The sequence below is a fragment of the Periophthalmus magnuspinnatus genome, chromosome 1 (genome assembly GCF_009829125.3).
Source record: "Periophthalmus magnuspinnatus isolate fPerMag1 chromosome 1, fPerMag1.2.pri, whole genome shotgun sequence".
Taxonomy (NCBI): Eukaryota; Metazoa; Chordata; class Actinopteri; order Gobiiformes; family Gobiidae; genus Periophthalmus; species Periophthalmus magnuspinnatus.
The window spans coordinates 30,068,002-30,139,460 of record NC_047126.1 but is presented as its reverse complement, the minus strand read 5'-3'; the positions used below and the strand labels follow the sequence as shown (position 1 = coordinate 30,139,460).

General features: G+C 40.6%; 5 protein-coding genes across 5 annotated transcripts in view; 3 read left to right on the top strand and 2 right to left on the bottom strand.

Moving 5' to 3' along the window:
• LOC117376158 (protein phosphatase 1 regulatory subunit 29-like) overlaps positions 1-785 on the top strand; it is an 8,900-nt gene extending 8,115 nt beyond the window's left edge. The window contains exon 5 of the mRNA XM_033972568.1: positions 1-785. This exon is cut by the window's left edge and continues 18 nt beyond it. Coding sequence (XP_033828459.1) covers positions 1-785 — 785 coding nt within the window.
• A 23,047-nt stretch (positions 786-23,832) lies between these two features.
• Positions 23,833-36,079, bottom strand: LOC117376552 (GTP-binding protein 1-like). The gene is made up of 13 exons (XM_033973067.2): positions 35,802-36,079; positions 33,921-34,032; positions 32,646-32,826; positions 32,293-32,476; positions 31,404-31,568; positions 30,798-30,921; positions 30,544-30,658; positions 30,240-30,384; positions 29,716-29,898; positions 29,314-29,449; positions 28,357-28,535; positions 27,764-27,901; positions 23,833-26,308 (listed from the first exon to the last, which is right to left on the bottom strand). Exons 1-13 carry the CDS (start codon positions 35,976-35,978, stop codon positions 26,198-26,200), a joined length of 1,950 nt encoding a protein of 649 aa, XP_033828958.1. The 5' UTR covers positions 35,979-36,079; the 3' UTR covers positions 23,833-26,197.
• Positions 36,080-38,218: 2,139 nt separating this feature from the next.
• On the top strand, positions 38,219-47,969 carry LOC117376007 (presenilin-2-like). The gene is made up of 12 exons (XM_033972414.2): positions 38,219-38,279; positions 39,352-39,440; positions 39,720-39,854; positions 40,209-40,405; positions 42,561-42,702; positions 43,655-43,722; positions 45,069-45,289; positions 45,366-45,464; positions 45,914-45,973; positions 46,081-46,167; positions 46,354-46,469; positions 47,260-47,969. The coding sequence occupies exons 2-12, from the start codon at positions 39,390-39,392 to the stop codon at positions 47,413-47,415; spliced, it is 1,332 nt and encodes a 443-aa protein (XP_033828305.1). The 5' UTR covers positions 38,219-38,279; positions 39,352-39,389; the 3' UTR covers positions 47,416-47,969.
• A 527-nt stretch (positions 47,970-48,496) lies between these two features.
• LOC117375488 (presenilin-2-like) lies at positions 48,497-57,949 on the bottom strand. The gene is made up of 12 exons (XM_033971805.2): positions 57,881-57,949; positions 56,721-56,809; positions 56,307-56,441; positions 55,755-55,951; positions 53,457-53,598; positions 52,436-52,503; positions 50,868-51,088; positions 50,693-50,791; positions 50,184-50,243; positions 49,990-50,076; positions 49,688-49,803; positions 48,497-48,895 (listed from the first exon to the last, which is right to left on the bottom strand). Exons 2-12 carry the CDS (start codon positions 56,769-56,771, stop codon positions 48,740-48,742), a joined length of 1,332 nt encoding a protein of 443 aa, XP_033827696.1. The 5' UTR covers positions 56,772-56,809; positions 57,881-57,949; the 3' UTR covers positions 48,497-48,739.
• Positions 57,898-70,149, top strand: LOC117370196 (GTP-binding protein 1-like). Its single transcript, XM_033965589.2, is given in 15 exon segments — positions 57,898-57,927; positions 60,197-60,337; positions 62,128-62,211; positions 62,213-62,240; positions 63,341-63,521; positions 63,691-63,874; positions 64,598-64,762; positions 65,244-65,367; positions 65,507-65,621; positions 65,781-65,925; positions 66,267-66,449; positions 66,716-66,851; positions 67,630-67,808; positions 68,264-68,401; positions 69,854-70,149. Coding segments are annotated over 15 exon segments (1,944 nt in total). The 3' UTR covers positions 69,965-70,149.
• Positions 70,150-71,459: the final 1,310 nt, after the last annotated feature.

The following is a 71,459-nucleotide window of genomic DNA, read 5'->3' as shown; positions in this document are numbered from 1 at the left end:
CTCCTGTTCCACTGGTCATGCCATTATCAGAGCGACCGGGAATCAGCGGGGGCGGTTTCCTCACTCCTCCGTACCGCGATCCACCTCCAGCCAACGCGGTCCGGCCGTTACAAAGGCAGTTAAGCGCCGATGCGAAGGGCAGGCTAGCTAATCCTGCAAGTAAAAACCCAAGAGGCTACAGCATGGAGGTGCCAGATCAACGCGGAGATCCACCCAAGTACCAGGAGAAGGCAAGCCCGTTAGCTTGTAAGAAAGGCGAACGAGGGTGTAGCGGGAATGCAGTTAACGGAGGTGGGGTTAGCGTCAACGGAGCTAACATGGCGTGTAGTAACGGTAAAAGCAGTGTGTGCGGTCCTAAGGTACCCCAAAGTACCGCACAGCATTTAGAAGTACAACCCGATTATCACAGTTCAGAGCACCGGCATTCTTTCCCGGCGCTGTACTATGAAAACGCCGACGATTCGCCAAATTCGGCACAGAAAGCTAATTTTCTGAAGCCGCTCGGGCGCTCCAAACGGGAGGCGACTGCAACGTATTCCCAGCTCTCGCCTTCCCGACATCACAACTACAACTCCGGCTACTCCTCCAGTCCGGAATATTCTTCGGAGAGCACACTTCGGATTTGGGAGCGGTTTAAACCTTACCGGAAGAACCCGAGGGAGGAGGCGGCTGCGTACATTGCCGCGGGTCACGCGCTGAGGAAAAAAGTCCAGTTTGCGAAAGATGAGGACCTCCACGATATTTTGGACTATTGGAAAGGAGTGTCTGCTCAACAAAAGCTGTGAGGAGGTTTAGCGTAACGTCAACTAAAGCATTTTAAATATTTTACTGTCCAATGTAGCAAGCAACTTATCCTCCTTTATGAGTTGTACAGTAACGGGTCGATAAAACGCTGGTATTTTTTATGTTTGGGAGATTTAATAACTAATTTTGTTATTTATTTATCTTGTTCTATTTAAAGTCTGGAGATGGTCCCTTTTCAACACAATGCAGAGTTTGTTGATTGTGTTTCTAAATTCTGGCTTTTTGATTTGACATCGTTTTTGTATCAGATGCCCTCCCTTACAATCGAAACTTGGACCAACACAAAGAAGACCAGCTAATGTGTGCTGGGTTTTGTGGCTTGATCTCAATTATCAATTTGGATTTCACTGGGGAAAAAAAGTTTAAAATGCTAATAAAACTGTATTCAGTAGATTCACAAGGACATAAGGCTGTAAAGGGGAGACAGGCATAAGTCAACTGAACTGGTGAGAATTAATCATTTTGTTTTACTCCAAACAGTAGGGGGCGCTCCATGAGTAAAATATGGTCGTTTTATTCGTTTCCCCATTATCTGCTATTTCAACTACAATGCCATACTGTTAGTTCAAACATACTAAAAATACTCCTTAATGAATTATAATTGCAATTGTTGAGCCTTTTATAGATGAGAAAGTATTTATTGTTTTGGGGAGAGCAGGAAAACAAAACACATTTCACTTTCACATTGTCATATTTATTATTGTTTATCAGAACTGAAGAAGATACTTGGCTGAGTGGCTTTTTTCCAGTTGCTTTCAGTTTTCTTTAGCAATTGTCTTTGATCAATATAGAAATAGATATTAAACTTTTGGGTCCCCCCTTATGGCTGGTGGGGCCCTTTGCATTTTCACTTTCTGCCAATGCCAGGAAACGGCACTGCATCCTGTTTATTTTATTTTAAAAGTCCAATATTACACAAAATGGATGCTTATGAGCTTTAAGACATGATATAATGGTGTTACCTCATCAAGAACATACCTGGAGATGTGTTTTGTTTCATTCACACATGTTTGAGTAACACTTTATTACATCTAAAAAGTTCAAAATGCTCTGTTCTACCTTGTGATGTCATGAAGCTGTAGTTTTCAAGTTAACAGCTCCTTTTTAGCTTTAATTCAGTAGAGATTGGTAATTCCTGGTCTGAAATCGCCCGAATGATTGTCGTGAAGATGGATGGAGTTTAAAAACACTGTAGACCAACTTTCTGTATTACCACATGATGACATCACAAGGTGGAACAGAGTGTTTTAGTTTGAAAAAAGACCACAGCCTAAATATGCAGGGTTTGTGTGTTAAACATGTGTGAATGAAACACAAATCCAGGTATGTTTTGATGAGGAAACGACATTATAGCATAAATGGCGTAACATGGGCCTTTTAACTACTCATTTACCTTGACTGAATACTCGCTTGATCACGGAGGTTAACCAGGTGCGTACACTATCAGTCTTTTAGCTCATTAGCAGTAGCGCACCTCTGTGTTGGCTCGTCCTATCTCTCCATTAGATGTTTGTAGCTGCGTTTTAGCCCGCTCCTTGTATAATCCCATCAAACCTGCATTCTCTGAGCCGTCTTCCTTTTCGCCTCAGCACCTGCTCCTGGCTCTGACGTACTTTTCCGGATAATATGAGCGGATGAGGAATTAGCCACCTTTGTTTCGGCGCGGTCTCGCTTCAGGGGGAGGACATTACCAGATGCTAATCGCGCTAATTGTTCTTCGCGGTGTTTAGAGAAGAGATGGGATGCCTGTGGGTGGGCTGTTTAGATTTTAAATGCTTTTTACATGAGCTGTAGGAGAGACGTGTAGAAAGATGCAGTGACAGGGTAAATACATTTGAAATGACTCGATCAATCTTGATATTTGTGTAGTAGCTTTTACAGTCATTTTTAGTCGTTTTATTCAGTTTGTTGACAACGTTGTAAGATTTCACTTCCGTTGGTTTCTTGGTTTCATTCTTCTTTCTATACGCACCATTCTGAGGACTTTTAAACATTCAAAAGATACAATATTTTGATTAAAACTGTTAATTACTATGGCAACAGTTCAAAACTTTCATCATTCTGAAACTCATGGATAACATATTCATATTACAGATGTTCAGGTAGTTGTGCAGATGTGTGGCTCAGTGGTATAGCTGCAGCACATACACGGAGTAACAGGGTTGTGAGTTTGAGTCCCGACAGTTTTTAATGTCTTCCTCTTAATCCACTGAAGATACCAGACTGCAGTATATACTGTGTTCTTGGCAGCGGTGATAAAATGTAATCTTTATGTAAATGAGTTTCGACCCGAGACAACAACAGCCTCAGTCTCTTTATCTGAGAGAAAGTCCTTATCCAGACAATTCTACTGCCTCCTGCTCCAGATGGACTCAAAAACATATGCTCTGCACCGCGTGGGAGATATGTACATGTGTTACTGCGGCAGAATGGTTATCCTGTGTCCTCCTCTCTGTAAGGAGGCTGTGCGTTAGACTCCTGATCTCTCTGAGTGGAGTGTGCATGTGCGCTCTGTGTTACTGTGGCAGAGTGGTTATAATAAATAAATAAAGCAAAACATTTTCATACTTTGTAAGTATTTGCCACAGTAATCTGAAAACACAGTTTACATTATGTAATTTCAAATTAAAATGTAAAGAGTTAATGACTTTAAGTCCTCTGGGAATAGCTGCTTTTTCTGTTTAAATGTAACATTATAATTACTAAAGAAACATAACCTCGGGTTGTCATTACAAACCATTCAATGTACTTTATTACTTTTTTTAGATGAACATTTAATACATGCTTATGTGCTTATTGTGTACAGCAATCTGACCTAAAACCATGAAATTAATGTTCATGTTTTCATTTATTCCTATACACTGCGAAGTTTGATAACTGCAGGATGAAAAGACACATTGTGGAACATTTACTGAATTAGTTGTTTGAGATGTTAATTAAGTCAAATCATCAAGAAACACAACAGTAATTAAAGGTAGAGGGTTAGCCATTCTTGTCTCCGTGGAGACGTTAGTGCTCTTTGTCTAGATCATTCCTCAGTATATTTACAGCATTTATGCAAGCTGCATGCGTTTAATGCCATACTGTGTAACATTCCAGGGAAAACAGTATAGGATGATAAGCTAATTTAATTTTGTCACCACTGGGCCAATGTAAATCTGTGCCAGTGCCCTCTCTAACCTCTACTAATTACTCACACACTCTTCATACAGGATGAAGTGTGTTGCACAGTGACACAACAGCAGTCTGCAGTTAGATTCCCCAGTTTGTTAATTAATTAAAGGGCCTGTACCAGATGTAGCATTTTAGCTAAATGTGTCTTACTCCAGTACAGATATATTGTCTGCTGTGTACTGTCTGCATCTAACTATAAAGAATCAGGAAGTACACTGTTAGCATGCTAGTTGTTGTTAGCATTCGTGTGACAGCAAAACTCCTCTCTGGTCTTTGAAAGTTGTGAAAATAGTTGTGAATAATTAGGATGCTCAGGAGGCATAAGACAAGTGAGGAATAACTTAAAATTAACTAGTTCTGTTTTTTTTACACTTTAAAGACAGCAAAAATCAGGTAGAGCTCCTTTAATTGTTGTGTCTGTACAGGTTTCAGGGCGACATCGCGTTCTCATCGTGTTACATAACCACAGAGAGGATTACTGGCGCTGTAGTTTATTGGAAACACAAATCAATAAGGATGATAAATGGAGGAACAGTGTGTGAAACGCCTCTCGGTGGATGCAGTGTGGTTTATTAAAATGGGAAGACATCAAGACTAAATATTGAGGTACATTTGTTTCCTTGGCTTGGCGTCCCCTACGGAGCGATTCCCTGCTCTTAAATGTGCAGCACAGATTTTTGTATTAAAGAAGACCTAAGCCTCGTTTCCACTGATTCACTTTGGAGAGCGACAAGTGGCTTCAGTGTCAACACGGTGCAGACTGCTTTAGCTCAGACATAGCTACACGAGAAATGAGATGATTGGCCCAGAGAGATCGCAGACTCAAAACGGCAAAAAGCAGATATAAACAGGAAATAATATCTCACCAGACGTTGACTTGTGGCAGTCTTTTCAGTTATGGAAACTTTAAATGTGAAGCCAAAACAAATAACGAATGCAACAGCTGTTTCCTGTTTATCGATGCACGGCACTCGAACATAAAGATCAAACATATTATATTTCCAGTGCCTAATGCATCTAATATGAGCCAAACCAATGCATTATATAAAGAGACACTAAAACTCAACGTAGAAGTGCAGAGAAGTGAAAGAAAAGCAGAAAAACGACGATAAACCAGAAGTAGTCGTGGAGTAGTGTTTAAGCTTCAGCCACGTCTCCACAGAGCCACAAGCTAAATGTCTTAAATGTGCCTTAGTATAATTCAAGTATAATTCAAATATGTCAGTGTCTCATAGAGCACAGCGCTGCCCCTGGACCCAACGCCGTGTCCAGAGCACGGAAATGCAACTCGACTGGACCTGCACTAAACAGACCTGCTCAATGGTGGCCCCAAGAAAACTGAGCCAAAGGAAAAGTCGTTGTGGTTATGATCTATGACGCACACGGATCATTATAATTCCTTAATAATTTGGATATTTCAAATTGCAATATTGATCTAAAACGAAATAAGTCCACTGTCTTGCACTTTAGAAAGTTGAGGTGCCCAGTGGGAGCTGACGTCGCCGTAACAACCACCACAACAAAGAGCCAGCGTTGTGTAGTCAAAAATGAATACACAACGCTGCTGAATCTTATGTGTATCACTGATTAAGAAAATGAAATTGGAGAACACAATAAGTACACAGTGGGTATATACCGGTGGTGGTGAAAACGGGGATTGATCGGAGCAATGGCGTCTTGAATACAGGAGAATAAAGATTACTCAAACATGCACGATCACGTTAATACAACTTCGAGAGGTAAATAATGGAAACAATTATAACATGGTTAAATGTCAATTTTGTAGAATAGAATAGAACTCAATAACGTCTCAAGGCTCATTTTTTATCAATGTTGCGCCCTCTATGTATCAGACTACAGTACTACACACCAGTCCTTTCACTCATTCTCTATGTGACAAAAAGTGAAAGATTATAACACATTTGCTTTTGGTCTTTCTCTTGAATTGGGATTTTGTAAATTCATTATGTTTCAGTGTAGGATTCATGTTTTTGTCCAACTTTATACAAAGATTTGACCATAAGAACATTTAAATTCCAATTCCAAAAGCTTCATCTTGTCTACACTGATAATTTTTGCTTATTTTTTAATTACTCTGCAAAAATATCCATGAAGTGAGTCAAGTTTTAGACACAATAAACTGCATTTTCAACAAATCAACTAAATTTACCCTGAACACCGACTATGTGACTGATACTGATGTTTGATAAATGGGCGTGGGTTTTTATACCAGATGCCCTCCCAACAGCAACCCTCTCCTTTTTTCCAGGCCCTTGGGATCTTTCCACAAAACTACCAAACAAAACAAGTCTATATTGCGTCAAAGGGACAGTCTCCAGAATCTCTTATTTTTCCTCTCTTTGCAAACTATTGTATTATCCTCTATATAAAGATATATTTATGTTGTACAAATATGAAATGCATTTTTACTTCTGGTGCATCAGGAGCTCGTGTTCGGTGCCATTTGAGAATTTTGTGCCATAATTTCACAAACTGGAAAAGTCCTGCTTCACTTTTTGGAGTTTGCCAACTGAACTGCTCACCTCTGTGCACAGTTTTTGTCATAAGCTGCACATTGTATATTGAGTGTTTGTTGCTTTAAATTTGAGTTGTTTCAAAACTAATTGGCTTTAAATTTCACACAAAAAATGTTACAAGTTGTTAAATTGTTACAAGTCTCTTACAATGGGTTGGGGAAATAATGAGATTGTTCTGTAAATTTATTTTTTATATAGAAGCACTTTCAATTTCACAAAAAACAACAATCTGCCCTAAAATATAGTTGAAAAATAAGACTGAAGATAAACTGTAGGGGCTCAGTTTAGGTAGAATCATTGTGTCCTATGAATATCAATTTTAGTTGGATAAAGTTGTTGAATCAAATGTTTGGCAGCGTCTTTTTCAGAAACACCATATGATTTGTTTTATATTTCACAACAAAATTAATAAAAATTTTCAATAATCATTTTCAAACATTTGATTGAATGTAAGCAGTCCTACATTTATAGTGGTTTTGTCTTTAGCCGCTCCAAAGAGGAAGCAGGACTTAAACTCTGAGATGATTGTTGAATCGTGAACGGCTTTTTCACGGACCTGACTGTGGTGGTTTTAAATACAGGTTCACATGGTGCCAAAAAGGTGCCATACATTTAAAGTGGAACTAAACACAAAATCTACTTTTTGCTTCTAAACTGTGTATATTGTCTCCTGTTTTTTTTTTTTTTTTTTTTTTTTTTTTTTTTCAAGTAGTTGGTGACATCACACAGAACTACATTGATTTACAGCCAGGTGTTTCTGCAGGGTCAGAGTTTGAAGTGTGGATACTTGTTTCTTATACATCTAGACCCCGCCCCTTCTCCCCCCTCACTCTTTCCTTTAGTCGCCCAGATACACTCTCAGTTTAGCAGCTGAAAAATGCGATTTTGGTGGATTTTAGGTGTTTTGTCCCACTTTAACTGTTTTTCCAACCAACCGTAGTTACCTTTATATGAGTGGTGGGCATTTAACAACCTAAAAACATTATATGACATAATATTAAAATAGAGTCATCATAAACTCTTGTATTATCATAGTTATGTGTAAACACTAGCTTCATGTTTAATTCCTTCAGTTTAATTTTGGTATAATCTGATTTTAAATATGATAAATTTCTTATTTCTTGAAAAAAAATGTATATATATATATATATATATATATATATATATATATATATATATATATATATATATATATATATATATATATATATATATATATATATATATATATATATATATATATATATATATATATGATCAGTTTTTCAATAATTCCCATAATGAGTCATCTCACCTGAATTATTTTTTTTATATATATTTTTATGAAGCATCTTAAAGTCTAGACTTATCCTATTTTAGACAAATTAAGTAATTAAATCATATTCAGTATTTGGCCATGGGTTTCATAGTGATGGAAAATTAGGAGTTTCCACAGCAACAAAACAAAACAAAGCAACATATTCCTTCTTCTGAAAGGTGAAAAGTCCTCAAAATGGCACCTATAAACAAGAAGTCCTACAGTAAACCTGATATTTACATCCACCATGGTCATCTGCCCTGTGAAAGAGCCACATTTGAATGACATGATGTTGGACTGAACAGAACCAGAGGAGTTTTACCGGAGGACGACTGTGACGCAGCCTGTAGAGACCGGACGCTCTGCTGTGTACGTGATTCTAGGACTACCACTACTACTACTACTACTTCTACAACTACACTGTGGGTACAAATACTGCAGTCGTCTGACTCATTGTACTCTCCTCCTCCTCTTCTTCACAAACGGACTGTGTTTAAATCTACGCGTTTACAAAAACTCTGGCCTCAAGTGCCAAAGGAGCGGGACTGACGGGGCGATCCGACTGCTGCGGTGGAAACGATGACAGTTGTGTTTTTAATATTTATTTGAATTTCATTTGGATAGTGTTGAAGGTTCTGTTATGCATTTCCATCCTGTAACAGATGTGTTAAAACTTACCATCAGCATTTCTTGTTTTAGTAATACTTGTATGTAAAAACCTCATTTTTCTGCATCCAAAGCGGCATTGTTGTTAGCTGAGCGCGTGAAGCAGTCTAAATGAGGCTAAAAGCAATGCCTGTACGCTCTGAGTCCCATGTGCTTCAAAGAAAATGCTAAATTTGAGCGTTGAAATAATTAGCATGAGTCTGGAGGCCACAGAGCAGCACTTCCTGGAAAAGGCGATCACCACATTATGACATCAGCAGCTGGAACGGTCTGTTTTGAGGTTTTGAAAGTAAGAAAGTTTGAAATTGCAGGATTATTGAAACACATACCAGGTATATTTTTGATAAAGAAGCAGTTAATACGTAGTTAAAAGCTAAAATTAGAAAACGGGCCCTTTTAAGTTGTTGTTGTACTTGTATTGTTAAGATATGTGTAAATGCCATGGTTTTCTCTTATTTTGAATCAACCAAAACATGTGGTAAATTAATCCCCCGGCTAATCCTGACCACAAATATATAATACCTAAGATATTCAAATACATAAAGCATCCAATGACACCTGTATTAAAATCCATGGTAAATTCTCGTTGTATTAATCCGTTTCTCAATTCTCTTCCTTTTTTACTCGTAATCCGCCGTTTGTTTTGATATAAACGAAGAATGTGTCTCTGTGATTGGTTAATCCGCCTGTCAGTCAAACCCGCCAGAATCGGGGAGACAGGGTACGGTTCCAGACTCACTCATCTTTGTAAAGTTGTGTCAAAGCGCGCGGTTCTGGCCCGGCTCACTAACACGATATTAGCGCTAAGACTGTCTCATTCTTCAGTCTGGAGACATCTTTGCTTCCCCTCATCAAACGCGCTGGTCCATTCCCACAGTTTAATCACTCTTTCGCTTTCAACACCCAACAATCTTATTTCATTTTCTCCAAAGTCAGAATTAGTCATTTGATGCCGCTTTTTGCTCCCTGCAGACGAGCGCACACGATCAGTCACATTCAGCGCTGGACAAGCTCATTACGATGGCTCTGATATCGCGCGGTGGGAGAAAAGGAGGCTCGGGTTAAGTGGGGCCAAAACCAAAGGATTCGGGTTAAGATTGAGATGGTTTGATATATCTATGTGGGCTGCGGCGAGGATGAGGCTTCCCACAGTGACAATGAGCCGGGTGCATCGCGGTTTAAGCCCAGTTCACACGTGCAGCCTGACCTGGGGATTTACCTGCTTTTTGCCATAATAGGGTCATGTGTGAACGACGCCAGAACTGATTCAATGCATTCTTCTTTTCTTTTTTTTTTTATCTGGCAATTTCCCAGGTCAAGATCAAGTAAAATTTATGGTAATATGAAAGAAGAATTAGCTTGAATGTCTTCACTCCTACAACGATTTGTCGAGTTGACAGATTTAAACCTCGTCTTTTGCTATGTAATACAAAAGGAAGGCTTAAACACCATATACCCAATTTTGTCCCATGTATCTGAGCTAAATTTGTCTGTGCAGTTATATAGTAACCAGCTCTTGAGGTCAAAATATGTCAGCTATGTGTTGTCTTCATCTAATTAGAAAGAGTTTTGCTGGCAGTTTTCATGCAGCTAATTCCGGTTTTCTCAAAGATGCAGATCAGCACTTCCTATTCCATTCATTGTGTATTGGGAATTAGCCGAGTCGTGCTAAAATAAATTAATATTTAAACATCAGGACGCAGACAGCGAGTTGCATATAATCACAGACAGCATGTTAAGACGTTTAGTACGATGTAAATACTTTATAAGAGGAAACTTCTGTGTTTACAAAAGTAGGTGTTTATGCCTCGAAGATACTGTTTAAGAAAACCATGGCATTTATGTAAGCAGAACTATTTATTTACCTGGAATTTAGACTCATTCCAATATGTTTCCATAGCCAGCCAGTAGCCACAATACACTTTCATAGCCCTTAAACAAAGCTAGAATTCATTCAGTTGTTCTAACGCCGAGATTCTCAAATAATGATATTCTAGTAATGGTTTAGACCCATTTCAGTCCTGGTTCAGTCCTGGTTCAGTCCTGGTTTAATCCCAGATAAATCTAGTTTAGTTCCTATATCATAATGCTTGCTGTAAATAAAAAACAGCGATAAAACCAGGACCAAGCCAATCCAAGACCTAAATCTGGAAGGACTAAACCACGACTGCAAAATCTTTAAACACGGCGTAATATATCTTTTATTTTATATATTTGGTGGCGGCATCCACACTTAACTCCAAAGTGGGCAAACGTTCGTCTTATCAAGTTGAGTTTAGACAGATTTATAAAGTATGTCAAATGTTACCATGCCCATTTTTATTCTTGGTGTGAAATCAGCCCTTTTCGATTGTATTTTTGATTTTATTTTTGCAGTTGTGTGGTTGCCAGAATGTGAAGCTAAGTGTACAAAAATGTCGGAAAGTTCTAATATCTGTGAATTTTGTACAAAAATATTTAAGACAAAAAACTGTAGGAAACTTTTTTTATACTGAGAATGTTTAACCTGTTTATGGTGGAGGGGAGGGTTTGAGGAAACAGGGAATTGAACTACAGACCTGCTTCCACTAAACGGAGTCGACCAGCGCAGAGGTTTGGATCAGAACATTTATAATCAGCTAACTTCAGACTTTAGTTTTGGTATATCACATTTTATAACTTAAAAAATACTATATGAAGGTATACGTAACTTTTCTGGTGCACTTGCTTGTCTCCATGGAGATGTTAATGCTCGACCTGGAATATTTGATAGTCTGGCATTAAAGCTAACAAGCATTTATTCATTTTCAGGTGTTTTTTTAAATTGCAGAAAAGCATGCATTCTTACTGTGAGCGGGGTCGCCTGTCCACAGATGACACCTGCAACTTGACTTATTTCTGGTCTCATCTGCTTGTCGTCATGGAGATAGATACGTTTGATGCCTCACTGCGGGATATTACAGGCAAAGCATTAACAAAGCCAACACAAGAAAAGGTACCTGTCATTTTAAATCACTCTAAAACACATTTCTGGTCCAAACCCGTCCTTGTGTATCTCAGCAGTGGAAGCAGGTTCGTGGTGATGCGTTCGGGGACACTGGGTTTTTCTGTTAACGGTCGGGGACTGTGCAATGACTGCTGTATTTATTATGACGAGTATATTGTGGCCAAATTGAATAAAGTGTTATCTTTGCATGACTCTGGTATTTAAACTCCTGTATCCCTCCTCAGTGGATGTACATGTTTTTCTGTGGACTCAAATATACACTTTTCATAGCCTTTTCCTACAAACCCGGCCCCACGTGTTTTTATTTCACATTCACTTTAGCAAGAAGAGGGTTGGAATTAAAGACAGAGAAATGGAAGTTTAGAGAGTGGGGTTAAAATGGAGATAATATTGTTTTAAATGCAAAAAAAAAAGTAATACAGTGAGTAGTTGGGTCTAGTCATTGATAAAAATGATCAGGCTTAATATTTGTGAATTGGACGTATAAAATCATCACATCCTACAATCTGAAAACAATCAAAAGTAGGACTAAACTGGATTAAAGGTGAAACTAACCCAGGACTAGAATAGGACCAAACTGAAATCTACTTCAGGATTAAACTGGGTTCACACCAGGATCAAATAACTACAGTGTGAATTCACCCTAAGAAACAGAAACGACATGGAGAGAAGCACATTTACATATGGAGCCAGGCGTAGAACTGAAGAAGATAGAAGTCGAAGAGCCAAATAGGGCTGGAGACATTCAGTCATTTAGATGATTAATTGGTTATTGGCGTCTTAGTCGATTAAAATATGTATTAATCGAGTAATAATTTTATTTAGATGATAAAGGTTTGTATGGGACAACAGTAGAAAGAAGAAGTGAGCAGAAGAGAGTTACCTGAAGATTTAGTTTTTTGTTGTTGTTGTTTTTTTCATGTGTTTATGTAAAAAAGACCAGAAAACACACACTAATATTTGGTTGGACCGCCTTTCGCATTCGCTGTGACATTGTTTCGATTTCGCTTCTGCAATGTCACAAGATTCATTTCCATCCAGTGTTGCATTCATTTTTCACCAAGATGTTGCATTGATGATGGTCGAGTCTGACGCTGCACAAAGCCTTCTCCAGCACATCCCAAAGATTCTCAATGGGATTAATTTGAGCCCGATGAATCCTGGCATTGTCATCTTGGAATATGCCCGTGCCATCAGGGAAGAAAAAATCCATTGATGGAATAACCTGGTCATTCAGTATATTCAGGTGTCAGCTGACCTCATTCTTTGAGCACAGACTGTTGCTGAGCCTAAACCTGACTCGCACCTTTAGGCTTGTACCTATTTGCTTAGTTAAATCCAAGTGGGGACTTTTTTTGGGGCCAGGCAGTGTAGTTGTTTCTGCATGAACTCCCCCTGCAGGTGTAGTCTTGTGAGTGCAGTTTGGCTCAGATACATAGAGATGCATATGTTTTTTAAGAGCTTTTGCCACGCCACCCTTTTCAGTCCACAAATTGATCAGCGGGACATGTTTTTAGTCGATCAAGAATTTCTTTAGTCAGCTATTGTCCTAGAGGCAAAGTATAGAGCGAAGCAAACTGCCCAGTTGGTGCAAAACATGGAAAGTATACTATAGCTAGAACAATATAAAAAAGTAAAGAAATAAGTCATGCAACATATCACTATTGTCTATGGCCTGTCAGTTCCTCCTACTTTCTGTTTGAATCCAGAAGAAGAGTCTGGAAGCAGATCCTAAAGAGTGTCAAACCTCTGTCCTAACTTGGGATGGTCCAACCACAGTCGCTAATTTACATCACGTGTCCCACCCAACCCCCACAACTGCCCGACATGGTCTCACCCACATCCACACACAGGAGGAGCATCAGGAGCAAAGAGCCACCAGCAGCCACCAGGACATCGACACAGGGCCCAGGGGAGAAATGAGGCTGCCATCTCAACCACTGCTCCCGGCGCAGAGGAAACATGGAGATCTAAGTATGTTATGTGCAGAAGTGTTCCCCTGCCACCCCAAAAACCAGCTAGATACATAATAAAACATGTGTTGTTTTTCAGACAGCCATACTCAGACCATGAACATGTTTTACTAGGTTATTATTTAAATCCCGATGAACTGTTTTTTTGTATTCTCTTTGGGCTTTCCTCTGTCCCAGCTGCTCAGAATGGTCCCTCTGTGGCTGTACAACACTCATATCACCATCACTGTAATAATGAGCTGCCCATTCTCTCTCTCAGTGCTGATTTCTCCCCAAGGATCTGGCAACGCTCCTAAAACTGGGAATCCCTCACGCAGCAGCCCTCAGGTAATCCCGGACACAAACTGAAGGAGATATTTTTAATCAGAGAGCATTGGCTGTGCGGGGATATTTTACCTTCCCAAAAGCAGATATTTGACCTGGTTTAATATCTTTGTCACTACCGAGCCGATCCACACGAAATGGTTTGATTTTCTAACTTTCTGTTGGTTAAAGCGACGATTTTGTGAAGCCCTGCGAGGTAATCGTTGTTGTGATTTGGGGCTTTACGAAACTAAACTGGAGAAAATTGGAACAAAAACTAGCAGAGAGTACTTCAACAGCTCTGTAATAACTGCAAGCCCGTTTCTAACACGGAGTTTGATGATGTCGTGATTTCAGATGGAGGGCAGGGGTTTAAATAACTCTAACTCACTGTTTTGGAAGAAATATCCCAACTATTATCCACAAATGTTGAGCTTTATCATTATTTGTTTGGGATTGGCTTCACACACTTACCGTATTAATCTCGTGTCTTAAAGGCCTTTCAGCTGACAACAATCACAGCTTTCTAAAACTTTTGCGAACAGTTAGTTTTGTTTATTTATACTGACAGAGAAGACGTTGAACTCTGTGCCAGTTTTTGTTTAGCATGGAAAGGCCCCATAATTCCAGAGATATTAACCATAAACCAGGTCAAACATCTGCATTCTGACAGTTAAAATATAAATTATAGACTGTGCAGTGGACAGAGCAGAGGATCTGAGACGGCGATCTCAAAGATTAAGATCCTTGGTGCGTTAAAGGCCACTTTTGAAAATGTGAATGGTTTTTACAGTAGAAGCGCCTGCCCTTTAAAATGCGCTGTAGCCGATGGACCGCGTATTGGCTGTCATTTCATGAACAGTAGGGGGCGCTACCCGGAGGAACAATATGAAATAACGTACAAAAAGAGAGAAGGGACAGGGTTGGGATTTGCCTGACAAGTCCAAAAATGATATGTCTATTTTTGATGTAGACAGAAATCAGTCTGGTTACCCACTCCCTCCATTTCCCTCAGAGTTCAATGCTTCACTCGATGATTCTGACAAAACTTGACCATGCGTGTCCCTGATCCACCTGTCAATCATGCCCATCTTAAAACACAGTAGATTCACCGGTGAAGAAGTGTGTATTGTAGTTACAGCAATCAGCAGTCTGACAGTTAACCACCAAATTCGACCACAGAAACATGTCCTCCAGCTCAATTTTACAGCAAACTGGAGAGTTATTAACGCTATAATGTCATTGAGCCTTCCATTTCTTCTATTTTGAACCTCCAGGCCGCGTCGTCTGACCTGTCCTGTGGCTCTATTGTAGTACCACAGACAGATTTGAGTGGGTCTGATGAGGTCCCTCTGGTCAACACTGCGGAGGTACCATGTTATTAAAACCCGGATCCTCACAGTTATTACGGGTTTGATCCTGCTGTCTGCGTCATGGTGTGAGCTGGAGACAGAGGACGCCCTGTGGAGTCACTGGAAATTAAAATACACATATCAGTACTAGAGGGTACATCTGATTTTTGTAATAAAGTAAGATTTGCCCCAGTACAGATAAAATGTAAAAGCAGCTCTTAGGGTCAAAATGAGACCACTGTGTACTGTCCGCATCTAATTATAATGAGATTTTATCTGCCACAAATCAGGAAGTAAAGTTGGTGTGCTGTTAGCATGCTTGTTGTTGTTGGCAGTAGCATGATGGAAAAACTGGCCTCTGAAAGTTGTGAAAAAAGTTCAGAATGTGTTTTGGAAGTTCAGGAATACCTTTTGGACCGCTGCAAACAGTTTAAAATGAACTAGCCGTGCATTTAAGAGACAATCTAATATTATGTTAATAATGAAACAGGCTTGGCAAAATACTGGATCCAATTGTTGTGATAATAAATAATTCAATTCGAACCTACCCAGTACAAAACCAATCATTTGTTCTGTTTGTTACGCTATTTAAATCCTGTTTATGGGACACATAATGAAGCATTCTTATATTCAGTTTTAAACATACTTTTGGTCAGCTTCACATTTCACATTTTCTAGCCTAAAATAATGTCTGCTTTTGGAAAACACTTGGTATTCAGATCTTGGAGTGTCCTCTGCTGTCAACAGTGGGAATGAACAATGACAATATAAACTAAGCCATTAGGTAGCATCTGGTGATGGTTTATGGACTTAAAAACTGAGCAAGAGAACTTCAGAGTTTTATCTGTGCTGCATCAAGGCAGAGAAAATTGATTTCTGAAGCTCACAGGGAGTTGACATTGCAAAGAAACAAGTGTGAAACCAAATACGAGTAATGATTGAAAGCTCAAAAAAGTCCAATTTGCATACTAAATGTCCTTTAACCTCCGCCTGTACCGGGAGTCCATGCCTCAAGCAGAAGAGATCAAGTATCTCGGGGTCTTGTTCATGAGTCAGGAAAGGATGGAGCGTGAGATTGACAGGCGGATCAGTGCAGTATCTGCTGTGATGGCGGTGCTGCGCTGGACTGTTGTGATGAAGAAAGAGATGAGTGAAAACGCAAAGCTCCGGATTTACTGGTCAATCTACATTGTTACCTTCACCTATGGTCGTGAGCTTTAGTCCAAAAGAACAAGATCGTGGACAGAAGTAGTCGATAGAAATAAATGAGTTTCCTCCACAGGCCTGGGCATTCCCTTAGCGATAGGGTGAGGAGTTCACTCAAATGTGAGGAGCTTGGAGTAGAGCCACTGCTCCACGTTGAGAGGAGCCATCGGGGTGGCTCAAGCATCTGTTTTGGATGCCTCATGAACACCTCCCTGGGGAGATGTTCCAAGCATGCCCCACCAGGAGGAAGTCCCCCCACTTTCTCTATAGTTTTAGATTATCTAGATCTAGATCTAACTCTAACCCTTGTCCATGTCATTCAGAGAGAAGAGCTGTGACCACAAAGCGCTTTGAACCAATACACGACTTAAACTGAATATTCTGCACTGACTCTGGTGAGTACAGAGGGGTTTCAGATCAATTTTATTAGTATACCACATTTAAAAACAACCTCAGCCGCTCAAAGTGCTACACATAAAAAGTCAATAACAACATTACAAATCTATCTATTCAGTCTTTATCATGGCAGACAGTGATGTACATACAGTTTGGGCTTAAGGAGCTTCGTAGTCAATTTGGCAAATCCAGAATGAACCGATGTCTCTCTCTCAGCCTTCCTCTGTGTTGTGTCTCCGTCTGCTTGGCGTAGCGGCTCTGCCTGCATTCAGAGCAGCACAGCTGGCAACCACGAGCAATCAACTGCAGTACAAGAGGCTCAGTAGTCCAACCACTCCTTGCCAATTTGTTTGTTGCTACTGCCATTGTTAATAACGCTAATGGTTCTCCACAGTAATAAATCCTAAACAAGGAAATGGAAAACCCTTATCTAGTCTGACTTAATATTGAATATATGGTGATGCATGTGATTCATGGAGCTGGCACTTCAGGATTTCTGTTGTCATTAAGTTCTAAGGCGCCTGGGAACATGAATAATTCTTATAAACCTCTAATCAATAAAGGCCATAACTGTCCTATTGAGCCACATTAAAGCATGTTCTTCCTCTGTTCTGAGGTGTAGTTGGACAGTGATAATGCCTTGTCCTCTCTGAGCCTGTCCTCTCTTCAGTTGAGTTATGTCTGCTGCTGCTTCTGAGGAGACGTTCCTGTGCTCTGTCTGTGTGGAGGTGGTCTGAGCTATTGGCTCAGCAGACCACAGCTCAGGGTCAACACGCTACTAAAGGAAAAGGTCACAGGGCCTAAACAAGAGAGGAAGAGGAGGAGATCTATTGGGAGCATGCCATACAGTGTGACCTCTGCCCTCATGTCCTGCCTGGTCTGTCCTCTTCCGTGGCACTGATGACAATATAGTGTGCTTGATGTGCTCTGTTCTAGAGCACAACAACCATGAGTTTTTATCTGTGGAGGAGGCATGTCGCAGGAGGTCCTCTCTGCTGCAGACTCAGGCTCAGAGTCAGCTCATGGTGGAGCAGAGGAGACAGAAGATCCAGGAGATCCAGAGCCTCCTGGAGCTGAGTGAGACAGAGACAGACAGAGAGAGGTCTGTGGGGCTGCAGGCCTTCACTGCTCTCATGCAGTGTGTTCAGAGATGTGTGAGGGCAGTGTGGAGCAAGCTCTGTCTGAGCTGGACAAGAATCTTTCTAAAGAGTTTAAAGTTCAGTTTAAAAAACTGCCTTTAAGATTAAAACTACTGAGCACGCAGCAGAGTGTGCTGTGGAGGTGACTTTGGATCCAGACACGGCTCATCCTGAGCTCATTCTGTCTGAAGATCTCAAACAAACATCACACTGAGGTGAAGGTCCCAGACTCTCCTCTCAGGTTTGATTGTTGTCCATGTGTTTTGGGAAAACAAAGTTTTTCTTCAGACAGGTTTTACTTTGAAATTCAGGTCAAAGGGAAAACAGACTGAGATTCAGAAGTAGCCCAAGAGTCCATCAACAAGAAGAGAAAGGTTGCTGCAGTTTTTATCTAAAAGTGATGATGTCATGACCTAGACCTGTGATATCACATTAAATCTCTGTAACATTAATGTGGTTAGCTGTGGTAACATTGTTTTACTTGTTATTCCAACACTGCCCAATTTAATCAAAACAATGGTTGAAAATGCATAGAAGTGTGAACACTCTCTCTGTGGGGTTGTTGGACCTGCCCAAACATGTCCCACTGCCTGCTGTGTGGGACACATTTCCTCAACACTTAAGATCAGCTCCAACTAAGTGCTCAGTGTGTTTAAATGTGGACTTAAAACATTGCTGTTTGCTTCAGCATTTACATTAAATTATGAGTTGTTGTATTTTCAGGTATTTATTGCATATTTATCTATTATCTTGCATCATGAATTGTTGTCATGCATTGTCTTCATTGTTCATGTATGTGTGTGCTTTGTGACTTTGTGAAGCACTTAGGGTTGCTTGCGCATGAATTGTGATTTACAAATAAATTTGACTTGCCTAACATGATTTTATTTGAAATTTTACTAAAAAAAATCTTGCCTTGTTTTTCCAAGTTTGACTATTTTGGTGAGGTTTACAATTCCTTGTTGGACATGGGCAGCAGATGACATACGTAGAGGTCCCATCCCATTACCTAGAAACCACAGGATGAACCAGGGCCAAGGCTCATCTAATTTACACAATAGTTTTGACAAATATACAAAATGACCCTTGGTCCATCCTTTAAAAAACAGCCATAAAAACACTATCCATTCATCATTTTATTAGATTTTTATCAAATTTAACCCTTTATTGGCCAATAAGCATAAAAACCTGATATATATATATATATATATATATATATATATATATATATATATATATATATATATATATATATATATATATATATATATATATATATATATATATATATATATATATATATATATATATATATATATATATATATATATATATATATATATTTATTTATTTATTTATTTATTTATTTATTATTATTATTATTTTGAAAACTTAAATTAGGGCTCAAATAGAACTACACCTTCTTGAAACACACATATCAAATATGTATAATATTATTATTTTCTTAAGTATTATTGTTTTTCTGTAGGAGAAAATTAAAGTTATTAATGTTTGCTTTTAATAGGATATGGTAATTATACATATAGATACACTTTTTTCCATGCTTCTAATGCACTATTTAAGAAATAATAAAAAGCATCTGAACCAGAAACAAAAAGTGCTTTTTTTGAAAAACATGAACATTTAATCTTGGGCATTGAAAAAGAAACAATGAATATTTATTGTGCTGTATTAAACTGTGATGGTGAAAAGACTGAGACCAGCTCACTAATCTAAGCATGGACTGCAAATAAGCAAAGAGTGGTCTTTGCATTTCTGTGCAAAATCATGCACCTCCTCTGGCTCTTGGTTTGGCTTGTAGTGAGAACGGGGTCTGAGGCAGATCTTGACCGAGGAAGGCACTTTCGTCTTTGAGTGTGAGAGTTCACCAGCATTTCACCCACCTCCACTATGAAGAGCCGCTTCCATTATGAAGAGCCACTTTCACTATGAGGAGCCACCTTTGGTGACTTTTACTGTTCTCTCTTGTTTGTCAACCTTTTTTCTTTTCTTTTTTTTTGCTACAATGTCTTTGATTTAAATGTAAAATATGAATTTAGTTCATTTCATTTTGCCACAACAGATAATGGTTATAAGTGTTAAAAACTATTTTACCATCAATCACAGGCCCATGCCAGAGCCTTCTACAGATAGTTAAATCATTGCATATGGAAGTTGGTGTTTTTGGTAAGTTGCATTAGTGTCAGGGCTACATGACAGAGTTGCTCCACCTAACAGCTTCAGGGAAGAAGCTGTCCTGGAGTCTGGTGGTCATGGCCTGTAGGTGACACAGCCCTCTGCCTGATGGAAGAGCTATAAAACGTCCATATGGTGGATGGGTAGAGTCCTCACTGATGCTGTAGGCCTTTTTCCTGCACCTGCTGCTGTAGGAGTCTTCGATGCAGGGCAGATCACAGCCACAGATGGGCTCAGTAGCTCTCATTATCCTCTGCAGGGCTTTCCTCTGGTGCTGTTGCTGCACCACACACTCATGTTGGGGGTGAGTATTCTCTCCATCTGTAAGTCAGGAGGGGTCCAGACCTGCGTTTCTGAGGTGCCTGAGAAAGTCGAGCCATTGATGTGTTTTCTTTAATATGCAGCTGGTATTGGACCAGGTGAGACTGTTCATGGATTTGGACTCTGGGGTATTTAAAGCAGGAGACAGTCTCTACCACATTTCTCCACTGATGAGGAGAACGGACCTGGATTCCCTACGAAAACCTATGATCATATTTGTTTTCTTTAAATGTATACACAGATTACATACTCCCTTATGTAGTGAGACTCCACTGTTGATGATGACCCGCACCGCTGCTGTGTCATCTGCAGTTTTCATTATGTGGTTGGATGCTTAGTGAGAAACACAGTCATGAGTGAGCAGAGTGTACATAAGAGGGGTCAAGACACAGCCCTGAGGCAAACCACTGTTGAGGCAGATGGAGGAAGATGTGACGTTGTGGATCTTTACAATTGGTGGCCTGTTGGTGAGAAAATCCAGAGTCTAGTTGCACAGTGCACTGCTTAAACGAAGGCGAATGAGTTTATTAAGCAATGTCTGTGGGATTAATATTAAATGCAGAACTGAAGACCAAAAAGAATCCTGTTTTAAAGATGGGTGAGAGCTATGTGAACCAGCCCAGATATGGCCTCAGCGATTTTTGCAATAGCCGTACTGATGGATGTTCGCAGCCACATTTATGGACCTCTTTATTTCTGCTATTACCAGCCTTTTGAAACATTTCATGATGGTTGACGTCAGAGCCACAGGGCGGTAATCACTGAGGGTCGACACTGTGCCACACTTTGGGACAGGTGTAATGCTAACTGTCTTGAAACACTCTGGCACCACCTGTTGGCTGTTGAAAATGCCAGGAGGTACCTCAGAGAGTTCATGGGCACAGGTTTTGAGAGCTCGCCCAGGCGATTCAGGTGAGATGATTTGTGCTGTTAAACAAGTCGCTCTCAAATAACATTACAGGCACAAGCTAGCTAGCATTAGCCATCTGTATTTCAGTTAGTCACTCACCTTTTTTTTTGAAAATTAGACACCTAATGCTCACACACCCATGAAATATGTTATTCAGGTACATTTTTACTTTTACAATTTTTTTCTTGAGTTTGCAGACAGTCTAAAAATACATTTGGTGCTAGTGTCACCATGGAAACTGCTGAACATTCCGCCATAGACATACATGCAGTCCCAGCAGCGTGATATCACTGCAAAGTATCAATAAAAAAAACATCCTCCCATCATCATAGACCTGCACTGGCTTTATTTCTAATTGGACATTTTCACTTTCATCAGATGAAGCATGTGGTGACCTGTTCCTCATTAGCGCTTTGAGTCTGACCTGTGTTTTTAAATCCAGGAAAAACGCTTTGAACGCCGTGTTTTGGAGATTTTAAAGATGAAGTTTGTGACATGATCAGCACTTTTCAAACCTGCAGAATGAGGAACAGCTGTGAGGGACGCGTAATGAGTTTGGATTCAGGATCAGACCAACCAGGATCACAGGGAGGGCTGCTGATCACAATCTACTAAGAAATGAAGAATGATTAGTCAGCAGAGATGGGTACAGTATCCTGATTACACTCAACACTTCACTTTTTAGCATATATTTTAACATTTTAGATCACCGTGTTACCTTTTATTGCTTTAAAAATTCTATATTAGTCAAAAAACTATGTATTAAAATGTCAAATATGTTTCAGTTTCATTTTTTATGCTTTTAGTCCACTTGCACTTTGTGTTAAGTTACTCCCCCTTCAGAGCATTATCACATCACAATCAGTGTATCCCACTAAAGAAACTGCTGCATATCGCATGTTTCTTGCTGTTGTACATTTATGAAAAATGGCTGTGCAGATGCTTGAGGGACAAGCTCGTCAACCGTAAATTTGGGGGCCCAGGGCAGGAAGCCTCATATGGGCCCCCTCTAATATAAATGAATAGACAAAGGTTCTGATTCTGGGTTGTTGGGTTACAGCATCACAGGGCCTGGAAGAGATTGCAAGATTACTTTTTTGATGAAGGAAAAATGTTATAACAAGCTCCACAAAGTTGATTTTGTGCAATATGCCCTGTTTAATTAAAATGTACTTCTCAGAGTACTTTTCAGATCCCGTACTTTTACTCCTACTAAAGTAACATATATTACTTATATATTGCTATTATAATATTTCTTTTATTTGGCCTCTCCTTCTCTGTCCTACTCTCCTCCTCTGTCTCCTCTTTTCTCATTCTCCTCTTTCTTCTCCTCTCTCCTCCTCTGTTCCTCTCCTCAGAGCTCAAATTCACAAACACAAAGTAGGGAACAGAGAATCAAGCTTGATTGCGAGACTCTGCGTCTTTTCACCAACGTGAGAATGAAAAAGTGACAGGAAAGTGAAAGATGGAGGGAGAGACGAGGAAGGAGGAAGAGCGGTTATCCTCTCCTATGAACAGGTGCGCTATTGTTCATCTCTCACAAACAACTTCATTATAAGTCCTGGTTTAGTCCTGGTTCAGCCCTTGTCAAGACCTTCAATTATAGTAGTAGTAAAGGCAGAAGTAAGTAGTAGTAGTAGTAGTAGTAGTAGTAGTAGTAGTAGTAGTAGTAGTAGTAGTAGTAGTAGTAGTAGTAGTAGTAGTAGTAGTAGTAGTAGTAGTAGTAGTAGTAGTAGTAGTAGTAGTAGTAGTAGTAGTAGTAGGGGTGAACCAGGAATAAACCAGGACTAAATTAAGCTATAAAGGTTTTGTCCTATTTTTGTCCAAATTATCTTGTATTTCTCCAAATTATATTTGATTGCAGTTAGTATATTTGACTATAATCACTCAATAAAAGTTACATTTTTTTAAGTGACTCTACATTTCAGTTTTCCTTGCCAGAAATCTTGTTAAAACCCTCATGCATTTTTTTTTTTAAATCTATAGTTAATACAACACTGACCCCTGGTGGATAAAAAGGAACTGTACTAAATATTTATCTAGTTGCATCATAAATGATTTAACTAATAATATTAAAATGTAGAGATTAAATGTACACAGCTAAGATCATTATATTTAAGATGTTGCTAAAAAACAATAAATAAAATACAAAAAAAATTAATAATAATAATAATAATAATAATAATAATAATAATAATAATAATAATAATAATAATAATAATAATAAATGTAAAAATATATATATTTTCCCACTGTGGCCTTTAATTTATTTATTTTTTATTTTTTTTACTGAAAATCATGACATCATGCTGGGGAATGCCATAAATGTTACCAAGCATGATGTCATACACTGGGCTAAAATCTCCAATATAGACAGAAAGAAATGTCTTGCCTGTAAATTGTGCATGAAATAAGTTGGTCTAATGTTCCAGACAGGACAAGCATTTAGAGAATCTGCTAATATTTGCAGATTTTGAAAGATTATGGACTAATGAATGGGACTGAAAGGTGGACACTACAAACCTAGAATGTACCGTTATTTACAAGCATAACACTTAAGAGTACAAGTGATGACATTTTTTTCTATGACATCTTTATTTAAAATCCTTTACAACACAAACGTCGCTGCATCATCAACCGCAGCTTCTGTACAGGTTTTTTTAACTCACAAAATGTTTCTTTCATGTTTAAGAAAATAGGTCTTAAAAGGGGTGGGCTTTGGCATTTGTGCTCTTTTATAAACTCTAGAATCAAATGGTTTAGAAAAATAAGCCCAAAAACATGAACTCTTAGTGACAGGAAACAGGGTCTGCCTACAAAAAAGAGACACTTAGCTTGGCACAGTTTCAGATGACACGAGTTCACAAAATTTGAGATGAGACCTTTTTTGGACATAACAGATACAGATCAATCTTGGGGTTTTTAATTTGTTTTTTTTTAAATACTGAGATGGTTAAAACTAAATATAAAACAAATAGACTGCTGATTGATCGTGTGCCCTTAACAGTCCAAGAAACATGATACCAATTTACCTAAACCTAAAACTTTTTGAGCCAAGGAGAGTGACCATAGCAAGTTATAACTAGACCTGTCAAGATAATTACTATACCGACTTCAATCATTCAGTACATGATAGAACGATCTTTCAGACTCACGAAGAGGAGGGACACTTTTGTCCTGAGGTCCCTTATTCACCTCACCTCTCTTATTCAAGGTGCCCTGAAACAGAATCTTATGACTCTACATGTTGAGCTGCATGGACTTTTGTTTGAGCTTTCTGTTATTATTGTATTTTACTGCTCATTGTGCTTAAACTGCGCCTCTGGGATAAATAAAGTGATACTGATTGATTGGTTAGTTGTAGTATCCAAGGTGTCATAGAGCAATCCCTAAAAGTGTTTAATTGTGCTATTTTTTTATTGCTGGCTATATTTTTACAACTTATAAAACCAAGATAATCCCAGGGAACCTTTTTCTGAGTTTCTGTGTCAATGGTATTAAAGTAGTTTCAATATTATCTTGTATCATGTTATTTTTCTGTTGCAATATTTGATGCTTCATAATTTGGTATTGTGACAGATCTAGTTATTACAGAGCAGCAAGAAACATGGACATTTAGTGTTATTATTGAAAAAACAACTTTGTGTGTAATCATTTTACTAAAATGTAGTTAAGATCATTATATTTAACATTTTACCAAAAATCATTCCTAGTTTTCCCAAATTTGACCACTTGAAGTGAAGTTTATAATTTTACATCCTGGTTGGACACGGGCAGCAGATGTGACATAGAGGTAAATCCATAACTGTTACCTAGCAACAGCAAAGTTAACAAGAGCCAAAGCTTGTCTAATTTACACAATAGTTATTTGACACGTATCTTCTTAAATTAATCTTTAAGCTGTTAGAAGAAACGTGTCCCTTGTACTTAAATTATTGCTGCATTTTGGATGAAACTTTCATTTCCAACTTTTATTTTTCAACTTTTTTCCACAAACTGCCACTTAACTGATGTAAAACTAAGAGAATTATTATATATTCACAACCAAACCAAATAATTACACAATATAAAAACCCGCTATATATATTTTAAGCTTCATCTGGGTCAAATTTGGTAAAACTCTCCAACCAACTGACCAACTGTGCAGATTATGAGCAGACTCATCATGGCAGCCCTAAAAATGCATTAAACATTTGTTCCTGCTCAGAGGGTTTTTCAGCATGGGCCCTTTTCACACTGCTGTCTGGATAGTTCTGGTTGTCTAAAAAGCGCAGGTATGCTCTTTCCCGCTCTATTCATTGTGTATTGTTAATTAGCCCAGCCGTGCTAAAATAAATCAATTTCTAAATGTCTCTACGCAGAAACCAAGTTACATATGGATGAGCACAGACAACATGTTAAGATCTTTACTACAATGTAAATACTTCACTGGAGGAAACTTCTGTGTTTAGTGAAGCTGGTATGTGAGTCTCAAAGCCAGCGTTAACCTGAATAAAATCTCAAAATACAACATAAACAACTGTATAAAAAATACATCTAAGTCAATTGTTTTTCATTGTAAGATAATTCAGATTGTAGCACTATTTTATCATCAGTATTTAATTTTAATTTCAGTTAGTATTAGCTTCAAGACACAAATTACACACAGAAGTTTCATCTGTTATAATAAAGGTCTTAACATGCCATCTGTGTCTTGATGATTTATTTTAGCACAACTCAGCTAATTCCTCATAGAAAAGGAAAGGATGGTGCAGCAAGAGCAGATTGGCACATTTGCAAGAACCAGAACTAGCCATACAACAGCGTGAAAAGGGCCTATTGTATGTTTTTCCTCGCTCTTTGTCTGTTCTTGTAAAAGGCACAGTAGTCTTGGTTATTGGCTATTCATTGGTTGTGGTTTTAAAGGCACAGTGGTCCAGGTTATTGATCAGTTGGTTTTAGGCAGTCCCGGCTCCAGTGGACACAGGTGTGGACATAGGCGCTACGCTTAACCCTTTCGATCGATGTCTGTTCCCTCCTCTCCTGCGACCAGCGCCCCCTGACTTCAACTGCAAAAAACACATAAATACAAAAATAAACAAAGTAGTTGGACAAATGGAAAAAAAGTTTGAAAATGCCCCTGAAATCCAAGTCTCCAAACTGGGTAAAAGGAAGGTTAGAAATGGTGATTCACTGACTATTACTCTTTATGGATTTTAAAAAATAATATGCAGTTTTTACTCCTGATGCCCAACCCGATTCATACTGTTTTCATAAGTGTAGCTCTTCAACTTCTACATATTTATTTGGATTGGATCCAAAAAGCTGGGAAAAGGTGGTTTCAAAGAGATTTTATGCTTATGGAGGTGTTAACTGCTAACACATGAGATATTTAGATCACCATGTTACTTTTTATTGTTTTGAAAAGCGCTATATTCACTGAAAACAAGATATTAACATGTTTTACAAGTGTCACTTTAGTTTTTGAAGCTCTAAGTCGGCCTTCCCTTTGTTCCCTCTTCAGAGCACTATCACAATCACCGTGCATAAGATTTTGCATAATACCCCCTCTTTAATGATTATGTGACAATTTATATTTAACATCCTTTCAAAGAGCAATTGTCAGTTGACTACTTCCTTATGGTAAAATATCAGGAGTTCAGGTACATTCACTGAAGCATTAACACACTGGTCTGATACATACATACATTATAGACGTCAGCAGACTTGGCTTTGTGCAGTGAAGAAATAAATACAATCAGATGGAGCACGATTCAGTATTCTGTATCCAGTAAGGTATTTCCACAGGGATATAGGAGGAAATCAGAGGGTTCAACTCCCATCCTCCACCCAATGTGATGTCTAACTAAAGTGAAATCATTTTTTCAATTATACTATTCCAAAGACAATGATTCTTGTCAGTTAAAATGATTTTAAGACATGAGTTTAATATAACAAATTTGTCAATCCCAAACAAATAATGATAAGGTTTAACATTTGTGGACCATAAATTTGAATACTTCTTTCAAAAACAGTTAATCTCCCATAGAAGTGTATAAACCCCTGCCCTCCATCTGAGATTATGACATCATCTATCACACCGCTGGACCAATCAGAGACAGAGCAGAATTTGAGACTTTCACGATAAGAGTCTAAAGCTCAGACCTGTTTTTACTTTGACATTCAGCGGTTTAGTGTCATGAGGGAAACACATGCATAATATAACAAGGCAGGATGCTCCTCTGTGGGCGTGGTCTGAACTGTACCTGGATCTCCTGGTTTAGAGCGCCCTCTGTGGCCGCCTGGAGCAGCACGGGGCACAGAGGAGAGAGGGGTGAAGAGAGAACATTATATTTACAAAATGTATAGCTATATTTTCAGATTTTGACACTTTTTTGTGCTTTCTATGCCAGATGCCCTCCCAAACACAATCCATTGATCTAGTCTTTTCTTTTTGTATTAAGAAGTAGGTATGTAAACATGTTATTGATGGATGCAAGAGTAAGAGGATGATGTTTGCTCACCTGTATCTGTGAGGAGGTGGGACTTCCTGGTCGCGCTGCAGACGAAGCCTCCTCATTGGCTGTTCCTTCCCTCTTCCTGTAGGTCTGGGATTTTGCCTGCTGAGCTTTGGCCGCTTGTGTGCTAACCGACTGAAGTAGCTGAGACAAAACAAGGCAAATACATTAATTCACTTTTACTACCTTGGAACTTTGTTATATGCTAACTGTACTAAACAGCTGTTAGTCCATAGTTGTTGAAGTTGTAGTGGTAGTACAAAAGTTTTCAAAAAGTTGTCAACTGAACATAGGCTACACTGTCTACAGCTCAAATTTGATCATAGTCCAGAAAAATAACAAGAATTTCCTCACTAGTACAAACAAGTCCCACCATTACTGACAAACAAAAGTATTGTTCAGGCTGTCATGTACTGAACGATAAGTCAATATAATTTCGATTGTGAGGGGCCTAACAGGACAAGGACAAGTAGCAGTACAAGTAATATCTTGGTGATGGTTCCCACAGCTTTGGTCTATTAGTAATATCTTTAGTGGTAGTATTAGCTGCAGTAATAGTAGTAGCAGCAGTAGTAATAGTAATAGTAGCAGTATAGTACCTTAGTGATGGTGCCCACAGCCTTGGTCCTTCCCTCCCTGAACACCAGTTTCTGTTCTGGGTGCAGATATTCTGGAGTCTTGATGAATCTGAAGTGAACCGCAGCTTTATCTCCGGTCCTCAGACAGTCTTTGTTCATGCTCAAGATGGTGGCTGTCTGTCGGATACTGCCGCAGTGAACTACAGGAGGAGAATGAGGGATTTTTATAAGAAATCTATAAACATAAAATCTGATTATTTCTATTACAATGTCCATTCTCCTGCTATATGGTCACATTTTTACATAGCATTTGTCCACCTTCAAGGCACTCAAAGCAATTTACCGCTTTATATTTATCCAGCCACACCACAACATCTGCAGATTTGACCTGCTCCCACCTCAATTAATGGTGTACAGTACTATATAACATTTCTGGTGGAGAGGACACTACCTGCTTGAGCCAATAAAGAGGTTATTGGTGGTTTTCAGATTGTAAACTGTGATGATGTAATTCTCCCAGATAGGGAGACAGATTTCACCATAGATTACATTGTATTGCCATGAAATACCTAAAAGATAAATGCACAAATGTTGAACCTGATCATTTCTATTAGTGACTAGAGCCATGGGTTCACTGTATTACAACAAAAACTTGCATTTTAACTACTAATTTTAGCTGCCCCCATTTGTATTCGGTGTTATTGATCTATAGAATGTTGTGATGTCATCTGAAACCTGGAGCCTGGAGTGTTCCAGAATGAACCATTTAACTTTTCTTGCATTTATTTAATTATGTGAACTTTTATTGTTCTAAAAATACCTTAAAAATCTTCCTATGAGCAAGTCAGTTCTTCACAGAGTAATTGTCAGACCCTCCGACAGAAAAGTTACATAGGGCACATTGAAACTACAGGGATATAGGTAGATGGGAGAGCATCTAACATACAGGAGGAGGCTGGGAGGGCATCTGACACATACCCATGGCCTGGTAGCGGGGGGATATCGTGGTTGGATGATGAAGGACGATGATCTCTGCTTCAAACTCCCATGTGGCCTGAGGCTGCAGCTTCGGAGACACCATCACCATGCCCTTCCTGATCGCTGACCGCTTAATCTGAACACACAGAAGAACAAGTCAGTTAACAAAGTTAAAGTGGGACTAAACACCTAAACTCCACCTACAAGCAGATTTCAGATAGAACTGCTAAACTGCACAGTATCTGGAGGACTAAAGTAGAGAGTGAGAGAAGTGGGCAGAGTCTGTGGGTACAAGGTGATTGGTCTAACATGTACACACACTTCCAAACTCCACTGACTGTTTTGTGTTTAGTTCCTCTTTAGTATTGTAGGCACAAACTGAATGAAAACTTGAATCTTGACCTTTTTGAGAGCGAATGAAGCAGTTTGCCCTCCTCTGACCTCCCTCACGGGCATCCTCTTTCGGTGGATGGATTTCACTGCGATGGGGGCGAAGGTTCCTAAAGGGTCCGGACCGAGGAGGAGCATGTCGTTCAGACGTATCAATCCACGTAAAGTAGTCCCTGATACTACTGTTCCTACGCCCTGAGGAGAGAGAGAATAAGGTTTGGGTTTTTATGTGGATAAGGAAGTAACAAATAAAAAACTTAAAGAATTTGTCAAACAATTAAAGGAACTTCAGGACACTTTTTTTAAGATATGAGATAGACATGTTCAAATTAAATAGAGTTTTTACTGATAACAACTGTAATGCTTCTTCTTAATTACAAAAACAATGGACATGATGTCCCATTTATTTATGTTATATGGTATTTAGCTTGCAAGATGTTAGCTGAGCTAACCTATGTGAATGAATTAACCAGTTGTTAGACTGAATGTATTTTCTGAGTGCAGATTAGGCGATTCCTGGTGGTCTCTTCTCTCACCGGGACAGAGTAGGTATCGTCAATCTGGAACTCAGCTGGCTCATCTGTGTTAAAAGTGGTCCGTGACGAGAGCAGATTCAGGAACATCTTCAGCAGGTCCATGTTTTCACCGGTCACATTTGAGATTTGGAAAATTGGACACACTCTGAAATTTAAAAAACAACACTTACGGTCACAGAAATTTCATGTATCCCATATGAACTTGTGCCAAGCCCCTCTCATGTCACCACCATTTAAAACATGGCATGGTCCTTTAGGTTAAACTAGTACTAAATCAGAAGTAAACCAAAACTAAGAGCTATACCTCTCTGAGCTGAAGTTTGATGCTGTGACAATGACGTCGTCTTTGTTCTGTACCAAAACTGGAATTTTTCTACAGCCGGGAGACTTCAGTAACCGCTGTAACAACTTTAACGTCTCTGTAAAGAAAAGCAATCATCAGATCTGCATCCTCTGCTCCATCTGACCCTCTCCTCTGTGTCCTCTGTTACATCTGACCCTCTTCTCTGCATCCTCTGTATCCCCTGCACCATCTGACCCTCTCTGCTGTATTTTTACCTTGTAGGATGTTGGCTGGACACATGTCTATTTTGGTAACCACCACAAAAACAGGGACGTTCAGAGCCAAAGCAAGTCCGAGGTGCTCTTTGGTCATGCCCACGATGCCTGCATTACTGCCCACCTACACAAAATATAAAATAAACAAGTATCACTATGTTTGCAGGGGAATGTAATAGAATGTTTTAAACAGAATTTAAAGCTACCATCTGTGATTAGACTAGCCAGCACACCCCGTTGTATTCTCCCATATCACCACTAGATGCTATTAACGCTACTGCAGTCTGATAGTGCCTGAAGAAGAGCAGAGAGCAAAGGTGAGTCTGAACAAAGGCCATTAGGGGGGGGCTTGGTGGTGAGGGGGTGCCATCTATTAGTGAAAAAAAAACAAAAACTTGCAGATGGTAGCTTTAAAAGGACTTATACAGGTTTATACCAGGCTTAAACCAGGGACAAACTAGGTCCAAACTAGGTCCAAACCAGGTCCAAACCAGGTCCAAACCAAATATAAACCAGATCTTAACCAGATCTAAATCAGACCTAAACCAGATCCAAACCAGGTATAAACCAGGTCTAAATCAGGTCTACACCAGGTCTTGTTTGTACCATGAGCATGCAGAAGTCAGGCAGATGCCCGGTCATCCCAAACACTGTGGTCTTGAGGTACTTCTCGTGTCCAGCCAGGTCAATAAATGTGATGATTTTAGAGGATTTCTCACAGATCTTTGTCCAGTCCAGGCTCCCCCCGTGACTGTCTGGTTTGTTCACCACCTGCAGGTAAAGGATAAGGTCGGATTACGAACATGAAACGTGTCTTTTTTTTTTTAATTAGTTGAATAGTCAAAAAAAATTTTTTATTGTGCATTGACATTCAAGGTTCAAGGTTATTTTATTGATAAGCTGCAATAGCAATGAGGTCCAAATGTTTATGCATTAAGGGTCCATTTTAGGTGCACTATGCACTGTTAAAAGTACAACAGACACTTAAAAAACTTAAAAAATACCACAACTTTGCTCTTTATGGATTTTTTTTTTTTTTTTATGGAACTTGTTCACTCACTGCCGGAAACTAACTAGTCAAATGAAACTGACTCAAGAGTCTAACAGTTGTTGCTATTGTACACTGGGACATTCTTAAATAAATAAATGTTTATGTTAATTATGGTGACTAGAGGCTTCTAGACAGAAGATATTTACAAATAAATTGTATTATTTGATGTTTATGTTGATGTTTATTGCTTTTGACATTTTGAATTAATATTGCCATAATGTCTTTGTTCTAAAATTGTCTTTTTGTAAATGTTTTACAGTCTGTATAGTCCAGATAACAATTACAATTATCAAACTATAACTACGATTATTTTTTATAGTAAACTAATTACGATTAGGTGATTAGCCCTACTCCCCTTGCCCGTGATTACCTGTATCCCTCCCTCCCCTGTGGTACCTGTCACTCCCCTATCATTACCCCCCCTCCCCGTAGCGCCTGCGGTACCTGCCCTTCCTGATCGAAGCCCAGGATGTCGTTGCCCACACTGCTGGTGCGGCCGCTCTCCATCTCGTGTTTGTGTCTGAACAATTTCTGTCGAGCGAAGCCTCTGCCATTGTCAAGCTCCCCGTGAGTCAGGACCCCAAGGAGGGTAGACTTCCCTGCGTCCACATTCCCCACAACAGCCACTCTGAGAAGAGAAGCAGAGAGGGTCAGAACACAGCTGGACCAGGACTGGGCCTGGACAAAACCAAGATTGACCAAAGTCTAAACCAGGACTAAAACCAGGGATTTTAGTAGGACAACATCTGACACACAGGGATATAGGAGGACAGGAGGGCATCTGACACAGTACCCACCGGACCTCGAGGAAGTCCTGCTCCCCGACCCTCCTACGGATTAGATAGTCTCGGACTTGGCCCCCGGATTCGGGTCTCTCTCGAAGCAAGACCAGGTCTGCATCGATGGTCTCACATAGAGAGTGCACCGTGGCAACAGACGCCTCCATGTCCAAAGCATTCAGACCATAGTCCCCACCATCTGCAAAAACACATGGTTAAACCAGGACTAAACCAGGACTAAACCAGGACTAAACCAGGACTAAACCAGGACTAAACCAGGCCGGTACTGCACCAGGACTGCAGGACTAATTAATAAACCCAATGTTATCTTCCAATGTCTGAACATGGCTCCAAACCACAGACTTTTCAAATAATTTGATAGTGAATAAACTAAAATTGGGAGAGATTGCACAAGATTAATTAGTCTGAGCAAAGCACTAAACTGCTAATCTGAGGAGAGAGAAATTAAATTTTTGTTTAATTTAAATTTGTTTCATTTCGCATGGATCACTGAAATAAACTGATTGAACGATCCTGTTTGTTTCTGGCTCAAGACATAACCGAGGACGAAACTGATTTCCCCCTGTATAAAAAAAAAGAGATGATTTGCCCGGTTATCAAGAAGTTCTTGAACAATTATGTCTTTATGTATACATAGAAAGACAGAACATTTTGACCAAATGCCCTGAATAAATTAGAAAATAGGATGTTTAAAGAATATATTTAGTCGTCTTATTGTATTTAAAAGTCCTCAGCATTGGCCCACAGACAAACAGTTGACTCATTTGACAGTGTGTCTGGACTGTAGGACACTGGAGCATTTTGTTGTGGAGTTATTCCGGTCTCAGCTGTTTGTATGTGGGGTCATAGGTCAAAGAAGAGATGATCAGATTTCCCAAGCTCAGCAAAAGCCCTGCAACAACTTCATGTCTCTGAATGATGAGGGATTTCAAGGAACTGCTGCTCATAGGTTAATTAAACTGAAGTTGTAAATGTATTAAAACAGCTTATAATGGTATTTAGTGGATGTGTTAGACTAGCACTGGAAACAAACGAAAGAGCAGTTGAACTGCCATTGTGTTCTTTGGCAAGACTCTTCACCCAGTCTGTGTTTACATAATTGTGGTTTTGCTTCAGGTTTTAAGACAGACGAGCCCCTATATCATTGTTTTTTGTTTTTTTTCCCAATAAGACAATTTTTTTTAATTGACTGGAGCAATGTAATAACAAAGGCTCTTTGATACAGGTGTCAGGTCTTTTAAGTGTCTGTAACTTTGGGATCAGTGTTTTCACCTGAGCCCATTCCGATGACATAGATTGTCTCTCCACTGCCCTCCTCGATCCGCTCACGTAGGTGTCGCAGTAAAGCATCGTACTGTTTGGCATTCGGACTCACCAGGAGGAACTAAAAAGCAATCAAATCACAGGCAATTTGTGATTTTTAGAAAATTTTGCACAACAAGTTTGTCAAAACATGATAGTAGGCCATTTGTCGCACTCAGTGATAATATACTTAAGAAGCACCAGAAGTAATAGAACAGCACTAACTGGTCAGAGCAGTCAAAAACCACTGTCATCCACTTTCGCTAAGGTCAATTTTTACAAATACAAAATCTTGAATCCACATCCTTTGGCAGCACATTGTTTTCATCAAATGTATATTCAACTTGCTGTGCATCTCCATCTGCTTATAACCACTGAATAATAACCAAAGTAGGGCTGGGAAATTAATCAGATCTATTTGATTAATTGAGATTTTTAAAAAACTGATAAATCGTGAAATTGAGAATTATTATGAAGTTTACTTTCTTACTTGCAAAGCAGCATTATTGTGTAATTACATTTAGATATCTATACAAATGTAATTTAAGACAGTTTACAATTTCTTAAATGATAGCATATGATAAAAGTGAAAATGTAAAGAGCTTCCGCCATTTGAAAAACAAGCAGTTCCTGCTGACTTAGATTAAAATTGGTAAAAATTGTAATCATCCAGTGTGTGTAGGAAATAAAATAAAAATATATAAATTAAGATTTTACACTTTGGCCACATCAACAAGCCCTAAGCCAAATTATATAAGAATATGCAGGCTTTGTTTAACATGTATCAGAGTTAAATATCCTACATATAATTAAGGTTAAGGTACATTTTTATTGTTTCCATAGAGAGAAATTTGTCCTCTGCATTTTGCCCCTCTGGGGGCATCATAGTGCAGTGCCCGGGACTCTTTGTGATATTGTTGCTAGGCTTGATCAGGACTACATTAGATGGAGGATTGTACTTATGGTACATGTTGTGTTGTATTGATGGGGCAAACTGGACTGCCCAGAGGAAACCCACCCAGACACAGCGAGAATATGCAAACTCTCCACAAAAAGGCCCAGGCAACCCAGAACCTTTTTGCTGTGAAGCCTGATTTCTAGCCACTCAGCCATAGTGCTGTGTTTGAATATTTACTTTTTAATATTTTATTGTACAAATAAAAAACTAATTATTTGTCCAGTTTTTGACATTTTGTTTGATCTACACTGTTCCATCTAATTCCCCTTGTGATGTGTCAATAATGTTGACAAATGTTTTTCCTGTCACTACTTTTTGTCTTGTCCCATGATTTGTACCATTCCCGTGCTCTCTCTCTCTGAGGTTAGTGTACAGCAGCAGTGGGTAAACTCCAGCTGGACACAGTTTAAAGGCACAACATACGTGTCAGTTTCTGCAGAGCCAGCACAATATCCCACAGTGCAACGTCAACACCACACGCCACATTTTATCCAACATCAATTTATCGATTTAATCTAGGTCTTTGTGGTTCCATTCTGCACAATTAAACTTAATCAGTTGCGATTTTTAAAAAAATAAATGAATATTATATTTTTTAGCATATAAATTTGAACTTTTACGTTGTCAGCTATAGAGGACAGTGCATTTGTAATTTGACACGACTATTACTGACAAATCATAAACTAACCAACATTGTTTAATTAATTATAGATAAAAGAGTTTGTGATGGCATGAGCTTAAATGTAGGACCATCTATCAATCTGAATGGGACTTAATTTGTGCAAAAAATAAATAAATCTATGAAATTAAAAGCAAAATCTAGTTACTTTAAAACCAAATTTGCATTCAAAAAAGTTTACACAGAGTTGGTTCAGAGTTTAGAGGGGGCCCACTTTATTGGTAAGGTCCAGGACGTCCGCGGACTCCCCGTTGGGCTCCTCGCCGCCTTCGGAGCGCTCTTCCTCGGATTCAGCTCCGTCCCCGGCTCGGTCTGGGGCAAATATGGACGCAGGAACCACCGTCTCCGCCGTGTCCACCGCCCCCGGCTCCGAGGCCTTTAACGACGCCATATCAGAGCTCAAAACCGCGGAAAAGGTGAGAAAAAAGTGACTTCAAAATAAAAACAAACTCACTCTACCCGTTCCGTGTCATTGGTGCACTGCGCATGCGTGAGCCGGACTGTTCCATTTTAGTACGGTGAGCACACAGGGACAAAAGGCAGACCTCTCGTTAATTATATTTAATGGGGTTCAGAGGTGGAAGTGTGGCTGTTGGAGACAAGCTTCATTAAGTGGAACTAAACAGTAAATCCACCTTTTTACTACGACTTCCTTAATGTTTTCCAGTCAGGTTTTAGGCTCCACCACAGCACTGAGACTGCTCTTATCAAGGTGACAAATTACATCCACCTGAACACTAATGCAGGCAAAGTTTCAGTCTTGTTCCTGTTAGATCTGAGTGCTGCCTCTGACACTGTGGATCATGGGATCCTCTTACTGTCTCACTGGCAGCAGGTGAATATGTACCAGTGGGTTCACTCTGCAACTGTATCCAACAGATCAGTGTGTGAATGCAAAACAACTTTCTCCAGCTAAACTCAGGCAAGACTGAAGTCAAAGTCTTTGGTCCACAGAAACAAAGAGAAAGTGTCAGCAGTCACCTCCAGTCTCTCTCTAAAACCTTCAAATCAGGCTAGAAATCTAGGGGTAATAATGGACTCAGATGTCTGTGTAATCCCTCAGTCGTCCAGGCCTGATCCATAGCAAAAGACGAAGTTTAAATCTGTCAGCTGGACAAATCATTGTAAGAGTGAAGATGTTTGGCTGCTCATCCAAGCCGCTTCTTCATTTCTGGTCAGATTACTTCTGGACACTGCGTTATATTTATCTGACGGGAGGGGCTAACTACACTGAAACTGTAAACAACTGTTGTCTCCAGTTATAGCTGAAACCACCCTATTCAACCTTTAATGACCCTGCTATTGTTCTCGTTGTTTGGGTCTGAGAATGGAGTTATAGATGGGGGATAGATGATGTCTCAGTCCCCCATTCCTGCTTAAGAAAGGATTCTCTTTCCTAACAAAAATAGCTTCTTTAACTCCTCTCTCAAACCATTTTTTTTCTCTGGCTAAGATCAGAACTTCACTATCTTCAAAGGAGAGGTTAGTTCTTTGAGATGGAGATGTATAGCAGACTGAGTCTGCCTACAGGAGGGAGGTGGACCGGCTGGTGTCCTGGTGCAACAGCAACAACCTGGGTCTTAACACCCAGAAGACAGTGGAGATGATCGTGGACTTCAGGAAAGTCACAGCCCCCCTGCCTCCCCTCACCCTGACGGACTCCCCCATCACCACTGTGGGCTCTTTCCGCTTCCTGGGCACCTACATCACCCAGGATCTCAAGTGGGACCTGACCATCAGCTCCCTCATCAAGAAAGCCCAGCAGAGGATGTACTTCCTGTGGCAGCTGAGGAAAGGCAAGCTGCCGGTCGAGATGATGGTGCAGTTTTACACGGCCATCACTGAGTCCATCCTCACCTCCTCCATCACTGTGTGGTTCGCTGGGGCCACTGCCAGGGACAGACAGGGACTGCAGCGCATTGTGCCTCTGCTGAGAAGGTGATTGGCTGCAGCCTTCCATCTCTACAGGACCTGTACGTCTCCAGGACTCCGGGGTGAGCAGGCCGTATAGCAGCTGACACTCTGACCCAGGACATGGATTATTTGAGCCACTTCCCTCTGGCAGGAGGCTACGGTCCATTGGGACCAGAACCTCTCATCATAAGAACAGTTTCTTCCCCTCTGCTGTTTTGTCTCATGAACACTTTATAATATTTGTACAAACTGGACACTTTATAATACCGGTCACTTGAAGTCATGTTTGCTGTTGTTCTGATGCTGCTGTTGTATATATTTTCTACCTATAAGTATTTTGTTTTATTTTTTAAGCATATCTTTTTAACTTTGTGCATGCCTTTGTTTGTATTTATTCAGTGTGTTTTATGTTGCACTTTATCACCGAAGTAAGTTGCTAGTTTGTGAACTGTGTTCACAAACGATGGCCATAAAAGTCTTCTGATATACATAAATTCATACTTACTACATTGATTGTTACATTTACATAGGGCCTAATTAAAAATTGATAAACATGCATTTGTCAGAATTCAAATAATGTATGAAGCATTTACCATCAATAATATTAAACTTTAATAATACTGATCAATATTTCAGGGAGCCTAAGCGGGGACGTCATGGTGCCTCCTGGTGGTCACGTGTTGCGGGTCAGCTGATTTACACTTCCGTGTCTGTTCCTCGCTGTTGTTTACATCTGCTGTGCCTCGTTTTGGTTCGTACATTTCGGCTTTAAATTCAGGTAACAGCTGCTTTTATCATGTTTGTGTGTAACTCAACGCTTTCTTACACAGCACAGTAAGGTTTTATCGCGTTTGTCTGTTCAGAAGACTCAAAATAGCCGGTTTAAATGCAGTCCTCGCTCACTACGACTAACTTTTCAATCTCAGATGTGCGCTAGGTTTGGTTGATTAAAGTGTGAATAAAACGCGAACAGCGAAGTGAAAATAGTCAGTGCAGTTTTGAAAAAGCTTCGGACTCTGATTTAAGTCTTAAAACAAGTTAAAACTATATTATTACATGTGCCTTGCCCTGTTTTAAGTGTAATGTTTTCAGTTCCCCTTTCATTTAAATGGGAATCTCCTGAGGCGCTGGGAAGAATAGGGTCACTGTGGAAGTAGAGCCTCATAACTCTTTGTTTTGAATGAATAATCATCATATCATGTTCCCAGATGAAAATAAAATCATATATGCCCTTCTTTGTTTTCATATAACAGACTATTGAGAACTGAGAAACCCATTTCAGACCAGTGTTGCACAACTAGGTATTTTTTCTAGTCAAATTAGTCCATACACAAGGTTTATGTGGAGAAGTTTGTCCATTTTGTTGTTATGTTTCTTTATAGTTTCTGGCCTTGTAACTTTAGGGTTTGTCACATTAACTAGAAAGACTAGAAAATTGATCCAGTTGCAAACCGCAAGACTAGGACGCTTTTGTGGAACTGTGGATTATTATTACTCTGCAATTGCAATCAAAATTAAACTAAAACCTTCACACATTTAAACGCGTTGTCACCACAGACTTAACTGACTGAGGTTGGAATCATTTTTATGTTAAGTGCGCATGACCCTTGCCCTCCATGTGCATACTTTTTACTGTTTAAGTTTATATCTCCATTATAACCTCAGTAGAATTTGATGGGAGACGAAGCCTTATATTTATGCGTCAGGCCTGAACAAAGATGTGGCTTGGTCAAATATTTGATTGATTCTCTGTACTGATCACCAGTCTGTGACCCTCTGCTTTGTGTATGTCTTGATATGCGCCCTGAATACCCCTGATTTAGGAGTGTGTTTTCTTTGTTTACCTGTAGGGGTAGGCGGAGGAGACCTGTGACCCGCAGTCTGGTGTATGGCAGAGACAGAAGAGCTCAGACCAGATCAGGACCCACTCATAGCACTGGTTATTATTGTACTTCTACTGTAGCATTTGCTGTTTAACTGTGAAATTGCAGATTTGCTGACTTGGTTTATGGTTAATATCTCAGAGAAGACACTGAACTGTGTGTCAGTTTTTGTTTCATGTGGATAAGTCCAATAATAGTAATTATAGAGATATTAACAATAAACCATGCCAAAAATCTGCAATCTCGCAGTTAAAACATAAAATGTAAATTCCACTATAGAGACTCATACAGTGATGTCACATGAACCAATGGACTCATTTTGATTTTGTTTCCAGGAGACGATGAACGTGTCGGACAGTGAGGATGACTGTTACAATGAGAGAACAGCTTTGGTGCCTTCAGAAACCCCACACTTCCAACGTACAGTCCCTGACTTAAGCAACCACCACGACTCCCCGTCAAGACACAGGGTAAGTACACTTTAAAGTGATAGTATGTAATAGTAGAAATAGAAAGTTAAAACCAATTGTCAAGATTGTCACCATGGTACCTATAATAAAGAATGTGCCGGTCCATCAGACATGTTGTGAGTGTAGAAATCTACTCAAAAACTCAGACAAACTAACAGGGAGCAGGACATTTTCATTTTCATTTTCCCTTTAATACGTTGATGATTGGGCTTTATCTTCCATATCCATCTTTATATGTTTATATGTATGTTATATTTACTAAATTGATTTGTAAATGAAAAAGAGAAAACATAATAAGCATTTGGATATTAGATCTAATAAAAGTACAAATGTAATATACTGTGTGGTTTTCAGGGCGTGTCCCGGAGGGAGGGGCCTGACTCAGCCTCCTCACTGGACGGGGAGCAGGAAGCGGACGATGAGGAGCTGACGTTAAAATATGGCGCCAAACATGTGATCATGTTGTTTATCCCTGTGACGCTGTGCATGGTCGTGGTGGTCGCAACCATCAAGTCTGTCAGCTTCTACACTGAGAAAACTGACCAGCAGCTGTAAGTCCTGGTTTAGTTCTGGTTTAGCACTGGTTTAGCCCTGGTTTAGGCTGGTCTAGCCCTGGTTTAGGCCGGTCTAGTCCTGGTTTTTAGCCTAGTTTAGTCCTCGTTTAGCCCTGGTTTAGCCTGCTGTAGACTTGCTTTAGAATCAGAATCAGAATCAGAAGACTTTTATTGCCATAGTCTGTGAACACAGTTCACAAACTAGGAACTTGATACGGTGAAAAAGTGCAACATAAACACACTGAATAAATACAAATACAAATAAGAGCATGCACAAAGTTAAAAAGATATGCTTAAAAAAATCAAATGAAATACTTGAAGGGAAAAAATATGTACAATAGCAGCATCAGAACAACAGTGCAAAGTGGCTTATTAAAGTGACCGGTGTTATAAAGTGTCCAGTTTAGTGCAGATATTATAGAGTGTTCATGAGACAAACAGCAGAGGGGAAGAAACTGTTCTTATGGCGAGAGGTTCTGGTCCCAATGGACCGTAGCCTCCTGCCAGAGGGAAGTGGCTCAAATAGTCCATGTCCAGGGTGAGAGGTGTCAGCTGCTATACGGCCTGCTCGCCCCTGAGTCCTGGAGACGTACAGGTCCTGTATAGATGGAAGGCTGCAGCCAATCACCTTCTCAGCAGAGCGCACAATGCGCTGCAGTCTCTGTCTGTCCCTGGCAGTGGCCCCAGCGAACCACACAGTGATGGAGGAGGTGAGGATGGACTCAATGATGGCCGTGTAAAACTGCACCATCATCTGGACTGGCAGCTTGCGTTTCCTCAGCTGCCGCAGGTGGAACATCCTCTGCTGGGCTTTCTTGATGAGGGAGCTGATGGTCGGCTCCCACTTGAGATCCTGGGTGATGCAGGTGCCCAGGAAGCGGAAAGAGTCCACAGTGGTGATGGGGGAGTCCGTCAGGGTGAGGGGAGGCAGGGGGGCTGTGACTTTCCTGAAGTCCACGATCATCTCCACTGTCTTCTGGGCGTTGAGCTCCAGGTTGTTACTGCTGCACCAGGACACCAGCCGGTCCACCTCCCTCCTGTAGGCAGACTCATCGCTGTCCGAGATGAGTCCGATGAGGGTGGTGTCATCCGCAAACTTAACCAGTTTGACGGAGTCGTGGCTGGAGGTGCAGCAGTTGGTGTACAGGGAGAAGAGCAGGGGAGAAAGTACACAGCCCTGTGGAGATCCTGTGCTGATAGTCCGAGTGTCCGAGACATTCTTCCCCAGCCGCACGCGCTGTCTCCTGTCTGTCAGGAAGTCAGTGATCCACCTGCAGGTGGAGTCAGGCACGTTGAGCTGAGCGAGCTTGTCCTGGAGCAGAGCAGGGAGGATGGTGTTGAATGCAGAGCTGAAGTCCACAAACAGGATCCTGGCGTAGGTTCCCGGGGAGTCCAGATGCTGGAGGATGAAGTGAAGGGCCAGGTTAATGGCGTCGTCCACAGACCGATTGGCTCTGTAGGCAAACTGCAGAGGGTCCAGGAGGGGGGAGGTGAAGGACTTGAGGTGGTGCAGGACCAGGCGCTCAAATGACTTCATGACTACAGACGTCAGCGCCACAGGTCTGTAGTCATTAAGTCCAGTGATCCTGGGCTTCTTGGGGACGGGGACAATGGTGGACAGCTTGAAGCAGGCTGGGACATGACATGACTCCAGGGAGGTGTTAAAAATGTCCGTGAAGACAGGAGCCAGTTCCTCAGCACAGTGTCTAAGGGTGGAAGGAGAGACACCGTCTGGGCCCGCGGCCTTAGTCCTGCTTTAGCCCAGGTTTAGACTTGGTTGAGGCCTTCTTTAGTCCTGCTTGCTTTAGTCCTGCATTAGTCCTGCTTTAGTTCTGTTTTAGCCTTGGTTTAGTCCTGCTGTAGACCTGCTTTAGTCCTCAGCACCTCAGTGCTCTGGTGGGTTTTCAGTTTTTTTTATCATTATATGTTTGTTATTGTATGAACCCATGTGAAACCATGTTGTTTTGGTTAAATATGCACCACTGTTGTCATAGTTGGTGTAATAGGCAATCTGCAAGTAACCCACTCAAAGTACATACAGGACCCGCCTTGCAGTCAGTATAAATCTGGCATTAGGCCTGGTTGAGACCTAGAGTCCTGCTTTAGTCCCCACTTCAGACCTTGTTTAAACATGCTCCTCTGTATATTTCAGGATCTATACTCCCTTCAGTGAGAACACGTCCTCAGTCGGTCGAAGACTCCTGAACTCGGTCCTAAATACCATCATCATGATCAGTGTAATTGTCGTCATGACAATCTTCCTGGTGGTGCTCTACAAGTACAGGTGCTACAAGGTACAGGACATGCCTACTGTTAAAGCTGCAATACACAACTTTTCTCTGTAAAAGAATACATTTCATTTTAGATAGAAAGCGGAACTCTGTGGCACAATCAAACCGCTGTCTGCATCTAATTATAAAACATTTTCAGTGAGCACAAAACAGGAAGAAAGAATTGTGTGCATAGCTTCATAATAATAAAAAACCTGTTCCGGCATTACTTTTGCACCTTAACCATTAAACCCTTTAGTATATTAGCCAATGTTTTCTTTTAAACCACTTTATGATGATGATGTTTTTAATCAGCTCTGTAAATTGACCTTGAGGGCTTTGGAAGGCGCCTAGAAATAAAATAAACTATTATTATTATCATTATTATTATTATTATTATTATTAAAGTGTTTGTGAGAGGCAGGAATTAGTTAAGAGTCAGGAGTAACAGATTCAATATGTACTTCCTCCTTTTACATTTAAAAAAATCCCCTCTGCTTTAAGCCTCATCTTTTTGCTTGACTTTCCTACAGCATGTAGGGGTGTGATTTTTGTCACAAAGTTGTTCTTTTACAAGACACTTACTGGGGAGAGAAACAGTATTTACTCATAAGAAAACCATTGGTAATGCAAAGGCAAAAGCTCTCAAAACTATTACATATCTCTATGTTTCTGATGCAAACTGCACTCACAAGACTACACCTTCTGGGGAATTCATGCAAAAACAACTATTTATGCAGAAAAGATACTATAAATTAAACTTGTGATTCACTCAATCACTAATGTCTCCTTTCTGCTGTTGTTCCATATGAATCCTTATAATCTAAATGAAATGATTATTCGACTAATACAAATTTTGGTCAACTAAGACTCCACTGACCAATTAATGGACTCAACAACTATATTCCTACTTCTGATCCTCTCCTGCATTTTTCGTTCATCACAGTAACACGTTTATTTGCATCTGACTCCTCAGTTCATTCATGGCTGGTTGATCCTGTCATCTCTGATGCTGCTCTTCTGGTTCAGCTTCATGTACCTGGGGTGAGTTCACCGATCTAATGTTCTATGTTATTACAGATGTGACGTAAAGAGTTTGGGAGGGGAGTCAACCGTTGCTGGGATTCAGATGACATCGCAACGTTCTAGTGTTGTCACGATACTAAAATTTAAAATTAAATTTCAATACTCGATACTCAATACCAATTTCGATAGCACAATGATAGCTAAAAATAGTACTTTCTTTTATATTTCCACGTGGCCTTATATCTGTGTAATACCTCAGTCATCTAGGTAGGTTCCATAGTGGTCCATGGGTGTATGTCTGTCTGTGTGTCTTATACTTGTTCTGATACAGCTCAAGATCATTCTAAAGCTATTCAGGAAAGGTTAATTTCTGTCCTGTGAATGTGTTTTTTGTTTGTTTTTTTTTTTTGTATTTGTACCTGCTCAAATTAGTTTATAGTCGCATGTAGTCATAGGTTTTAGTATGGGTCACTAACTGATTTTCAGTCCTACAGTATTCTATTTCCCAATAATTAATACAGATTGGCACAGCTAAATTGAATACTGTTAAAATGCAGATTTCTGTTGTAATATAGTCACTAATAGAAATGATCAGGTTCAACACTTGGATTTGAAATTGGATGATTTAATTTCAGATGGAGGCCAGGGGCCTTTATAATTCCATGGGAGATTCATTGTTTTTGAAAGAAATATCCAAACGTATTATCCAAAGTTGAGAGGAAATGTTCAAAAATACAGGTAGTAGCAGTGAGTTATAAAACAGAATACCTCTACCTATGTCATCAACACCAAAAATTCCATCCAAAATGCAGGAACAATTTATGCTCAAGGTACATATTTTTATGGCAGTATAACCTTCATGCTTTAGTCCTGCTATAGATCTGGTTTAGCCATCACGACTGCACCAGGACTAAACTAGGAATGAATCAGGATTACACCAGGACTAAACCAGGACTAAACCAGGACTAAACCAGGACTAAACCAGGACTAAACCAGGACTAAACCAGGACTAAGCCAGGACTAAGCCAGGACTAAGCCAGGACTAAGCCAGGACTAAGCCAGGACTAAGCCAGGACTAAGCCAGGACTAAACTAAGAGTAAAGCAGGACTGAACCAGGACAAATCCAGGACACGAACCAGTTCTAAACCTGGACCTACAGCTGCTAGTTAAGCTGACAGACTTAATAGTTGTGACCAACAAAATGAAAAGTAAAAACTGAAAAAACTGGTAAGACTTTTTTGTAGAATCTTAAATATTACAATGTTAACTATGTTTCAGTGAAATGAATAGTCTAACCAGTCATATACAATTTAAAACCAAATGTGATTGTAAACTGTAAACTTTTTTCTTTGGTTGTACACAGTGAGGTGTTTAAGACGTACAATGTGGCTGTAGACTATCCCACTGTGGCACTGGTCATCTGGAACTTTGGGGCTGTGGGGATGGTGTGTATCCACTGGAAGGGGCCTCTGGCTCTGCAGCAGGCCTACCTCATCTTGGTTAGTGCTCTCATGGCTTTGGTCTTCATCAAGTACCTCCCTGAGTGGTCAGCCTGGGTCATCTTGGGAGCCATTTCTATCTACGGTACCTTTTTGTTTTTGTCTTATATTTTAAAGTATGTCTCAGCTCAGTAATTGCCATGTTGCTGTTACGTCTGCAGACCTGGTGGCGGTGCTGTCTCCCAAAGGGCCTCTGAGGATGTTGGTGGAGACAGCGCAGGAGAGGAACGAGCCCATCTTTCCTGCACTTATTTATTCCTGTGAGTACTGCTACTGCTACTACTACTATATGGAGCGTCTCCTCCTTTGCGGGGAACGAGCCTGAGGTTGTCCATTAGTGGCTAGATATAGTGCATAGCTTAGGCTCCCGAACCCAACTCCTCAAGAGGGGCTGGAACCTCCACTTCTCGTTGTCCAAGGGGAGAGGCTGATGTGGGCTGATGAGGCAGGAAGAACTGCCTCCCCAATCTGAACCTGGGTGGTGTTCTGTTATTGGACTTCTGTGTCACAGTTTGTCCATAACAAACACCATGTTCAAGCACAAGGGTGTCCATCAGTGCACGTGGCACCAGGACCACCTGGGCTGGAGGTTGATGATTGACTGTTGTCATCTGACCTTTTTCGGTAAAGACAGGGCCAGGGCTATAGAGCTCCACCTTGTGGTTAGTTGTATTCACTGTTTATCTTAACATTTTTGTGTTTTGTTCAGCGGCGATGGTGTGGACCGTGGGGATGGCCGGTCCAGGAGATGCCCATAGACCAGACACAGGTGAGCCTGTTTATTCAGATTAACTCCACAGTCCTCTTTCCTCAATCTCAATGACCCCATGAAAGATTAAACTACTGCTATTTAAAGGTGATTTGGTCTTTTTGCAGAGGAGGGGGCGGAGGACAGAGCCAGAGGGGCGGAGCCTGAGAGGGCGTCATCTCGAGCAGTTGCAGAGGAGGAGCTGGAGGAGGACCGTGAGTCACTAATGTTCATGTTCATGGTGTAGAAGCTCCAACTCACCCTCACTCAGTGCTGATATGTTTAAGTCCTGTCTTCTGATGGATACAATCAATATAATAATAATAATGATGTTAATCCATCATAAACATGCTAAAGCGAGCCTGTAAATGTGCTATAATAAATGTGTGTGAATGTTTCAGGAGGAGTGAAGCTGGGTCTGGGAGACTTTATCTTCTACTCGGTGCTGGTGGGCAAAGCTGCAGCCACTGGAGGAGACTGGAACACCACACTGGCATGTTTTGTTGCCATCCTCATTGTGAGCCACTTTCTTTATTATTATGTAGTATTAATGTCTGTAGATAGCTGTAGTTCACTGTAGCAAGCAGTGTTTTTTTTTTTTTTTTTTTTTTATTAGTGCAGTGTGGTCCAGTTCTACATTTGTCACTTTTTGGAGCATTTGCATAATGGCAACGTAATGTAATACATATTTCTGGACTAACACACATACCTCAAGTATCTGGCCACTTCTGCAAGACCAAAAGTCACACAAGTAACTACAGTTTTATGCAGGTTTGGTCTCTTGGGTTTCCTGGTTAAGCCCTGGTTTTGTCACAGATTAGACCTGGTATAGTTCTAGTGCCAGTTATAACACTCTCTCCTCTCTCCCCCCTCTCTACATCCTCTCGCTCTCTCTCCCTCTCCCATCCCTCCCTCTCCTCTTTTATCTCATCTCTCACTCTTTCTCATCCCACTTTTATCTCTCTCTCTCCCCATCTCTCTCTCTTTCTCTGCCTTTCTCCTCCTACCCCCCTTTCCTCGTTTATCTCTCTTTAATCTTTCTCCCTCCCCCTTCCTCTCTCCCCTCCCCTTTCTTATATCCTCTCTCTCCTTCTTCCCTCTCCTCTTATATTCCCCATCCCCCTCTATTTTCTCTCTCTTCTCTTTTTTCTCCTCCTCCTTTCATCTCCTCCCTCTTTACTTCCTACCCACTTCCCTCTCTCTCCTTTCCTCTCATCCCCCCTCTCCTTTTTTCTCTCCCTCATCTCTCTCCCTTGTTTTCTCTCTCTCTCTCTCTCTCTCTCTCTCTCTCTCTCTCTCTCTCTCAGGGCTTGTGTCTGACGCTGCTGCTTTTGGCCATCTTTAAAAAGGCTCTCCCCGCTCTCCCCATCTCCATCACCTTCGGACTTGTCTTCTACTTCTCCACCGACTTCCTGGTTCAACCCTTCATGGACAACCTGGCCAATCACCAGTTCTACATCTGACAAAAGCCCCACCCCCTCACACACCTGGGAACAAGCTCCACCCACAAACTACTGACAGACAACTTGACCAATTAAACGTTCTACTCTCTTGTGGTTCCAGACGTACATTTTTTAAAGCTCCTGTATTCTGTTAAACTGCCTTTTCTCTATTAATGCTGGTTGTAGACAAAAAAAGGCCTGGAGGTTTTTACCAAACACACATTATTTCAACTTATAATATCAGACATACCAAAGCTCAAGTGTACTTACATTAATAGTTTTCATTTTGTTCCGTGCTTTAGTCCTGATGAGTACTTGGTTTGGCCCTGTCCTAGTCTTGGTTTAGTCCTGGTCTACTCCTGGGTTAGTTCTAATTAGTCCTGGTTTAGTCCTGGGTTAATTCTGGACCAATTCTGATTCAGTACTTTTCCTAGTCCTGGTTTGGTCCTGGTCTAGTGTGCATGTAGTACTTGGGCAGTGTTAAGCAGAATATTGGGCCTTAAATGTTTATGTCTAGAGTTTTCCTCATATCAAAAACCAGAACCATGTCCATTTTCAAGCTATAACGTATTTTGTGGTCAGTTGTTCACATCTTCAAGCTAGGTTCTGCTGCTGATGAAAAGCATTAAAACAGATGGTCTAAAGGTCAAAAATAATGTATAATGTATAGTGTCAAATGCTGTATTGACACTAAAATACAGCATTTTATACATATTTTTGACCTTTAGACCATCTGTTTTAATGCTTTTCATCAGCAGCAGAACCTAGCTTGAAGATGTGAACAACTGACCACAAAATACGTTATAGCTTGAAAATGGACATGGTTCTGGTTTTTGATATGAGGAAAACTCTAGACATAAACATTTAAGGCCCAATATTCTGCTTAACACTGCCCAAGTACTACATGCACACTAGACCAGGACCAAACCAGGACTAGGAAAAGTACTGAATCAGAATTGGTCCAGAATTAACCCAGGACTAAACCAGGACTAATTAGAACTAACCCAGGAGTAGACCAGGACTAAACCAAGACTAGGACAGGGCCAAACCAAGTACTCATCAGGACTAAAGCACGGAACAAAATGAAAACTATTAATGTAAGTACACTTGAGCTTTGGTATGTCTGATATTATAAGTTGAAATAATGTGTGTTTGGTAAAAACCTCCAGGCCTTTTTTGTCTACAACCAGCATTAATAGAGAAAAGGCAGTTTAACAGAATACAGGAGCTTTAAAAAATGTACGTCTGGAACCACAAGAGAGTAGAACGTTTAATTGGTCAAGTTGTCTGTCAGTAGTTTGTGGGTGGAGCTTGTTCCCAGGTGTGTGAGGGGGTGGGGCTTTTGTCAGATGTAGAACTGGTGATTGGCCAGGTTGTCCATGAAGGGTTGAACCAGGAAGTCGGTGGAGAAGTAGAAGACAAGTCCGAAGGTGATGGAGATGGGGAGAGCGGGGAGAGCCTTTTTAAAGATGGCCAAAAGCAGCAGCGTCAGACACACGCCCTGAGAGAGAGAGAGAGAGAGAGAGAGAGAGAGAGAGAGAGAGAGAAAACAAGGGAGAGAGATGAGGGAGAGAAAAAAGGAGAGGGGGGGATGAGAGGAAAGGAGAGAGAGGGAAGTGGGTAGGAAGTAAAGAGGGAGGAGATGAAAGGAGGAGGAGAAAAAAGAGAAGAGAGAGAAAATAGAGGGGGATGGGGAATATAAGAGGAGAGGGGAAGAAGGAGAGAGGGAGGATATAAGAAAGGGGAGGGGAGAGAGGAAGGGGGAGGGAGAAAGATTAAAGAGAGATAAACGAGGAAAGGGGGGTAGGAGGAGAAAGGCAGAGAAAGAGAGAGAGATGGGGAGAGAGAGAGATAAAAGTGGGATGAGAAAGAGTGAGAGATGAGATAAAAGAGGAGAGGGAGGGATGGGAGAGGGAGAGAGAGCGAGAGGATGTAGAGAGGGGGAGAGAGGAGAGAGAGTGTTATAACTGGCACTAGAACTATACCAGGTCTAATCTGTGACAAAACCAGGGCTTAACCAGGAAACCCAAGAGACCAAACCTGCATAAAACTGTAGTTACTTGTGTGACTTTTGGTCTTGCAGAAGTGGCCAGATACTTGAGGTATGTGTGTTAGTCCAGAAATATGTATTACATTACGTTGCCATTATGCAAATGCTCCAAAAAGTGACAAATGTAGAACTGGACCACACTGCACTAATAAAAAAAAACAAAAAAAAAAACACTGCTTGCTACAGTGAACTACAGCTATCTACAGACATTAATACTACATAATAATAAAGAAAGTGGCTCACAATGAGGATGGCAACAAAACATGCCAGTGTGGTGTTCCAGTCTCCTCCAGTGGCTGCAGCTTTGCCCACCAGCACCGAGTAGAAGATAAAGTCTCCCAGACCCAGCTTCACTCCTCCTGAAACATTCACACACATTTATTATAGCACATTTACAGGCTCGCTTTAGCATGTTTATGATGGATTAACATCATTATTATTATTATATTGATTGTATCCATCAGAAGACAGGACTTAAACATATCAGCACTGAGTGAGGGTGAGTTGGAGCTTCTACACCATGAACATGAACATTAGTGACTCACGGTCCTCCTCCAGCTCCTCCTCTGCAACTGCTCGAGATGACGCCCTCTCAGGCTCCGCCCCTCTGGCTCTGTCCTCCGCCCCCTCCTCTGCAAAAAGACCAAATCACCTTTAAATAGCAGTAGTTTAATCTTTCATGGGGTCATTGAGATTGAGGAAAGAGGACTGTGGAGTTAATCTGAATAAACAGGCTCACCTGTGTCTGGTCTATGGGCATCTCCTGGACCGGCCATCCCCACGGTCCACACCATCGCCGCTGAACAAAACACAAAAATGTTAAGATAAACAGTGAATACAACTAACCACAAGGTGGAGCTCTATAGCCCTGGCCCTGTCTTTACCGAAAAAGGTCAGATGACAACAGTCAATCATCAACCTCCAGCCCAGGTGGTCCTGGTGCCACGTGCACTGATGGACACCCTTGTGCTTGAACATGGTGTTTGTTATGGACAAACTGTGACACAGAAGTCCAATAACAGAACACCACCCAGGTTCAGATTGGGGAGGCAGTTCTTCCTGCCTCATCAGCCCACATCAGCCTCTCCCCTTGGACAACGAGAAGTGGAGGTTCCAGCCCCTCTTGAGGAGTTGGGTTCGGGAGCCTAAGCTATGCACTATATCTAGCCACTAATGGACAACCTCAGGCTCGTTCCCCGCAAAGGAGGAGACGCTCCATATAGTAGTAGTAGCAGTAGCAGTACTCACAGGAATAAATAAGTGCAGGAAAGATGGGCTCGTTCCTCTCCTGCGCTGTCTCCACCAACATCCTCAGAGGCCCTTTGGGAGACAGCACCGCCACCAGGTCTGCAGACGTAACAGCAACATGGCAATTACTGAGCTGAGACATACTTTAAAATATAAGACAAAAACAAAAAGGTACCGTAGATAGAAATGGCTCCCAAGATGACCCAGGCTGACCACTCAGGGAGGTACTTGATGAAGACCAAAGCCATGAGAGCACTAACCAAGATGAGGTAGGCCTGCTGCAGAGCCAGAGGCCCCTTCCAGTGGATACACACCATCCCCACAGCCCCAAAGTTCCAGATGACCAGTGCCACAGTGGGATAGTCTACAGCCACATTGTACGTCTTAAACACCTCACTGTGTACAACCAAAGAAAAAAGTTTACAGTTTACAATCACATTTGGTTTTAAATTGTATATGACTGGTTAGACTATTCATTTCACTGAAACATAGTTAACATTGTAATATTTAAGATTCTACAAAAAAGTCTTACCAGTTTTTTCAGTTTTTACTTTTCATTTTGTTGGTCACAACTATTAAGTCTGTCAGCTTAACTAGCAGCTGTAGGTCCAGGTTTAGAACTGGTTCGTGTCCTGGATTTGTCCTGGTTCAGTCCTGCTTTACTCTTAGTTTAGTCCTGGCTTAGTCCTGGCTTAGTCCTGGCTTAGTCCTGGCTTAGTCCTGGCTTAGTCCTGGCTTAGTCCTGGCTTAGTCCTGGTTTAGTCCTGGTTTAGTCCTGGTTTAGTCCTGGTTTAGTCCTGGTTTAGTCCTGGTTTAGTCCTGGTGTAATCCTGATTCATTCCTAGTTTAGTCCTGGTGCAGTCGTGATGGCTAAACCAGATCTATAGCAGGACTAAAGCATGAAGGTTATACTGCCATAAAAATATGTACCTTGAGCATAAATTGTTCCTGCATTTTGGATGGAATTTTTGGTGTTGATGACATAGGTAGAGGTATTCTGTTTTATAACTCACTGCTACTACCTGTATTTTTGAACATTTCCTCTCAACTTTGGATAATACGTTTGGATATTTCTTTCAAAAACAATGAATCTCCCATGGAATTATAAAGGCCCCTGGCCTCCATCTGAAATTAAATCATCCAATTTCAAATCCAAGTGTTGAACCTGATCATTTCTATTAGTGACTATATTACAACAGAAATCTGCATTTTAACAGTATTCAATTTAGCTGTGCCAATCTGTATTAATTATTGGGAAATAGAATACTGTAGGACTGAAAATCAGTTAGTGACCCATACTAAAACCTATGACTACATGCGACTATAAACTAATTTGAGCAGGTACAAATACAAAAAAAAACAAACAAACAAAAAACACATTCACAGGACAGAAATTAACCTTTCCTGAATAGCTTTAGAATGATCTTGAGCTGTATCAGAACAAGTATAAGACACACAGACAGACATACACCCATGGACCACTATGGAACCTACCTAGATGACTGAGGTATTACACAGATATAAGGCCACGTGGAAATATAAAAGAAAGTACTATTTTTAGCTATCATTGTGCTATCGAAATTGGTATTGAGTATCGAGTATTGAAATTTAATTTTAAATTTTAGTATCGTGACAACACTAGAACGTTGCGATGTCATCTGAATCCCAGCAACGGTTGACTCCCCTCCCAAACTCTTTACGTCACATCTGTAATAACATAGAACATTAGATCGGTGAACTCACCCCAGGTACATGAAGCTGAACCAGAAGAGCAGCATCAGAGATGACAGGATCAACCAGCCATGAATGAACTGAGGAGTCAGATGCAAATAAACGTGTTACTGTGATGAACGAAAAATGCAGGAGAGGATCAGAAGTAGGAATATAGTTGTTGAGTCCATTAATTGGTCAGTGGAGTCTTAGTTGACCAAAATTTGTATTAGTCGAATAATCATTTCATTTAGATTATAAGGATTCATATGGAACAACAGCAGAAAGGAGACATTAGTGATTGAGTGAATCACAAGTTTAATTTATAGTATCTTTTCTGCATAAATAGTTGTTTTTGCATGAATTCCCCAGAAGGTGTAGTCTTGTGAGTGCAGTTTGCATCAGAAACATAGAGATATGTAATAGTTTTGAGAGCTTTTGCCTTTGCATTACCAATGGTTTTCTTATGAGTAAATACTGTTTCTCTCCCCAGTAAGTGTCTTGTAAAAGAACAACTTTGTGACAAAAATCACACCCCTACATGCTGTAGGAAAGTCAAGCAAAAAGATGAGGCTTAAAGCAGAGGGGATTTTTTTAAATGTAAAAGGAGGAAGTACATATTGAATCTGTTACTCCTGACTCTTAACTAATTCCTGCCTCTCACAAACACTTTAATAATAATAATAATAATAATAATGATAATAATAATAGTTTATTTTATTTCTAGGCGCCTTCCAAAGCCCTCAAGGTCAATTTACAGAGCTGATTAAAAACATCATCATCATAAAGTGGTTTAAAAGAAAACATTGGCTAATATACTAAAGGGTTTAATGGTTAAGGTGCAAAAGTAATGCCGGAACAGGTTTTATTATTATTATGAAGCTATGCACACAATTCTTTCTTCCTGTTTTGTGCTCACTGAAAATGTTTTATAATTAGATGCAGACAGCGGTTTGATTGTGCCACAGAGTTCCGCTTTCTATCTAAAATGAAATGTATTCTTTTACAGAGAAAAGTTGTGTATTGCAGCTTTAACAGTAGGCATGTCCTGTACCTTGTAGCACCTGTACTTGTAGAGCACCACCAGGAAGATTGTCATGACGACAATTACACTGATCATGATGATGGTATTTAGGACCGAGTTCAGGAGTCTTCGACCGACTGAGGACGTGTTCTCACTGAAGGGAGTATAGATCCTGAAATATACAGAGGAGCATGTTTAAACAAGGTCTGAAGTGGGGACTAAAGCAGGACTCTAGGTCTCAACCAGGCCTAATGCCAGATTTATACTGACTGCAAGGCGGGTCCTGTATGTACTTTGAGTGGGTTACTTGCAGATTGCCTATTACACCAACTATGACAACAGTGGTGCATATTTAACCAAAACAACATGGTTTCACATGGGTTCATACAATAACAAACATATAATGATAAAAAAAACTGAAAACCCACCAGAGCACTGAGGTGCTGAGGACTAAAGCAGGTCTACAGCAGGACTAAACCAAGGCTAAAACAGAACTAAAGCAGGACTAATGCAGGACTAAAGCAAGCAGGACTAAAGAAGGCCTCAACCAAGTCTAAACCTGGGCTAAAGCAGGACTAAGGCCGCGGGCCCAGACGGTGTCTCTCCTTCCACCCTTAGACACTGTGCTGAGGAACTGGCTCCTGTCTTCACGGACATTTTTAACACCTCCCTGGAGTCATGTCATGTCCCAGCCTGCTTCAAGCTGTCCACCATTGTCCCCGTCCCCAAGAAGCCCAGGATCACTGGACTTAATGACTACAGACCTGTGGCGCTGACGTCTGTAGTCATGAAGTCATTTGAGCGCCTGGTCCTGCACCACCTCAAGTCCTTCACCTCCCCCCTCCTGGACCCTCTGCAGTTTGCCTACAGAGCCAATCGGTCTGTGGACGACGCCATTAACCTGGCCCTTCACTTCATCCTCCAGCATCTGGACTCCCCGGGAACCTACGCCAGGATCCTGTTTGTGGACTTCAGCTCTGCATTCAACACCATCCTCCCTGCTCTGCTCCAGGACAAGCTCGCTCAGCTCAACGTGCCTGACTCCACCTGCAGGTGGATCACTGACTTCCTGACAGACAGGAGACAGCGCGTGCGGCTGGGGAAGAATGTCTCGGACACTCGGACTATCAGCACAGGATCTCCACAGGGCTGTGTACTTTCTCCCCTGCTCTTCTCCCTGTACACCAACTGCTGCACCTCCAGCCACGACTCCGTCAAACTGGTTAAGTTTGCGGATGACACCACCCTCATCGGACTCATCTCGGACAGCGATGAGTCTGCCTACAGGAGGGAGGTGGACCGGCTGGTGTCCTGGTGCAGCAGCAACAACCTGGAGCTCAACGCCCAGAAGACAGTGGAGATGATCGTGGACTTCAGGAAAGTCACAGCCCCCCTGCCTCCCCTCACCCTGACGGACTCCCCCATCACCACTGTGGACTCTTTCCGCTTCCTGGGCACCTGCATCACCCAGGATCTCAAGTGGGAGCCGACCATCAGCTCCCTCATCAAGAAAGCCCAGCAGAGGATGTTCCACCTGCGGCAGCTGAGGAAACGCAAGCTGCCAGTCCAGATGATGGTGCAGTTTTACACGGCCATCATTGAGTCCATCCTCACCTCCTCCATCACTGTGTGGTTCGCTGGGGCCACTGCCAGGGACAGACAGAGACTGCAGCGCATTGTGCGCTCTGCTGAGAAGGTGATTGGCTGCAGCCTTCCATCTATACAGGACCTGTACGTCTCCAGGACTCAGGGGCGAGCAGGCCGTATAGCAGCTGACACCTCTCACCCTGGACATGGACTATTTGAGCCACTTCCCTCTGGCAGGAGGCTACGGTCCATTGGGACCAGAACCTCTCGCCATAAGAACAGTTTCTTCCCCTCTGCTGTTTGTCTCATGAACACTCTATAATATCTGCACTAAACTGGACACTTTATAACACCGGTCACTTTAATAAGCCACTTTGCACTGTTGTTCTGATGCTGCTATTGTACATATTTTTTCCCTTCAAGTATTTCATTTGATTTTTTTAAGCATATCTTTTTAACTTTGTGCATGCTCTTATTTGTATTTGTATTTATTCAGTGTGTTTATGTTGCACTTTTTCACCGTATCAAGTTCCTAGTTTGTGAACTGTGTTCACAGACTATGGCAATAAAAGTCTTCTGATTCTGATTCTGATTCTAAAGCAAGTCTACAGCAGGGCTAAACCAGGGCTAAACGAGGACTAAACTAGGCTAAAAACCAGGACTAGACCGGCCTAAACCAGGGCTAGACCAGCCTAAACCAGGGCTAAACCAGTGCTAAACCAGAACTAAACCAGGACTTACAGCTGCTGGTCAGTTTTCTCAGTGTAGAAGCTGACAGACTTGATGGTTGCGACCACCACGACCATGCACAGCGTCACAGGGATAAACAACATGATCACATGTTTGGCGCCATATTTTAACGTCAGCTCCTCATCGTCCGCTTCCTGCTCCCCGTCCAGTGAGGAGGCTGAGTCAGGCCCCTCCCTCCGGGACACGCCCTGAAAACCACACAGTATATTACATTTGTACTTTTATTAGATCTAATATCCAAATGCTTATTATGTTTTCTCTTTTTCATTTACAAATCAATTTAGTAAATATAACATACATATAAACATATAAAGATGGATATGGAAGATAAAGCCCAATCATCAACGTATTAAAGGGAAAATGAAAATGAAAATGTCCTGCTCCCTGTTAGTTTGTCTGAGTTTTTGAGTAGATTTCTACACTCACAACATGTCTGATGGACCGGCACATTCTTTATTATAGGTTACCATGGTGACAATCTTGACAATTGGTTTTAACTTTCTATTTCTACTATTACATACTATCACTTTAAAGTGTACTTACCCTGTGTCTTGACGGGGAGTCGTGGTGGTTGCTTAAGTCAGGACTGTACGTTGGAAGTGTGGGGTTTTCTGAAGGCACCAAAGCTGTTCTCTCATTGTAACAGTCATCCTCACTGTCCGACACGTTCATCGTCTCCTGGAAACAAAATCAAAATGAGTCCATTGGTTCATGTGACATCACTGTATGAGTCTCTATAGTGGAATTTACATTTTATGTTTTAACTGCGAGATTGCAGATTTTTGGCATGGTTTATTGTTAATATCTCTATAATTACTATTATTGGACTTATCCACATGAAACAAAAACTGACACACAGTTCAGTGTCTTCTCTGAGATATTAACCATAAACCAAGTCAGCAAATCTGCAATTTCACAGTTAAACAGCAAATGCTACAGTAGAAGTACAATAATAACCAGTGCTATGAGTGGGTCCTGATCTGGTCTGAGCTCTTCTGTCTCTGCCATACACCAGACTGCGGGTCACAGGTCTCCTCCGCCTACCCCTACAGGTAAACAAAGAAAACACACTCCTAAATCAGGGGTATTCAGGGCGCATATCAAGACATACACAAAGCAGAGGGTCACAGACTGGTGATCAGTACAGAGAATCAATCAAATATTTGACCAAGCCACATCTTTGTTCAGGCCTGACGCATAAATATAAGGCTCGTCTCCCATCAAATTCTACTGAGGTTATAATGGAGATATAAACTTAAACAGTAAAAAGTAATGCACATGGAGGGCAAGGGTCATGCGCACTTAACATAAAAATGATTCCAACCTCAGTCAGTTAATCTGTGGTGACAACGCGTTTAAATGTGTGAAGGTTTTAGTTTAATTTTGATTGCAATTGCAGAGTAATAATAATCCACAGTTCCACAAAAGCGTCCTATCTTGCGGTTTGCAACTGGATCAATTTTCTAGTCTTTCTAGTTAATGTGACAAACCCTAAAGTTACAAGGCCAGAAACTATAAAGAAACATAACAACAAAATGGACAAACTTCTCCACATAAACCTTGTGTATGGACTAATTTGACTAGAAAAAATACCTAGTTGTGCAACACTGGTCTGAAATGGGTTTCTCAGTTCTCAATAGTCTGTTATATGAAAACAAAGAAGGGCATATATGATTTTATTTTCATCTGGGAACATGATATGATGATTATTCATTCAAAACAAAGAGTTATGAGGCTCTACTTCCACAGTGACCCTATTCTTCCCAGCGCCTCAGGAGATTTCCCATTTAAATGAAAGGGGAACTGAAACATTACACTTAAAACAGGGCAAGGCACATGTAATAATATAGTTTTAACTTGTTTTAAGACTTAAATCAGAGTCCGAAGCTTTTTCAAAACTGCACTGACTATTTTCACTTCGCTGTTCGCGTTTTATTCACACTTTAATCAACCAAACCTAGCGCACATCTGAGATTGAAAAGTTAGTCGTAGTGAGCGAGGACTGCATTTAAACCGGCTTATTTTGAGTCTTCTGAACAGACAAACGCGATAAAACCTTACTGTGCTGTGTAAGAAAGCGTTGAGTTACACACAAACATGATAAAAGCAGCTGTTACCTGAATTTAAAGCCGAAATGTACGAACCAAAACGAGGCACAGCAGATGTAAACAACAGCGAGGGAACAGACACGGAAGTGTAAATCAGCTGACCCGCAACACGTGACCACCAGGAGGCACCATGACGTCACCGCTTAGGCTCCCTGAAATATTGATCAGTATTATTAAAGTTTAATATTATTGATGGTAAATGCTTCATACATTATTTGAATTCTGACAAATGCATGTTTATCAATTTTTAATTAGGCCCTATGTAAATGTAACAATCAATGTAGTAAGTATGAATTTATGTATATCAGAAGACTTTTATGGCCATCGTTTGTGAACACAGTTCACAAACTAGCAACTTACTTCGGTGATAAAGTGCAACATAAAACACACTGAATAAATACAAACAAAGGCATGCACAAAGTTAAAAAAGATATGCTTAAAAAATAAAACAAAATACTTATAGGTAGAAAATATATACAACAGCAGCATCAGAACAACAGCAAACATGACTTCAAGTGACCGGTATTATAAAGTGTCCAGTTTTGTACAAATATTATAAAGTGTTCATGAGACAAACAGCAGAGGGGAAGAAACTGTTCTTATGATGAGAGGTTCTGGTCCCAATGGACCGTAGCCTCCTGCCAGAGGAAAGTGGCTCAAATAATCCATGTCCTGGGTCAGAAGTGTCAGCTGCTATACGGCCTGCTCACCCCGGAGTCCTGGAGACGTACAGGTCCTGTAGAGATGGAAGGCTGCAGCCAATCACCTTCTCAGCAGAGGCACAATGCGCTGCAGTCCCTGTCTGTCCCTGGCAGTGGCCCCAGCGAACCACACAGTGATGGAGGAGGTGAGGATGGACTCAGTGATGGCCGTGTAAAACTGCACCATCATCTCGACCGGCAGCTTGCCTTTCCTCAGCTGCCACAGGAAGTACATCCTCTGCTGGGCTTTCTTGATGAGGGAGCTGATGGTCAGGTCCCACTTGAGATCCTGGGTGATGTAGGTGCCCAGGAAGCGGAAAGAGCCCACAGTGGTGATGGGGGAGTCCGTCAGGGTGAGGGGAGGCAGGGGGGCTGTGACTTTCCTGAAGTCCACGATCATCTCCACTGTCTTCTGGGTGTTAAGACCCAGGTTGTTGCTGTTGCACCAGGACACCAGCCGGTCCACCTCCCTCCTGTAGGCAGACTCAGTCTGCTATACATCTCCATCTCAAAGAACTAACCTCTCCTTTGAAGATAGTGAAGTTCTGATCTTAGCCAGAGAAAAAAAATGGTTTGAGAGAGGAGTTAAAGAAGCTATTTTTGTTAGGAAAGAGAATCCTTTCTTAAGCAGGAATGGGGGACTGAGACATCATCTATCCCCCATCTAAACTCCATTCTCAGACCCAAACAACGAGAACAATAGCAGGGTCATTAAAGGTTGAATAGGGTGGTTTCAGCTATAACTGGAGACAACAGTTGTTTACAGTTTCAGTGTAGTTAGCCCCTCCCGTCAGATAAATATAACGCAGTGTCCAGAAGTAATCTGACCAGAAATGAAGAAGCGGCTTGGATGAGCAGCCAAACATCTTCACTCTTACAATGATTTGTCCAGCTGACAGATTTAAACTTCGTCTTTTGCTATGGATCAGGCCTGGACGACTGAGGGATTACACAGACATCTGAGTCCATTATTACCCCTAGATTTCTAGCCTGATTTGAAGGTTTTAGAGAGAGACTGGAGGTGACTGCTGACACTTTCTCTTTGTTTCTGTGGACCAAAGACTTTGACTTCAGTCTTGCCTGAGTTTAGCTGGAGAAAGTTGTTTTGCATTCACACACTGATCTGTTGGATACAGTTGCAGAGTGAACCCACTGGTACATATTCACCTGCTGCCAGTGAGACAGTAAGAGGATCCCATGATCCACAGTGTCAGAGGCAGCACTCAGATCTAACAGGAACAAGACTGAAACTTTGCCTGCATTAGTGTTCAGGTGGATGTAATTTGTCACCTTGATAAGAGCAGTCTCAGTGCTGTGGTGGAGCCTAAAACCTGACTGGAAAACATTAAGGAAGTCGTAGTAAAAAGGTGGATTTACTGTTTAGTTCCACTTAATGAAGCTTGTCTCCAACAGCCACACTTCCACCTCTGAACCCCATTAAATATAATTAACGAGAGGTCTGCCTTTTGTCCCTGTGTGCTCACCGTACTAAAATGGAACAGTCCGGCTCACGCATGCGCAGTGCACCAATGACACGGAACGGGTAGAGTGAGTTTGTTTTATTTTGAAGTCACTTTTTTCTCACCTTTTCCGCGGTTTTGAGCTCTGATTGGCGTCGTTAAAGGCCTCGGAGCCGGGGGCGGTGGACACGGCGGAGACGGTGGTTCCTGCGTCCATATTTGCCCCAGACCGAGCCGGGGACGGAGCTGAATCCGAGGAAGAGCGCTCCGAAGGCGGCGAGGAGCCCAACGGGGAGTCCGCGGACGTCCTGGACCTTACCAAATAAAGTGGGCCCCCTCTAAACTCTGAACCAACTTGTGTAAACTTTTTTGAATGCAAATTTGGTTTTAAAGTAACTAGATTTTGCTTTTAATTTCATAGATTTATTTATTTTTTGCACAAATTAAGTCCCATTCAGATTGATAGATGGTCCTACATTTAAGCTCATGCCATCACAAACTCTTTTATCTATAATTAATTAAACAATGTTGGTTAGTTTATGATTTGTCAGTAATAGTCGTGTCAAATTACAAATGCACTGTCCTCTATAGCTGACAACGTAAAAGTTCAAATTTATATGCTAAAAAATATAATATTCATTTATTTTTTTAAAATCGCAACTGATTAAGTTTAATTGTGCAGAATGGAACCACAAAGACCTAGATTAAATCGATAAATTGATGTTGGATAAAATGTGGCGTGTGGTGTTGACGTTGCACTGTGGGATATTGTGCTGGCTCTGCAGAAACTGACACGTATGTTGTGCCTTTAAACTGTGTCCAGCTGGAGTTTACCCACTGCTGCTGTACACTAACCTCAGAGAGAGAGAGCACGGGAATGGTACAAATCATGGGACAAGACAAAAAGTAGTGACAGGAAAAAACATTTGTCAACATTATTGACACATCACAAGGGGAATTAGATGGAACAGTGTAGATCAAACAAAATGTCAAAAACTGGACAAATAATTAGTTTTTTATTTGTACAATAAAATATTAAAAAGTAAATATTCAAACACAGCACTATGGCTGAGTGGCTAGAAATCAGGCTTCACAGCAAAAAGGTTCTGGGTTGCTGGGCCTTTTTGTGGAGAGTTTGCATATTCTCGCTGTGTCTGGGTGGGTTTCCTCTGGGCAGTCCAGTTTGCCCCATCAATACAACACAACATGTACCATAAGTACAATCCTCAATCTAATGTAGTCTGATCAAGCCTAGCAACAATATCACAAAGAGTCCGGGCACTGCACTATGATGCCCCCAGAGGGGCAAAATGCAGAGGACAAATTTCTCTCTATGGAAACAATAAAAAATGTACCTTAACCTTAATTATATGTAGGATATTTAACTCTGATACATGTTAAACAAAGCCTGCATATTCTTATATAATTTGGCTTAGGGCTTGTTGATGTGGCCAAAGTGTAAAATCTTAATTTATATATTTTTATTTATTTCCTACACACACTGGATGATTACAATTTTTACCAATTTTAATCTAAGTCAGCAGGAACTGCTTGTTTTTCAAATGGCGGAAGCTCTTTACATTTTCACTTTATCATATGCTATCATTTAAGAAATTGTAAACTGTCTTAAATTACATTTGTATAGATATCTAAATGTAATTACACAATAATGCTGCTTTGCAAGTAAGAAAGTAAACTTCATAATAATTCTCAATTTCACGATTTATCAGTTTTTTTAAAAATCTCAATTAATCAAATAGATCTGATTAATTTCCCAGCCCTACTTTGGTTATTATTCAGTGGTTATAAGCAGATGGAGATGCACAGCAAGTTGAATATACATTTGATGAAAACAATGTGCTGCCAAAGGATGTGGATTCAAGATTTTGTATTTGTAAAAAATTGACCTTAGCGAAAGTGGATGACAGTGGTTTTTGACTGCTCTGACCAGTTAGTGCTGTTCTATTACTTCTGGTGGCTTCTTAAGTATATTATCACTGAGTGCGACAAATGGCCTACTATCATGTTTTGACAAACTTGTTGTGCAAAATTTTCTAAAAATCACAAATTGCCTGTGATTTGATTGCTTTTTTAGTTCCTCCTGGTGAGTCCGAATGCCAAACAGTACGATGCTTTACTGCGACACCTACGTGAGCGGATCGAGGAGGGCAGTGGAGGAGACAATCTATGTCATCGGAATGGGCTCAGGTGAAAACACTGATCCCAAAGTTACAGACACTTAAAAGACATGACACCTGTATCAAAGAGCCTTTGTTATTACATTGCTCCAGTCAATTAAAAAAAAATTGTCTTATTGGGAAAAAAAAAAAAACAAAAAAAACAATGATATAGGGGCTCGTCTGTCTTAAAACCTGAAGCAAAACCACAATTATGTAAACACAGACTGGGTGAAGAGTCTTGCCAAAGAACACAATGGCAGTTCAACTGCTCTTTCGTTTGTTTCCAGTGCTAGTCTAACACATCCACTAAATACCATTATAAGCTGTTTTAATACATTTACAACTTCAGTTTAATTAACCTATGAGCAGCAGTTCCTTGAAATCCCTCATCATTCAGAGACATGAAGTTGTTGCAGGGCTTTTGCTGAGCTTGGGAAATCTGATCATCTCTTCTTTGACCTATGACCCCACATACAAACAGCTGAGACCGGAATAACTCCACAACAAAATGCTCCAGTGTCCTACAGTCCAGACACACTGTCAAATGAGTCAACTGTTTGTCTGTGGGCCAATGCTGAGGACTTTTAAATACAATAAGACGACTAAATATATTCTTTAAACATCCTATTTTCTAATTTATTCAGGGCATTTGGTCAAAATGTTCTGTCTTTCTATGTATACATAAAGACATAATTGTTCAAGAACTTCTTGATAACCGGGCAAATCATCTCTTTTTTTTTATACAGGGGGAAATCAGTTTCGTCCTCGGTTATGTCTTGAGCCAGAAACAAACAGGATCGTTCAATCAGTTTATTTCAGTGATCCATGCGAAATGAAACAAATTTAAATTAAACAAAAATTTAATTTCTCTCTCCTCAGATTAGCAGTTTAGTGCTTTGCTCAGACTATTAATCTTGTGCAATCTCTCCCAATTTTAGTTTATTCACTATCAAATTATTTGAAAAGTCTGTGGTTTGGAGCCATGTTCAGACATTGGAAGATAACATTGGGTTTATTAATTAGTCTGCAGTCCTGGTGCAGTACCGGCCTGGTTTAGTCCTGGTTTAGTCCTGGTTTAGTCCTGGTTTAGTCCTGGTTTAGTCCTGGTTTAACCATGTGTTTTTGCAGATGGTGGGGACTATGGTCTGAATGCTTTGGACATGGAGGCGTCTGTTGCCACGGTGCACTCTCTATGTGAGACCATCGATGCAGACCTGGTCTTGCTTCGAGAGAGACCCGAATCCGGGGGCCAAGTCCGAGACTATCTAATCCGTAGGAGGGTCGGGGAGCAGGACTTCCTCGAGGTCCGGTGGGTACTGTGTCAGATGCCCTCCTGTCCTCCTATATCCCTGTGTGTCAGATGTTGTCCTACTAAAATCCCTGGTTTTAGTCCTGGTTTAGACTTTGGTCAATCTTGGTTTTGTCCAGGCCCAGTCCTGGTCCAGCTGTGTTCTGACCCTCTCTGCTTCTCTTCTCAGAGTGGCTGTTGTGGGGAATGTGGACGCAGGGAAGTCTACCCTCCTTGGGGTCCTGACTCACGGGGAGCTTGACAATGGCAGAGGCTTCGCTCGACAGAAATTGTTCAGACACAAACACGAGATGGAGAGCGGCCGCACCAGCAGTGTGGGCAACGACATCCTGGGCTTCGATCAGGAAGGGCAGGTACCGCAGGCGCTACGGGGAGGGGGGTAATGATAGGGGAGTGACAGGTACCACAGGGGAGGGAGGGATACAGGTAATCACGGGCAAGGGGAGTAGGGCTAATCACCTAATCGTAATTAGTTTACTATAAAAAATAATCGTAGTTATAGTTTGATAATTGTAATTGTTATCTGGACTATACAGACTGTAAAACATTTACAAAAAGACAATTTTAGAACAAAGACATTATGGCAATATTAATTCAAAATGTCAAAAGCAATAAACATCAACATAAACATCAAATAATACAATTTATTTGTAAATATCTTCTGTCTAGAAGCCTCTAGTCACCATAATTAACATAAACATTTATTTATTTAAGAATGTCCCAGTGTACAATAGCAACAACTGTTAGACTCTTGAGTCAGTTTCATTTGACTAGTTAGTTTCCGGCAGTGAGTGAACAAGTTCCATAAAAAAAAAAAAAAAATCCATAAAGAGCAAAGTTGTGGTATTTTTTAAGTTTTTTAAGTGTCTGTTGTACTTTTAACAGTGCATAGTGCACCTAAAATGGACCCTTAATGCATAAACATTTGGACCTCATTGCTATTGCAGCTTATCAATAAAATAACCTTGAACCTTGAATGTCAATGCACAATAAAAATTTTTTTTGACTATTCAACTAATTAAAAAAAAAAAAGACACGTTTCATGTTCGTAATCCGACCTTATCCTTTACCTGCAGGTGGTGAACAAACCAGACAGTCACGGGGGGAGCCTGGACTGGACAAAGATCTGTGAGAAATCCTCTAAAATCATCACATTTATTGACCTGGCTGGACACGAGAAGTACCTCAAGACCACAGTGTTTGGGATGACCGGGCATCTGCCTGACTTCTGCATGCTCATGGTACAAACAAGACCTGGTGTAGACCTGATTTAGACCTGGTTTATACCTGGTTTGGATCTGGTTTAGGTCTGATTTAGATCTGGTTAAGATCTGGTTTATATTTGGTTTGGACCTGGTTTGGACCTGGTTTGGACCTAGTTTGGACCTAGTTTGTCCCTGGTTTAAGCCTGGTATAAACCTGTATAAGTCCTTTTAAAGCTACCATCTGCAAGTTTTTGTTTTTTTTTCACTAATAGATGGCACCCCCTCACCACCAAGCCCCCCCTAATGGCCTTTGTTCAGACTCACCTTTGCTCTCTGCTCTTCTTCAGGCACTATCAGACTGCAGTAGCGTTAATAGCATCTAGTGGTGATATGGGAGAATACAACGGGGTGTGCTGGCTAGTCTAATCACAGATGGTAGCTTTAAATTCTGTTTAAAACATTCTATTACATTCCCCTGCAAACATAGTGATACTTGTTTATTTTATATTTTGTGTAGGTGGGCAGTAATGCAGGCATCGTGGGCATGACCAAAGAGCACCTCGGACTTGCTTTGGCTCTGAACGTCCCTGTTTTTGTGGTGGTTACCAAAATAGACATGTGTCCAGCCAACATCCTACAAGGTAAAAATACAGCAGAGAGGGTCAGATGGTGCAGGGGATACAGAGGATGCAGAGAAGAGGGTCAGATGTAACAGAGGACACAGAGGAGAGGGTCAGATGGAGCAGAGGATGCAGATCTGATGATTGCTTTTCTTTACAGAGACGTTAAAGTTGTTACAGCGGTTACTGAAGTCTCCCGGCTGTAGAAAAATTCCAGTTTTGGTACAGAACAAAGACGACGTCATTGTCACAGCATCAAACTTCAGCTCAGAGAGGTATAGCTCTTAGTTTTGGTTTACTTCTGATTTAGTACTAGTTTAACCTAAAGGACCATGCCATGTTTTAAATGGTGGTGACATGAGAGGGGCTTGGCACAAGTTCATATGGGATACATGAAATTTCTGTGACCGTAAGTGTTGTTTTTTAAATTTCAGAGTGTGTCCAATTTTCCAAATCTCAAATGTGACCGGTGAAAACATGGACCTGCTGAAGATGTTCCTGAATCTGCTCTCGTCACGGACCACTTTTAACACAGATGAGCCAGCTGAGTTCCAGATTGACGATACCTACTCTGTCCCGGTGAGAGAAGAGACCACCAGGAATCGCCTAATCTGCACTCAGAAAATACATTCAGTCTAACAACTGGTTAATTCATTCACATAGGTTAGCTCAGCTAACATCTTGCAAGCTAAATACCATATAACATAAATAAATGGGACATCATGTCCATTGTTTTTGTAATTAAGAAGAAGCATTACAGTTGTTATCAGTAAAAACTCTATTTAATTTGAACATGTCTATCTCATATCTTAAAAAAAGTGTCCTGAAGTTCCTTTAATTGTTTGACAAATTCTTTAAGTTTTTTATTTGTTACTTCCTTATCCACATAAAAACCCAAACCTTATTCTCTCTCTCCTCAGGGCGTAGGAACAGTAGTATCAGGGACTACTTTACGTGGATTGATACGTCTGAACGACATGCTCCTCCTCGGTCCGGACCCTTTAGGAACCTTCGCCCCCATCGCAGTGAAATCCATCCACCGAAAGAGGATGCCCGTGAGGGAGGTCAGAGGAGGGCAAACTGCTTCATTCGCTCTCAAAAAGGTCAAGATTCAAGTTTTCATTCAGTTTGTGCCTACAATACTAAAGAGGAACTAAACACAAAACAGTCAGTGGAGTTTGGAAGTGTGTGTACATGTTAGACCAATCACCTTGTACCCACAGACTCTGCCCACTTCTCTCACTCTCTACTTTAGTCCTCCAGATACTGTGCAGTTTAGCAGTTCTATCTGAAATCTGCTTGTAGGTGGAGTTTAGGTGTTTAGTCCCACTTTAACTTTGTTAACTGACTTGTTCTTCTGTGTGTTCAGATTAAGCGGTCAGCGATCAGGAAGGGCATGGTGATGGTGTCTCCGAAGCTGCAGCCTCAGGCCACATGGGAGTTTGAAGCAGAGATCATCGTCCTTCATCATCCAACCACGATATCCCCCCGCTACCAGGCCATGGGTATGTGTCAGATGCCCTCCCAGCCTCCTCCTGTATGTTAGATGCTCTCCCATCTACCTATATCCCTGTAGTTTCAATGTGCCCTATGTAACTTTTCTGTCGGAGGGTCTGACAATTACTCTGTGAAGAACTGACTTGCTCATAGGAAGATTTTTAAGGTATTTTTAGAACAATAAAAGTTCACATAATTAAATAAATGCAAGAAAAGTTAAATGGTTCATTCTGGAACACTCCAGGCTCCAGGTTTCAGATGACATCACAACATTCTATAGATCAATAACACCGAATACAAATGGGGGCAGCTAAAATTAGTAGTTAAAATGCAAGTTTTTGTTGTAATACAGTGAACCCATGGCTCTAGTCACTAATAGAAATGATCAGGTTCAACATTTGTGCATTTATCTTTTAGGTATTTCATGGCAATACAATGTAATCTATGGTGAAATCTGTCTCCCTATCTGGGAGAATTACATCATCACAGTTTACAATCTGAAAACCACCAATAACCTCTTTATTGGCTCAAGCAGGTAGTGTCCTCTCCACCAGAAATGTTATATAGTACTGTACACCATTAATTGAGGTGGGAGCAGGTCAAATCTGCAGATGTTGTGGTGTGGCTGGATAAATATAAAGCGGTAAATTGCTTTGAGTGCCTTGAAGGTGGACAAATGCTATGTAAAAATGTGACCATATAGCAGGAGAATGGACATTGTAATAGAAATAATCAGATTTTATGTTTATAGATTTCTTATAAAAATCCCTCATTCTCCTCCTGTAGTTCACTGCGGCAGTATCCGACAGACAGCCACCATCTTGAGCATGAACAAAGACTGTCTGAGGACCGGAGATAAAGCTGCGGTTCACTTCAGATTCATCAAGACTCCAGAATATCTGCACCCAGAACAGAAACTGGTGTTCAGGGAGGGAAGGACCAAGGCTGTGGGCACCATCACTAAGGTACTATACTGCTACTATTACTATTACTACTGCTGCTACTACTATTACTGCAGCTAATACTACCACTAAAGATATTACTAATAGACCAAAGCTGTGGGAACCATCACCAAGATATTACTTGTACTGCTACTTGTCCTTGTCCTGTTAGGCCCCTCACAATCGAAATTATATTGACTTATCGTTCAGTACATGACAGCCTGAACAATACTTTTGTTTGTCAGTAATGGTGGGACTTGTTTGTACTAGTGAGGAAATTCTTGTTATTTTTCTGGACTATGATCAAATTTGAGCTGTAGACAGTGTAGCCTATGTTCAGTTGACAACTTTTTGAAAACTTTTGTACTACCACTACAACTTCAACAACTATGGACTAACAGCTGTTTAGTACAGTTAGCATATAACAAAGTTCCAAGGTAGTAAAAGTGAATTAATGTATTTGCCTTGTTTTGTCTCAGCTACTTCAGTCGGTTAGCACACAAGCGGCCAAAGCTCAGCAGGCAAAATCCCAGACCTACAGGAAGAGGGAAGGAACAGCCAATGAGGAGGCTTCGTCTGCAGCGCGACCAGGAAGTCCCACCTCCTCACAGATACAGGTGAGCAAACATCATCCTCTTACTCTTGCATCCATCAATAACATGTTTACATACCTACTTCTTAATACAAAAAGAAAAGACTAGATCAATGGATTGTGTTTGGGAGGGCATCTGGCATAGAAAGCACAAAAAAGTGTCAAAATCTGAAAATATAGCTATACATTTTGTAAATATAATGTTCTCTCTTCACCCCTCTCTCCTCTGTGCCCCGTGCTGCTCCAGGCGGCCACAGAGGGCGCTCTAAACCAGGAGATCCAGGTACAGTTCAGACCACGCCCACAGAGGAGCATCCTGCCTTGTTATATTATGCATGTGTTTCCCTCATGACACTAAACCGCTGAATGTCAAAGTAAAAACAGGTCTGAGCTTTAGACTCTTATCGTGAAAGTCTCAATTCTGCTCTGTCTCTGATTGGTCCAGCGGTGTGATAGATGATGTCATAATCTCAGATGGAGGGCAGGGGTTTATACACTTCTATGGGAGATTAACTGTTTTTGAAAGAAGTATTCAAATTTATGGTCCACAAATGTTAAACCTTATCATTATTTGTTTGGGATTGACAAATTTGTTATATTAAACTCATGTCTTAAAATCATTTTAACTGACAAGAATCATTGTCTTTGGAATAGTATAATTGAAAAAATGATTTCACTTTAGTTAGACATCACATTGGGTGGAGGATGGTAGTTGAACCCTCTGATTTCCTCCTATATCCCTGTGGAAATACCTTACTGGATACAGAATACTGAATCGTGCTCCATCTGATTGTATTTATTTCTTCACTGCACAAAGCCAAGTCTGCTGACGTCTATAATGTATGTATGTATCAGACCAGTGTGTTAATGCTTCAGTGAATGTACCTGAACTCCTGACATTTTACCATAAGGAAGTAGTCAACTGACAATTGCTCTTTGAAAGGATGTTAAATATAAATTGTCACATAATCATTAAGAGGGGGTATTATGCAAAATCTTATGCACGGTGATTGTGATAGTGCTCTGAAGAGGGAACAAAGGGAAGGCCGACTTAGAGCTTCAAAAACTAAAGTGACACTTGTAAAACATGTTAATATCTTGTTTTCAGTGAATATAGCGCTTTTCAAAACAATAAAAGTAACATGGTGATCTAAATATCTCATGTGTTAGCAGTTAACACCTCCATAAGCATAAAATCTCTTTGAAACCACCTTTTCCCAGCTTTTTGGATCCAATCCAAATAAATATGTAGAAGTTGAAGAGCTACACTTATGAAAACAGTGTGAATCGGGTTGGGCATCAGGAGTAAAAACTGCATATTATTTTTTAAAATACATAAAGAGTAATAGTCAGTGAATCACCATTTCTAACCTTCCTTTTACCCAGTTTGGAGACTTGGATTTCAGGGGCATTTTCAAACTTTTTTTCCATTTGTCCAACTACTTTGTTTATTTTTGTATTTATGTGTTTTTTGCAGTTGAAGTCAGGGGGCGCTGGTCGCAGGAGAGGAGGGAACAGACATCGATCGAAAGGGTTAAGCGTAGCGCCTATGTCCACACCTGTGTCCACTGGAGCCGGGACTGCCTAAAACCAACTGATCAATAACCTGGACCACTGTGCCTTTAAAACCACAACCAATGAATAGCCAATAACCAAGACTACTGTGCCTTTTACAAGAACAGACAAAGAGCGAGGAAAAACATACAATAGGCCCTTTTCACGCTGTTGTATGGCTAGTTCTGGTTCTTGCAAATGTGCCAATCTGCTCTTGCTGCACCATCCTTTCCTTTTCTATGAGGAATTAGCTGAGTTGTGCTAAAATAAATCATCAAGACGCAGATGGCATGTTAAGACCTTTATTATAACAGATGAAACTTCTGTGTGTAATTTGTGTCTTGAAGCTAATACTAACTGAAATTAAAATTAAATACTGATGATAAAATAGTGCTACAATCTGAATTATCTTACAATGAAAAACAATTGACTTAGATGTATTTTTTATACAGTTGTTTATGTTGTATTTTGAGATTTTATTTAGGTTAACGCTGGCTTTGAGACTCACATACCAGCTTCACTAAACACAGAAGTTTCCTCCAGTGAAGTATTTACATTGTAGTAAAGATCTTAACATGTTGTCTGTGCTCATCCATATGTAACTTGGTTTCTGCGTAGAGACATTTAGAAATTGATTTATTTTAGCACGGCTGGGCTAATTAACAATACACAATGAATAGAGCGGGAAAGAGCATACCTGCGCTTTTTAGACAACCAGAACTATCCAGACAGCAGTGTGAAAAGGGCCCATGCTGAAAACCCTCTGAGCAGGAACAAATGTTTAATGCATTTTTAGGGCTGCCATGATGAGTCTGCTCATAATCTGCACAGTTGGTCAGTTGGTTGGAGAGTTTTACCAAATTTGACCCAGATGAAGCTTAAAATATATATAGCGGGTTTTTATATTGTGTAATTATTTGGTTTGGTTGTGAATATATAATAATTCTCTTAGTTTTACATCAGTTAAGTGGCAGTTTGTGGAAAAAAGTTGAAAAATAAAAGTTGGAAATGAAAGTTTCATCCAAAATGCAGCAATAATTTAAGTACAAGGGACACGTTTCTTCTAACAGCTTAAAGATTAATTTAAGAAGATACGTGTCAAATAACTATTGTGTAAATTAGACAAGCTTTGGCTCTTGTTAACTTTGCTGTTGCTAGGTAACAGTTATGGATTTACCTCTATGTCACATCTGCTGCCCGTGTCCAACCAGGATGTAAAATTATAAACTTCACTTCAAGTGGTCAAATTTGGGAAAACTAGGAATGATTTTTGGTAAAATGTTAAATATAATGATCTTAACTACATTTTAGTAAAATGATTACACACAAAGTTGTTTTTTCAATAATAACACTAAATGTCCATGTTTCTTGCTGCTCTGTAATAACTAGACCTGTCACAATACCAAATTATGAAGCATCAAATATTGCAACAGAAAAATAACACGATACAAGATAATATTGAAACTACTTTAATACCATTGACACAGAAACTCAGAAAAAGGTTCCCTGGGATTATCTTGGTTTTATAA

Bases quoted from the DNA above. Each gene is read 5' to 3' on its own strand.
- LOC117375488 (XM_033971805.2), bottom strand. From the start codon at position 56,771: ATGGCAGAGACAGAAGAGCTCAGACCAGATCAGGACCCACTCATAGCA. The intron at 49,804-49,989 runs GTGAGTCACTAA...TGAATGTTTCAG, and splicing joins GGAGGAGCTGGAGGAGGACC to GAGGAGTGAAGCTGGGTCTG. The intron at 48,896-49,687 runs GTGAGCCACTTT...TCTCTCTCTCAG, and splicing joins GTTTTGTTGCCATCCTCATT to GGCGTGTGTCTGACGCTGCT.
- LOC117376552 (XM_033973067.2), bottom strand. From the start codon at position 35,978: ATGGCGTCGTTAAAGGCCTCGGAGCCGGGGGCGGTGGACACGGCGGAG. The intron at 30,922-31,403 runs GTACAAACAAGA...TATTTTGTGTAG, and splicing joins CTGACTTCTGCATGCTCATG to GTGGGCAGTAATGCAGGCAT. The intron at 29,899-30,239 runs GTGAGAGAAGAG...CTCTCTCCTCAG, and splicing joins ACGATACCTACTCTGTCCCG to GGCGTAGGAACAGTAGTATC.
- LOC117376007 (XM_033972414.2), top strand. From the start codon at position 39,390: ATGGCAGAGACAGAAGAGCTCAGACCAGATCAGGACCCACTCATAGCA. The intron at 39,441-39,719 runs GTTATTATTGTA...TTTTGTTTCCAG, and splicing joins AGGACCCACTCATAGCACTG to GAGACGATGAACGTGTCGGA. The intron at 45,465-45,913 runs GTGAGTACTGCT...TGTTTTGTTCAG, and splicing joins TCCTGCACTTATTTATTCCT to CGGCGATGGTGTGGACCGTG.